The sequence below is a fragment of the Rissa tridactyla genome, chromosome 13 (genome assembly GCF_028500815.1).
Source record: "Rissa tridactyla isolate bRisTri1 chromosome 13, bRisTri1.patW.cur.20221130, whole genome shotgun sequence".
In the NCBI taxonomy this organism is placed as follows: Eukaryota; Metazoa; Chordata; class Aves; order Charadriiformes; family Laridae; genus Rissa; species Rissa tridactyla.
Window position 1 is genome coordinate 8,875,822 of NC_071478.1, and position 60,948 is coordinate 8,936,769.

Consider the following 60,948-nt stretch of genomic DNA (forward strand, 5'->3'; position numbering starts at 1 on the left):
TTATATTCAAACCACCAAACTAACACAAATTACTTTTTAAAGTCTTATCCCCTCCTGTTCTTAATAATTCAGTGGAAACATTTTCAGCACCTGGTGCTTTAGTGTTCCTGGGTGTTCTGGTCCCCTCTCGGTTCTTCTACAAATGGCTCAGCTGGCTGGAAAATTGCTGTTTGTTCACCTTTATCCATTTCACCATTAAAGAAATCATTAAAATACTCCCTCCATCTTTCTGTAATTGCATTCTTTGTAACTAAGATTTCCATTTTTGTCCTTTATCTGACTCATGCACAGGTCACATCCTTGTCTCAAATGCTGATATTCCAGAAAAATGGTCTGAAGTTATCTTATTACACTGCCACTTAACTGCACAGAGCCCTTTTTGTGCCATGCTATCCTTTTACTGAATCATTTGCATAACCAGAAGACTTATGGAAGTCACAAAATCCTCAGCACATATCCATGTTCAATTGCTTTCTTATACTCCCTGGCAAAAACTGTTTATTTTTCTCTTGGAGTTCTTGCCGTTGTTTTGTCTTGCTTTTTTCTTTACTCCAAACACTTCCCAGCTGGTATAAAATTGTCACACAATATTCAAGCATGTTGCCACCTGTCTCCTTGGTGTTCAGGTCTGTATTTTGTTTCTCAAAGGCGAGTGTTACACTTAGAACTCCTCTCTTCATTAAAACAACTCAGTCATTATTTTTATAAAATGGTAAGATACATCTGAAGCATCTACCTTTAGCAGATTTGTTCACTAATAACTTTGAAGCATCAGATAATTACTGGTAACTTCCACATACTCATTGCGAAGGATACAGATGTTAACTTTTGTAGATTTTTAACCATCATTTCTAGGGTGTGGAATGGCAGGTGGAATCTGCATCACAATTACCTGACAGCAGCATTATAAAGTTTACTCAGATTCCGTAGTTCACTGTGAAAAATACCGTGGAAACCCCACGTATTGTTTTCAATTTAATGACTCTAGATTAATAAAGAGGCGTCCAAAGAAGTTTCTAGATTCCTCCTCCAGTAAGTTTACATGGTAGCAGGTATTTCTAAATGCTGACACAAGCTATCCATCTCTTTTCCAGTGCTCGTCCATTGCTTTTTGCACACTCTTTTACATATTTCATCCCTTTGTGTACAATGATGCCAATAAGTTGTTCACACTGGAAAACCCCAGCAGCTCTGCCTGTATCAGTGGGCACCCAGAATCTGTCATAACGAAGGCTGTGGATTAACTCCCGCTGTGAAATGAAAAGCATGATGTGCTTCATTGCAAAATTTTATTGTAACAAACATATGCAAAACCAACATGTTTCTTCATACTTCTTGAAGAGTGATGAAAATAATAATCCCGAGGCAAACAATATCGAAAATTTCAGCCCAGATTATACAATTTGAGCAAAAATAGGCTAACGTCTCGATTTTTTGGAAAAGTCCTCCTCAGCGCCACAGCCTTTCCCCTTCCCGCCTTGGCTGCCAGGCCCGCTTTCCCCCTCAACTTCTCATCCGCAGCCTGAGGTGAATCCTGCCGTCTGCTACCCCTTCCCACATCTCTGCCCTTCAGAGCCGCCCACTCTGCCAATCACCCTGCCCCATCGTCCTGCCGAGCCCCGCAGCCCTCAGTCCTCCATTTCCCTCGGCCGATGGCTCCCGCCGTCAGTCCCCTGGGGGTCTCCTCAGCGGGGCGACGCCGGGAGACGCGGCTCCCTGCCTCGTGCAGAACCTCCGCTGCCCCTCTCCCTCTCTTTTAAAACTCTGTATACGCATTTCAGCCGAGATGGACCACAAAAGCGTCCAAACTGCGCCCCCCGCCCCGCACGTCGAGCCCCAGGGTATCGGCAGGACCCGGGCACCCCGCGCCGCCAGGCCGGCCGTCTCAGCGGGGCCGCCCCGCCCCCTTTGTTCCGCACTTTCGCCACGGCCGCTGTGTCGCAGCCGTCGCCTGGCACCCGGCCGCTGTCGCCAGTCGCCACACTGTCCTGCCAGTAGCACGGACTCTCGCCGCACTATATTTTCCTTCGATTTTTACTGCCCAAACCAATCGCGAATCTGCCTGCTGCCGGAAGTCAGCCTGGCCTCTGCGCTACCAGAGGAAGCGGAAGCATCGCCATTTTGTTTCGGGTGATGGCGACTGTGGTGCTGTGGAGCTGGGGAGTTTAGTGCGGGCCTGGCCTTCTGGGGGACTCGCTTCTCGGACAGTCGTTGTTGCTGCGAGTTTCCTCCTCCTCGCTGCATCCCCTGGTGATGTACGGAGGGGTCGGAGGTTCTCGACGGACTGCAGAAGAAGCAGGCCCGCCGCCCCTAATGTTGTTGTCAGGCGGGGGAGCGGTCCCCGGGCCCCCCGGAGGAGGTGGAGGAGGAGGTGGAGGTGGGAATAGCCGTGTGGAGCTGCTGGTGTTCGGCTATGCCTGCAAGCTGTTTCGAGATGATGAGAAGGCTCAGTACCAGGAGCAGGGGCGACACCTTATTCCTTGGATGGGAGACCCCAAGATCATGATCGATAGGTCGGTGTAACACAACCCCCAGACTCTGCTGCGAGATCTCCTGTTATAGCCTCTTTCTGTTCCCCCCCTTATGCTGTGGGCAGGTGAGGGCGGGGGGTGAGCAAAGGGCTCACTCTGGCAGACGTGTGGGGATCTTCTTCACTGGCAGAGTTGGAGGGCAGCTCCTCCTGGTAGAGTGCGTTGAGTGCTGCTTTTGTAACGCCGCAGGGCCACCCCCCCCGGCAGCAGGAACTTGGGGTTCCCTGCTCTGGCAGTGTTGGGAGGTTCCCCTCCTTCTGACAGCCCATGTGCGTTGGGCCTTTCTGCTCCACTTGGTAGGTAGGGTTTGCAGGGTGGAGTGGAGAATGGGAATGATCTGTTCCTTTTCAATGCAAACCACAAACATCATCTTTTCTCACGTGGAAACCAAGGGAGCCTTACTGCATGGGAATATTTACTAGGCGCTTTGTTTGTTCTCTAAGCGAGAAGGGTGCAGTGTGGCAGTGGAAAGGTATTTATCTGCCTTAGGGGAAATACGGTTTTCTTATTTCTCATATGTAATCTGGCTGTGGGGTGTTGCTGGGATACCCCAGAAGCAATTCTTGGCCTAGTTACCTTTTCCTTGTGCCATGATTCGCTGTGTTAGGCAGAATCTGTTTGATTTTGGGTGCTTGCTTTTCAAATTTTGTGTCAGAGGTGGCTTTTTTTGGTTGTTTTGCAGTAGGTACAGGTTCATGGCCAGAGAGAGTAATAGAATCTACTTTGATTTTTTTCTGGTCTCTTTAAGTTGTTTCAGCAGTGCAGGATGGGATTTAGAAATAAATTTATTCAAAATTATTTTTCTGAATATTTTCCTGGAGAGAGGGAAAATGGGAGGTCAGGTTGGGTATATTTGAGTGGAGCACTGAAAGTACAATTTAAGAGTTGTGGCTGACCCTGAAAACCTCAGTGGGAAAGATGGAAGGATTTTGGTTTGAAAAGGATCACATGACATACTATAGATATTTGTTCCCTCAATTTCATCATTGTTTTGGTGCTATACATGATTTTTCTTGTTTTGATTTAACAACTGTATTTGGCTTGGAAAGAAGTCCGTAAGGGAAGGTCTATTCATTTCCTTCCGTAAGACTGCAGAAAAAAGAAATGCTTTTGCACTGTTTTGGGGTTTACGCCATTAATGATTTCTATGATTGAAATACTTTGTTAAATTGGAATAAGCACGAAGACATGAAAAAACAACCATAAATGTTCATAGCTATGTTTAATTTCTGACTTATATGAGAATAGAAGTGTTACGATGCACACTTCTAACCCAGATCACTGTTGTGACAGATTCATTAGTAGGCAGAGGCCATTTTTGTGGTCCTGTGCAACAGTAACCCAATTTACAGTCATTACAGAAATTGTTGGGAGCAAAAACTAAGTATGTGCATGTATGTACATAAAATGCTGAGAAGTCCAAATAACATACATTTGTAAGTTAAGGTAGCTTGCAATTACTAATCTTATAAACTCCTTTGGAAGCTTAGAGTCTTTTTATCTCCAGCAGCAGGAAGTCTTCATTTTCACCATTTTGAGAAAAGCACATTGCTATGAGAAGACATGGGTTGAAGTTTGCCTGTGGACAGAGCTTGATTAACCAGACCTACGTGTTTCATTAACTTTTTGCTATAAGAACATTTACTTTCTTTGTTTTTGGTCTAGCAAGTTGGCACAAGTCAAGAGTTGTGTGTGGGAAGACACCTCAGCGGAGTCGAGTTTACTGTCACTTTTCAATCAGTTTCTCTTACTGATTCATAAACATTATCCCAATTCAGTGCTTTTCCTGCAAATAAAATTGTTTTTGCTTAGTAGAAAGGAACTGTACGTCATTGATCTTCGCCGTTTTTACGGTGAACCTCCTTAAATTGCATGTATATGTTACTGTTCCTATGTATGTGTGTCTCTCTATCACATAACCCAGAACTTATTTCCTCAGCCAAATGGCTAGGGGCCGAGCCTAGCCATGATTTTACCTCCAATGGACGCAAGTTTCTATGGTGAAGATATCTCCTGAGAGTTCGGGACTAGCAGAAAGAAGCGAGGAAATTTCGACCGTTTGGTTCTTACGGATAGGTATTTATGTATTCGGGTTTGTGTGAATGTAAGCTATTTGACTTTCCAGAAAAACGTATTTTGCAAGTGACATTGATTGGTTGGTTGAAGCACGTACGGTAAGAGCTGTTAAGGAAATGGATCCCAATTAAACTATTAAAGGATACCTTTGCCTTTAATTGTAATAATTTATTAGTTTCTCTGAGAGGAATTTAGACTATTAAACAAATTTTCGATAGTTGGTGACAAATGATTAGCAAGATTAAATGTAACTTCTAAAAGGAAATATGCTTTAACATATAAGTATTTTTTTTTCATTTTTAATGGGTAAGTATTTAAGTAGTCGCATAAACCCAAGCCCTAAGTTTTTTGCATTGACCAGCTGTTTCATCTTGCAGGTACGATGGGCGTGGTCACCTACATGACCTTTCTGAATATGATGCTGAGTATTCCACGTGGAACAGAGATTATCAATTGTCTGAAGAGGAAGCTAGAATAGAAGCCCTCTGTGATGAAGAGAGGTATTTAGCCTTGCATACGGACTTGCTTGAGGAGGAGGCGAGGCAAGGTATTGCTCAAGGAAACTTCCTGAGTTTAGCACATGTTTAAATAAATAATTATGAAATTAAATTTACTCCTAATTTTATACTCTCTTTTTCTGATGTTATCTTGACAGTACCCAGTGGATTCGAAAAACGGGAGTCTTTGCGTATGTGAGAGGACCTCGGGATAGTTTAAATATAGATCCACACAGAAATTGCCCAGATTTTGAGGGCAGGCTGGGATTTCAGACCCAAAAATCCCCAAAATAAACACATTCTGCGTCTTTTTTAGTGTTGTATAAATGAAATTCTGTACTCTTGTATGCATAATTGCATTAGAATGTTTTAACCTGCAGCCTTTATCTCTTCAGGAAGAAATAAATGGTCAGCATATGTATATGCTGCATTTTTCTATTAAATTTTTAATGCAAGTTAAAATGATTAGGTGAAAACTTCTCATTTAAAAACCAAAGTAAGAAATATTACTCTTTTTTTAATTTTATTTTTAAGAAATTAGCTTTTAAATATGTTCTAATGATGGGTAATTGCATTTTTGTTCAAGAGGAGGAATATAAAAGACTGAGTGAAGCTTTGGCAGAGGATGGTACCTATAATGCAGTGGGATTCCGTTATGGCAGTGATTATTATGACCCTTCAGAACCCACTGAGGAGGAGGAGCATCAGCCTGCAAAACAAAGAGGTAAGGGGTAAAATAGCAAGGGTTAGTTGAGAGGAAGAATATATCACCTCCGTGTCTCTCACTTGCTGCTGAAGGTTGAAAATGTGTGTTTCATTAACATGCACATAAAAAAAAATCTCAAAGCATTTCAGCAAAATCTTTATGGAAATGTGCTACTGAGTTTTTGCAAACTTCACTCTTGATGCGCTTAAACGCTTTCCTGCTGTGGCACGGTCAGTACTACAGTAGTCAAGATATGAAATTTAATTCTGCTCTCTTGTAGATTCTTATTTAGGAAAAAAAAATAGTAATTCATCTATGGCTGTCTGTTACGACTATGTTTCTTGGTCAAAAAGGAAAAGTTCATTACAAACAAAGAGAATAGTAATTAACCAGAATATATGTATTTTTTTAAGTTTAGATTTTGTCATTTTAATAATTATAAACCAGTTTCTCTTCAACATAGCATGTCCCTCTCTAGGATCTTAAAAATGCAGAGTTCAGGTTCTCATGTTCCCATCTTTAATTACAATAACTTTGCATTTTTAACATGAAGTCTTGAGGAAGCTTTCAAGTGTTACTGGGCTATGCCTTAGTAAAGTTGGGATTGTTTAATTAATGATCGGGTTGTCTAACTACACGTTGGTGTGTTACTGTGGTATGAGATGTGCTTTTTTTACCAAAGCATGTGCTATAATGCAGGATCATTTTAGACACTAAAGGGTTTTTGGTGTGTTTTGCTGCTGTGTGTGGCAGGTTGTTTCAGGGCGGTGTCCATGCTGCTTGAATTCTAGCAAGGGTTTCTCCTGTAGTCTTCAGTACTGATGCTGAATTGCGTTGTCTTTTCTGGATTTTGTTTCATTTGTTTTATTCCCATTTGTCTGGTAGATTACATAACCAAATAGTTTCTAAGTTCTCTTTACGTACAGTTTTTGAGTGTTTCTTGTCACAGGGGTGTTTTTCATGTTGCGTGGATCAGTGTATATATGGGAATAAGCCTAATGAAAAATTGGGGGTAATAGAGAAGAACATGTTTGTATTTTGGCTCCTCCAACTTTCTCTAGTTCATAAAGATTTAAAAGGTGAATGCCTCCTCTCTATTGGTCACTAAAAAGATAATCTATTGAACCTTATAGTCTGTCCGTATTGTAGGAGGCCTTTGCAAAACTGTGTGAAAACCTGCCATAATGTACTACCTTTGGTCAAGTGCGTAAGGAATAAATAAAAAATCCAGTTTCATTTGGTAAGAGAGTAGTTGTGAGTTCAAGTTGTGTCTGGATTGCTTTATGTTATTTTTCTTTCCTAGAATGGTGAGATACCTAGAAAAATGTATTTTCAGTCTTAATGGAGTCATATTTTTAGGAATAATGTTACAATGTGATATCTTAGTCATTGGCAAAGAGATATAACTACCAGTCTTTCAACAAGTTCATATGTAGTTAATTAATATCTGATGCAACATGGAAGTGTCATGCTAGGCTATTACAAAATCTTGTGGTGTAATGTGAGAATTCTCTACTTCTCATCAGCAGCACTGAGATCCTTATAGCAGGTAATTGGAACGTTATCTCAGTTGTGAGCTTTCTTACCAAACTCCTTATCCTCTAGAAAACTTTTAGTAATGATGGATGACAAAGGGGCATTTTCTAGTAATAATTCATTTGTTGTACTTGGAAGAAAAAGTACTTGGGGCAAAAGTGAGATAGAAACATCAGTATTATGTTTTGCTGTAGCTGGACTGTACAGACTTTTATTAGATGGCTGTATGGTAACAATTTCCAATAATACAGGACTGTAACTTAAAATTAACTTTTTATAAATCATAACAGAGTAAAATCGAATATTGGAAGATGCAGATATGAATTACAGGCTGTAGTTCTGTGAACGCCTAAAGAGTTAGCTGAAGCTGCTGTCAAAAGAAACAGTGCTATTCTGCTTTGTCTGCTGCTTCTTCCTCCTTTCCTTGGTGCTAAGATTTCTGCGTGCCTTTGTGGAGTTAAACTGTTTCAGTTCCTTAAAAAAACCACCAAAACAAACAAACAAAAAAACCCAAACCAAACGCAAACAAAACCCCAAACAACCCACCGGACAGCAATGAAAATGTTAACTCTCTTTCTTGCATGGGTAAGAGAAATAGCAGAAACTGCTGTGACATCTCATGCATGATTAGGCTGTTCTGCTGTCTGTCCATAGTTCCCATAGTCATGTTTTCATGCAGCTTGTGCTATCTAATTTGTTAGGATAAAAACGTAATACATTTTCTCTTAAAGCTAGTAGAATAGATAATACTAAAAGTTACTTTAAAAAGTAAACTTTCCACTTCAAATTTTATAAAAATTTGTAAAGCAAAATATTTTTAGAGGAATGCTTCTGGTATACCAAATAACAGAATGTAACACAAATTGTCCTTTATAAAAGAATAACTGTTCTAGATGAGTAGTTCATGTGATACATCTGTTAAATATTTGGATATGTTAAACTTGGTATAAAAGGAACCATACCAACTTTAGACTGAACTCACAGATGAATGGCAACATTTATTTTAATGAATTATTTAAGGCAACTACTGTTTTATCTCTGTAGATTATGAAAGTGGATTTTAGCATCCCTATTGCATTCCCATACAACTTTCATTAGGGTTAGACAGCTGATGAAAGTACTTAGGTTTGTTTGCATAGGCTGAAATGGTTGATTAACAGGGAACTGAATTAGGATAGACCAGATGTATGGGTCTTAACAGCTTTAGAGATGTTGGATATCTGTAGTTGTCGTTAGGAAAGGATTCACCCAGTGCACTGGCAATGGTTCCCCTTAATTTTGCATGGGTTTTATTGTAAAAACAAAAAGTAATATTCATGAGAATGAATGTTTTCTGTTTGACTTGAGACTTTTTTGTCTTCAGCACTGTAGTCAGGGCTAAAGTTTATAGGGTTTTATTCTTCCTAATTAAGACATATTCCTCTATTAAGGCATAATTTATGCAATCATAAATATACTACATAACACCAGGGAGAGGAACTGTATTTAAATGTCTTCAGTGCAAATGCTGGTTATACTTTAATTTGAGAAATTCCTTGATTGCACATCCTTTTAGATATACTTAATTTTAATAATTTTTTTTTTTACATTTGTGTACTTTGACATGTTTTGTCCCATATTATTTTATTCTGTCGTTTCTTGTAGAAACAGCTCAGACAGAAAATGTAGAAGAAAATGAAGAACCTTTTATTGCCCCTCCGGGACTGAACGTACCTTCTGATGTGGAACTGGTATGTGTGTACATTTAATGCAACCTACATTTCTGTCAATTTTCAAGGAGCTTATGGCGCTTTACTGATTCTTTTTTCCATTAACTTTAGTGTGGTACATTTTAAATTATTCTAAAATAGTAGCTTGATTTCAAATGTTCTTTCTTGAATTCTTGAGTTCGATCAACTCTCTTGGATCTTCTTTTTCACACAAATTATTGCAGTGCTTACGTTAAGTGCAGTTAGTATCACTTGTGATATTATTTCAGATAATGCAGAAGAAAGGCAGTTGTTCTTGGAATGGAAACTGACTGAGATATTGAGGTTGACATTCCAAATGTAAAAGACCATTAAACAAAAAGGTTGCTTCTATTGAGGATTTCTTTCTGGATTCTTTTTATTTGAGCCCCAATCTGAAGAGTGTAGGAAGTGATCAAATATAAAGGCTGTGTTTAAGACTATCCTATTCAAGGAGAAAAGGAAGAGTTCATTTCTAGCAAATTCTGAAATAACTTGAAGGTATTAGCATGTAGAAGCTCTTTACTTCAGTGGTGTTACCAGAATTTGCTATGTAGTAAACTGTAAACTTAATTGCAGCTTGTGTATCTTTCCTGAAGGGAGCTGAACAATCGCCTGCTTGAGTACAGTTGTAACCATGAAGATTTTCAATTTATTTTGATTTTCCAAAAGATACTAGGAAATCAGATAATATTCTTCCTCCGGTAGCATGGTCATGAAAGTGTTAATTTATATTTGGGCTGCCTTCTCAACTTGATAACATTGGCCAGTAAAGATTCAAAGCCCTCTGTTAGAATATAATAGTGAACACAGGGTATTTGTGTAAGAGTGTTTTTCTACTTCATTAGCTTTTAATTGAAAATTTTTATCCTGTTCTGTTTTTTATATGAAATAAGAGCTATTTAACAAATCTAATGTGCAACTTTACTTGTTCTAATTTTACTTCCTCTTCTTTACGATCTTATAATACGTTTCATTAGTGAAGTGCTTACAAACCTACATCTGAGTTCAGGGAAGATTTTTATACATTATTGCCTTTAAATTATGAGTTATACTGTAGTCTTAGAATAAGAATGTTGAGTTCTCAGTGAGAAGCTGCTTATTTAGCATTTGGGTGCTGTTACCAGAAAGTAACTGCTGGTGAGAGAATGTGTGCTGGTTTGGGTAGCTGCTTTGCTTGAATTTTGTTCTGAAACTTAAGGTATGTTTTATGTGTTAGTTGCAGAATGTAGTGTGGGGGTTACTGAAGTAGTTTCTCAGGCAGCTATTGAAATCTAGTGTAGTCAAATGAACAGAAAGCAAATGTGGGCATATTTGTTCTTGATTTTTAAAAAAACAAACCAAAATGTCTAGAGAGCAGCTCTGAAAACAATGTATATTTGACCTTGGATTGGGAATTTTTTAATTCAGTTGCTATGAAGGATAGAAGCTGGGTGAATTATTGATGGGGTTTTATAGGCATATTTAAAAAATATTTCTCTCTCTACCCTATCCCCATTTAAAAAACCAAAAGAGTGAGTGATAGAGAGAGAAATACATCATAAATTCCATTGCTATTATGTCGATCCACAAGTGATTGGAAAAGGTGTACAGATATGTACAATTTTTGGAAATGAGAAAGTGGTGTTCTAGGTCTCTCCTGAGTTTACTGCTAATTAACATTCAAGTTAAAAGACATGGCACTTGTTGATGGTCGTGGCTGGGAGGAGGCCACTTGTAAACTTTGAATTATTTGGGGTGAGGTGAGGTGTTGAATGTTGAGCATATGACAACCCCAGCTGCAGCAGTAACGTCATTCTGGAACTTAAACCAGAAGAGTTATGTTGAGGATGCAGGTCTTCCACTGCTTAAAACTGTTATGTCAGGTTTATGGGCAAAGATGACTGCTCTTCACCCGTACATTTTCAGAAGTGCAGAGATGCTATGGAAGTGAGCCGTAAGAGGATGTTCTCATTTAAACTTACGAGGAGAGATTGAAAATTACTTTTTTTTCTCTAGAAGAGAATATTGAGAGGCAACATAAGATTTGAGATTATTTTCTGAGCTTACTGAAGATTGGTTAATAGTTGCTTAACTTGCGGTAAGGGAGACTCACTCATGGAAAGCACTTAATTAAAATACTAATTAAAGATTGTAACAGAATATCTAACTAGAGGATAGCAGTTAGGTCATTGGAGTGTTTTTCAGAAGGGTTTTTTCTCTCCTCTGGCAAGTGCTCTTACTTTCAGAAGTTTTAACAGTTATCAGTTTAAGTGTTTACTGTTTATTAAATGTAATAGCAAACTAGAACATGTCTATGATACCTGCATCTCTGTTTGTCATGTAATGTTTTTCACTCTGTAAAGTTTAGGAAGTTTTTTAAGTCAGTGGTGTTAGTAATCTTAGAAGTCAATTAAAAGCATATTAATAGTTATAATGCCTGCTTTCCAGAGCTTATAGTGACATCAGTTTCAAATTCAAGACCAGATAGTAATTTCAGATACAATCTTTTTTGAGTTTCCTTGCTGATTTGCAGCTTTGTTTATGAATCTCTTGGCCTTAAGTGTATTTTGTATTTCTGCATAAGAACCACAGAAATAGAGAAACTCGATGTATGGTTAAATACTGAAATTGGCTATGCACAAAATGTTATCAGTTCATTGAGAACTTTGCGGCCTCTATTTAAAGTAATCTTTGGTAGTGTTTTAGAGGGACAAGTAAAACTTGAAACAACGAATTATTTTTCCATACTGAACATGTTGCTCTAGTAAAGGATCCAATCATCTCAAAACAATTTCTAAAAATGTTCTGTTTGATCACATTCAGACTTTTTTCCCTAAATAGGGCAGCACCATCTCGTGTGCTGAAAAAGATTTTCTGAGATTTGCAACATGCTTCTGTATCTGGAGCAAGAGAAGGGTAAAGCTAAAGCAAAGTATTAGTGTGACCGTTTGGTCATTATAGGCACAGAGACAGCTTATTGAGCTCAAGACAAAACAGAGCTATCTGAGTATGAAATTAAAGACAGTGAATGGTGAAGTTCATTCGTTCTTTAACTACATTCTTGTTCTTTTCACTTGTTGGGTTTGGTATGGCAGTGCTCCTTACATGGAATTTCAGGACTGGAAATGCATAGATGCTGCTTAACTTTAGCATTAAAAGAAAAAAGGAAATTAATATAGCGTTCAATGACTCTTTACGGGAATGTGACAGAACGTAGGAGTTGCAATTCTTATGTTGGTCTTGTTCCTTCCAAGCAATTGCATACTAACAAGCTTTTCTAGTTAGGGAACAATATTTGCACATTCAGTGATAACAGAATAAAGAACAGCTGTTGGGAAGAAGACCATACATATTGAGCACCTTAAGGTACTGTAAGGTAGGGTCAGTTTTAAGTTGGCACTGCTGTGTCAAGAAACACATGTGTCTCCTGTCTTGTGCTAGCAGAAGTGTCTATATGGCTATGGAATGTCTTAAAAGAATTTTTCTGCTACATCAGACTCAATCAGGATTTGTTCCCCTCTTCAGTTTGATTCGCAATAGCAAAAATAGTTGTGCTGATAGAAGGAGAGAATCTTGCAAAAGGAAATGAATGAGCAGCTAGGGAAGACTTGGGTTTGGTTTTTTTGAGTGCTGATATGCTTTCACTAGTTGAAAGTGATTATGAAACTGAGTTGATAGCGAAAGCTGAGAATAGGGGCAGGGAACTACTGCTCTTTCTGATTCCCACTGGAGTTCTAACACACTTTACAAGCTGCTTATGAAAATACAAATATATGTTATTTTACTTCCACAGCCACCGACAGCAAAAATGCATGCCATTATAGAACGAACCGCAAACTTTGTCTGCAAGCAGGGAGCGCAGTTTGAGATTATGCTAAAAGCCAAGCAAGCACGCAACTCCCAGTTTGACTTCTTGCGATTTGATCACTACCTCAATCCCTACTACAAATTCATTCAGAAGGCTATGAAAGAGGGACGATACGCTGCTCCTTCTGAAAATAAAGCGGACGAGAAAAAACGTAAGTTGTTGCTTATCGCATGGATGACTTCAGGATGTGAGTCATTGAAACATCCACTGGTCTTTTTTGGCAAAATAGCCACATATTTTTGGTGTGTTGTAATGGCAATACGGTTATCCTGCAATGGAGATTGATGTGATGATTCAAAATTTTGCTTAAATTGGAGGAGATTCTTGAAAGAAAATATTGTTATGGTAAACTCTCAGATAGAAGAGCTGCTATGATATTGAAATTTTCAGAAACATTTGTATAGCTCTAGTCCAACAGAAAGTTGGTCCATGCACTTAGGTTTTAGTTTTATTGATGGTTAGCAATATCTTCGTGTATCTATGGTTTTTATGAATATGCAGGTTTATGAAAACTGATTTCTTAAGAATGCATGCTTGTCCTCTACCCTCTTTCTCTCCCAATACAAATCCATAGCAAACCTAAATAAAATTCAGACATTGCTTTTGTTTAGATTCGAGAGTCAAATCTGAGGAAGATGATGATGACGACGACGACGATGATGGAAATTATCTGCATCCAAGTCTTTTTGCATCTAAAAAATGCAGTAGACTTGAAGAGCTCATGAAGGTACTTGACCCTATTAAAATTACAGATTACTTTTTACCTTGCAAAACATCTGATTCATGGGCAGAAAAATTCTAATGTGCAGGTGTTACGATATTTTGTTAACAAAGACTTTTATTTGCTTTTTCCCCAGACTGTGTCTCAGTAATTTAAGTCTGCATTGGTAAACTTTCAAGTTACCTTTTCTCTAGTACACAAATTGTTATTTTTCCATTTCTAAGGAATTAAATTTCTATTTTTGATGTCCTCTGGTATTGAGGGCATCACTCAAGGATTTATCCCACAGAACCTATACCAAAGCTGAAAAAGATTAAGATACTTAATGCCTTCTGTATATAAGCTGGGAGGGAGTGTTCCTTTTTAGATTTTAGTAGATAAAGTGTTGACAGGAAGTAATGGTTTCAGCAAATAATATTTCAGCAGAATTAGTACTACTCGTTAAATGTAAATTTTGCTGGATGTGTTAGTTATTTTTTTTCTGAGTTTGATCAGTGATGGAATAATGGAAATGACATGATTGTACATGTTTGAGGCTTTCAGATGAATGACAGTGGTGCTGGTTGATATTTAGACAATTCAGGTTCTGCGTCTTATGGCAGTAGATGAGTAATATCCTCCCCCCGACCCCCCCTGCCAGTTTGGGTTTGTTTTTTTTTCATGTCATGGATTTCTCTTCAAGTTAAATTAAGTACTTTTGTTTTCCACACATTTTCAAAGAAGAACTTGATTCTGATGCGAGAGCTACAAAACAGTAACTTCAGTGTTTGGACAATATTATTGATGTCTCTTAACTTAGATAAATTTGCTTTCCAAATTAGGTTGATGATGCTATCATGCTTTAAATATGTACTTCAAATTGTAATCTTTTTTTCTATTCTTAAAATTTTTTCAGCCTTTGAAGGTAGTAGACCCTGATCATCCACTTGCAGCACTGGTGCGCAAAGCGCAGTCAGATAATAACTCATCTACACCACAGTCAACAGATGGGGCAGCTGTACAGACATCGCAAGCAGAATATTCTTCTGATTGTAAGTGCATTGTGATTAGGCAGCTGGTGGTGTGTCTTGATGAATTGTATGTGGATGCTGGTGGGAAGAAAATAAGTTAGCTTCATATTTGATCATTCATAACTGATATTTATTCTTTTTCAATCTCCTGAATCTTTGAAGGTGCATTCTTCCACTGAATAGCTGTTGAATTGTTAGCTGCTTAGGAAAAACAGAAATGGGGTGGGGGGGTGGACAGGCCTGAGGCCAAGTCTCCACTCTCTGAGTATGGTTAGCACAGCACCCTTAATGTTTTGGTTTTTTATAACTTCCATTGGTTTCTACTAATGAATGCCTTCACTGTTGAACATAAAACTGTCCTATAAAGCAATTCATGAGATTCCCATTTAAAAAAGCTTACTATATTAGCAAAATGCAGATGATAAATCCGCTTTGAACAGTTTTACTAGAGTGTCTAGCACTAAGAAAAAGCTGCAAAGGTAAAATTGTGTAAGATCACACTGAAGTGATAAAAACAGGTTTTAGTAGAGTATTGTGTTCTAAAGTTGGAAGTAGTTTTACAGTAAATAAGTAAGTCTTTTATTATACAGTCAATTCCTATAATTTTTCATTATTTTACCTTTTATTCTCTGCAATGGTGCAGTAGAATGTAGAAAATAAATTCCAGGAATATGCAAGATTGAAAATTAAAAATTGATCTTTTAAATTATATTTCTCATTGCAATATCTGAGAGGGAGTAGTAACTTTTAAGTTCCATAGCTACAAGAGGCCATTCTTAATTCTGTTTCGGGTTTTTTTTTTTTCTAAAAAGAACAACAAAAGCAATGATATATTTAAATTATAAGTGAGCATTGTGAAGGTTGTGTGTTCAAATGCTTTTTTCCCATGCCTGATGCTGAAATACCAAGACTTTCTCCTATTTCCATATTATTACTAAATCTTTGATCTTAGATTTTTCTTGAACCATTTCCAATAAATATAAATATAACCTCTTTCAAGAATTAACTTTGCTATGAAATTTTTAGCAACATTATCTTAACTCCTCTGAATGTGTCTGGTTTCCATTATCTTTGAAGCTCCTTAATTCAGGCCTTATATAAAACTCCTACAAGTTTTGTAAACTCTGATACTCAAAAAGGTGAAGTCAAACTTAATTGGATTTATGTGCCTTTAATTTTTTTCAGAATTCTGAAAGTCCTTGGTTCCTTAAATATAGAAATGTAACTTATCCTTTCGTTTATGGGACTTATCAGTTGATACTACTGAGATACAAGAAAATTTATATTGCAGCCTTTGTTACAGTAGGGTTTCATGATGATATAAATTTATAGGTAATGAGTAGTGTTACTTCAAAGTGGTGGTGCTGATGGATTTCTTGGGTTTTTGGTAATGTTGTTGCAAATAAGTATCACCATAATGATCTAAGCTAATTTTGATGCATTATAAGTTCAGAATACCCCAGATGATTACAGGCGTTGACAGAGTGTATTATATGGAGAGGAATATACATGGAAGTAATTTTTATTTAAAACTCTACCTTAAGAGAACCTTAATAAAACTGAAATAAGATTTCTGTGAACAAATCGAAAATTACTGGTTCTTTCAAGAAAGACTAAAATCGGAATAAGTATCTCTGTAGAATAATGCTCGTCAGTTTCTGGTGGCTTTCATGTCAGGCTTGAATCTGAAAGTACAGGATGCAAACTGGGAGGTTATAATTTAGTAGCAATGCAAGTGAGGTTTGCAACTTCTCTCCCTACCTGTAAAACTTAACAGATCTTTATTCTGCTCTCCTTATAGATTACTTATTCTTTGAAAAAAGTAAATACTGCCACACAGGAATGTTTATGAAACTTTTAATAGGATAATTCATTGTAATTGATTAAACTTTGCCTCCAGAAATGTAAACTCTTACTGTAAATCTTTTGAAATATTTTACCTGAATGCTTTCTGTTTATATGTCTTTCTGCAGAGAATCTTTAGATTTACAACAAGTAGCTGCCATTTAAAAGTGTTAAGTTAATTAAAGCATTATAAAATGTTGTCCTTGAAGAAAGCAAGCAAGCCATAAGCCTTTGCACTCTCAAGAAATAAATATTTAGAGTCAGAGAGGCCTCTAATGTGGAAAACTTGCTCAAATTGGTTGTTCATTGTATTGGCATTAAATTGCAAAACCTGTCTACTTTTGGAGGTTTCAGTAAGTGAGCCTGTGTCTATATATAGCAATACATGGTTTAATATATATATATATAGAGAGAGAGAGAGCGCGATACTGGTGGTTTAATTTCTCGATGTTAGTTTTGAATATATACGCATTTCTTTCTTAATGCATACATAGTTTTAACTGAGTTAAACCACCAGAGGTGAATTAGGTTAGGAAGAATAATTTCATATTAGGTCATTTTTTAATAGGCTTCTCTGGTTCACTGGTTTATTCATACCTACTTGACTTCCAGCTGACCTTCAGTATGTTCTGATTCTGTATCTTAACCTACATATTTCTTATTCATCCTAAGTGCATTAATATGAGTGTTCTTTTTTTTCTTTGGGTTGTTTTTTTTTCCCCACTAAAAATTAGATAGCATTTCTTAGTGTGTTGTGTAAATCTGGATTTTCAGTGTGTTTGTACAATGCAATAATGTTGTGGAGTTTTGTTTTAATTGGGTGTTTTTCTTCTAATTAAAATATTGTTCTTAAATATGTTTTTTTTTTTTTTTATAGCAACTGTGGCAGCCATGTATTATAGTTACTATATGCTACCTGATGGAACCTATTGCCTTGCGCCTCCACCTCCAGGAATAGATGTTGCCACCTACTACAATGCGTTGCCTGCAGGGGTGACTGTATCAAGCACTACAGGGGTAGCAACGGTACCTCCACCCCCTGGTACTACACCTCCACCTCCCCCAGACACAACTGAGAGCAGCAGTGGGTTGACTTCTACCACAACGTCTACAAGGTACCACGTACACATTTGCTTGTTGGGTGGAGAGGTCTCTTTCCTGCACTTCAAGATGAAATGTCTAGTAAGGGTTCTATTGTAGATGATTCCTCCATAACATTTGCCAGTGTTTATACAGCTTTGATTACCTCCGCTTTGATCTTTGATATTGTACGTGGTTATTGTTACTCAGTTACTATGAAGTTTTTGCATGATGGAAAAATCAAGCTATTTTAACTGCATAATGAACCCAGAGAGCAAGCCTCTATGTAGTGTCTTTTGTTAAAAATGAGTCTGAAAGATATTTATGTTCTATTTATAAGAACTATGTACTTCTGATGTTTTCAGCACAATTGCTCCAGTGGTTGCCATTATACCTCCACCCCCAGATATTCAACCTGTTATTGATAAGCTAGCTGAGTATGTTGCTAGGAATGGGATAAAATTTGAAACCAGTGTTCGTGCCAAGAATGATCTCAGGTAAGAGAAAATGTTATTTTAACTTCTATTGTAAAAGTTGAGGTTTTCATTTTAAAATATATTACCAGGACATGCCGGTCTCAAGAAGAGATGTACTGTCATTTTAATTGAAATTCAGGGACCTACTTAAAGGTAATGCAAAAGCATTATTGCCCAAATCAACCAACATTGATAATGATGCAAATAATGCCAAAGCATTATTGCCCCAAAACAACCAACCTAACAAAAACGTCTCTAGAAAGTATGCTCAGAATGTATATCCTCTGGAAGTTAAAGCATAATTTACAGTTTTTTTCCAAACATCAAATAGCATTCCATCTGCTAGAGAAAATTAGATGGCAAAGGGTTGTTGGTATTTACTATGTTCATGTGCATTTTCACATACTTAGTTTTCTTTTAACAGGTTTGAGTTCCTGCAACCATGGCACCAGTATAATGCTTATTATGAATTTAAAAAACAGTTCTTTCTTCAGAAAGAGAGCAATGACAACTGTCAGGTATGTGTGTGTTTGTACATACGTATATTAAAAATGTATTGTAATGAGAAAAAGACTTGCTTATCTGTTGTGCTACCGTGAGACGTTTTAAAAACGGATCTCTCTGAATTATGGAGAAATTCTTGAGCAAAGGATGTGAATGCTTTATTTTTTTTTTTCTTGCTTTTTAGTTTTGCATCGTATTTAAATAAGGATATGTGAGGTAGTGTGGTGTTTAGTTCTTGTTTTTTGGCATAAGCAGCCACTCAGTGTGGTTGCAATATAAAATGGCAACCTGAAAATCTTTCGACTTCTATAAAAGGGAATATATGCTTTGTGGATGTTTCGAGCTTTGTAGGATTGGGATTAGTGTTCTGTTATCAGAAAGGTTAGGTATAGCATTTTAACAACCGTACCTTCTCGTATGCCTCAGGTTCTTTGTAGAACAGTAGCACAGTAGCTAAACTACTTTTCTCATGTGCTTTTTTCTGAGAGAGGTTTTGTTAAAGAAGAGTCCTGTCATGACTGACTGAAACAATATTGGAGCTTCAAAATCTCACATAGGTTTCCTACTTGCTTTGCTTCTTCTAGTCCATGTTATTACAAGATGATACCCAGACTTGGCATCCTTGTTTTTAACTATTCTCATGTTAGCTAATTTCATTAGATTGTTCTCTTACTGAAAAGAAAATTGCAAATAGTATCAGAAATACATTATCTGATGTTAACTTTTCATCGGAAAGAGCTATTTTTTTTTTAGGCCCTATGTCATTTGTCATCTCAAGGCTTAGATTGGGGAGCCTTAAACTGAAGAAGGTAGGCCTGTGGGTAAACTCCTCAAAATCGCTTTGTGGAAAATGAAGAAATTCAATACTAGTTGCTGTTTGAAACACTTGTGTCTAATATTTTGCTTTAATAGTGAAAAATGTTTTGAAAACACTGTTTTTAAAGATAAGATGTGGTAAATATGATCTTATTCGGTTGATAAATTACATGCAAAATTACCCTGTACCACAATGCTGAATATTATTCTAGAATTTCTTATTTGCAAACCAGTGGATTGAATTCATAATACTTAAATAATTAATAAGGACTTGTTAACATTTATTTTGGGGGGAAATTGTACACTAACCAAAGTGTAATAATAAAGGATTCATTTTTAAGTGTTCAGATGAGTACAGCTAAGAAGCAAGCAGAAACTGGTTTAAGTCCCTTGAGGTCATGTGTAGCAACGCATATTTTCTTTCCTACTGCATGGTTTTGTAGATAATGCCATTCTCTTTAATTTTTTAGAATAATGATTTCAATATTATCTTTATGCTTTAGTAATGTACATATAGGCAACTAATGCAATTGATTGTTCTCCTTTTGGCCATTAAAGTTAATAAGAAATTGTACTACTGGTTTCAGTAAATAAGGATGAAGTCCTTGATTTCCTTGTGTTTTTCCCCTTCGAGGATTTTCAGAAATTAGTTCTGTTGGTCAGGGAATGGCTGCAGGGAGCAATGAAAGGATCTCTTCAATACCTGGTATTTCAACATCAAGTATACTTAACAGCAGCCAGTGGAAAGCAACCAACCTATTTACTGAGAGAGGCTCATTTAAATGTTACATTAGCTAATGTCATTGCCTGACTCCCCATGTAAATATTTTTAATGTTCTTCAATATCCATCTTAAAATTTTTATACTGTGAGTTTAGAGGCTGTCTTGAATGATTCAGTCATGTAATAGTAGAACCAGTAATTCTTTCTTTTTTTTTTTGAAATCTCAGCACATCTCTACTGTATCAGTCTAATGCCACAAAAACATCGATAGGCCCAATGTTCTTCAGTAAAATGTTGCAACAAATCAAACATGGTAACATGTGTTGATCCCTGTAAAACTTGATTTTGTAAAGAAGGTGTCATGCAATTGTACATTAGGAAAAAATGTCATAAGCTTTCATTCTGTCGCTGTGAATTAACTTTAATGGACTTTGTCCTGGACCCTGGAGATCAAGACCTAAAATAATGTACTTTGGAAAAAAGTATATGATTTTAGGGTCTAATTTTAAAAACATAATTTTTAAAAAAGTTGTTGGCAAAAGTGTACCAGCTGAAGAACATTTTCTTTGCTGTAAAACAGCAACACATTCTACTGTAGGTCTGTAGGTTTTGCAGACTGTGGGTTTAGGTGAAGCAGTGCATTATTTGCAGACTTTTGGTCATGAGTGCTTATTGATGTAAAATCAGCTGTTATGTGATTAGCTGATAATGTGATTTTTGAAATGGCTGGCAAAATTGCAGCACCACAGACACTGCATTAATTCTTTCATGAACTATCCACTTAGTAAGCTTGCACATTTCTTTTGAAAAGGGAGTATCTTCATCTGAAGATGTTCCAGCAGATACTGCCGGGGACACACCAAGTGAGACTCAGTTTGCAGATGAACATGCACCTGAAGATGCAACTGAGCCAAGTGCAAAGGGAGTTCCAGGAACTAAAAAAGATGTTCCTCCTACTAAAACTGTCAGTGATGGTAAATTGGTGAAAGGTATGTTAGCGTGATTTGTTGGACTTGAAAATATTTGTTGGCTTATAGTTAAGGGGAAAAAAAAAAAAAAGGCAGAGGGAGAGATGGGGGAAAGTAGAGAAAAGAATTTCATCATGCAGAAAATATTGTCACTGGAAGCATCAAAAAAGAACTGAAATAAGTAATTTGATTGCTTTCATATTTATTTCTTACCAGACTATCAGGTATTTATGGTCTGACAGAATAAATTGTTTTATTTCAGTTTTGTGCAAAGTTGAAGGCTTTCATCAGTGACCCCAGTAGAATCTTATTTTTGTCATTTTAAACTTGATAGTTACAAGCTCTGTGCAAGAAAGAAGTTATTCCTTCTGAATAAAAGCAGTAGTCTTACTTGGAACCATTCATACGGAGGAAGTACACTAGGCTTATTACTCAGTTGCTTAGTCTTCCCATGTTGGATGTTAGCTATGCTGGTAAAAAAGACCCTTTTCACGTGTAAGTGGAATGTTTTTCCTCTTGCAGTTGTAGCAGCAGAGGGACAAAATGGGAGGATCTCTTGGAAGCCAGTCAAACAAAGTCAGCTAACACACTATTAGTGTGCTGAGTTGGAGAAACGATTATTTATGCTGAGAACTGTTTTCCGGTCCTACCGGGAAGAGATATCTTAAATTTCTTCTTTTCAGTAAAAATGAAAAACTTAAATCTTTTAATCAGAACTGAAAGCCACCTGAAAAAAAAAAATCAGGAAAAACACTCTTGACTTGTGTTCCCATGGATGGATACTGCTTTCCTGCCACTCCAGTGGCTTTCTTAATTGCTGTTAAGTTTATCTTCTCCCTGTGGTCCCTTAGAATTCTTCTTTCTTCCTGCTCACTGCAATTTCTTTCCCTCCACATGCTGCAAGCTCCAGAGTCTTTGCCATGGTTGTCTGGCTGTCCATACTCTGCAGTTTCTTCTCTGGGCGGGTTGAGTAGCTTGCGCAGGGAAGGAGTGATCTTCCCCATCTTCAAAGATGCCCTATTAAGAGAATGTAATATACAACAGAAAATATTGTTTCTTGTTGTTGTGTCACTAATAAATGGCAAACCGGAGCCCATGTTTTATTAATAGTAATCTGCTCAAATTTAGATTATGGAATGTAACCAATGAGTCATTTCATGAGAATCTTATTCCTATAAACTTATTTTCATTTCCTCTAATATGGTACAAATCCCACTTTCCTGTAACCTAAATACAGTAGTTGGCTGTAAGACAGATGTAACATCCGCACTAGATTTTTCTTTTGCCTCTGAGGAAGTATTTTAGGATTTGTTTTGTCATATGAAAAAGTTGGAAAATCACTATTGTAATAGATCTTCTGTTGGAATTCTTGAGTTCTTTATTTCTGAACCTATTTCCTTACCACAGAATTACAAGGTGCAAAACTCATCTTTTATAAACCTTGGTTTGTAATTTAATTATTGTATTTCAGTTGACATCTTATAGGATATATGCAAAAGACATCCTGAGAAAGACAAATATTGCAGCAGACCATATGGTAGTAGGTTGCTTTGCTTGAGATGTGTGAGAAATTCCATTCTTTATTCTTAGAAGCTGCATTTTGTGTAAATGGTTTAGACATAAATTCTGTGTTCTTTTCAGAAAATGGTTCTCAAAAAACATTCTAAGGAAAGTTCTGTGAGGCAAAAGGATTAGTTCAGACTTAAGTATAGTTACATATTAACTATCCTTAGTATTTTTTGAAGATGCATTAATACAACCTAGCTTGAAGTGATTCACAATTTCCATTCTATTGTTGTATTCCCTGTTTTTTACAGGCATTCTTCTTCCTTTCAGTGTGCTGGTATGAGTGTGTAGTGCTGTCCTTTTGTGTTGGAGTAGTAGGGGCTGCTTGAAAGGAATAGTTGACCACCAATCTTCCTACAGCAAGACTAGCTAAGACATTTTGGGAGAAGTACTTAGCTTTTGCCTTTATGTCTCCTGTAATGAAGTGTTGTTAACTCCCCAAAGTAATTAATTTTCATATAGATGGAAATAAGTCCTTAAATACTGTTCTGTGAGCCTGCCAAATGCTTTTGTTGTGCAAACCATCGATTTAGTGTGAAGGAAACATAAAGGGACCATATCATACTGTAGTGTGTCAGATAGGAGCCTGAGCACAGTGTCTTTTCATCTTAAGCCTGAAAGAGTAGATTGTTCATTTGGGAAAAGAAGTAGTACTGAAACTAAAATTTATTTGGGACAAAATATGAAATTATTTATCTCGTCTCAGGAAATGTAATTCCTGAGTTGGTTTTGAGTACCTTTCTTTTTCCCCTGCTACTACTGAAGTATTAGAAAGACTTCGACATGAAGTTTCCAACATTTACTTAAAAAAACAGCAAAAAAACATAGAATCATAGACTACCAGGTTGGAAGGGACCTCAAGGATCATCTGGTCCAACCTTTCTGCGCAAAATTACAGTTTAGACAAGATGCCCCAGCACCCTGTCCAGCTGGATCTTAAAAGTGTCCAATGTTGGGGAAACCACCATTTCCCTGGAAGAGATTATTCCAATGGCTGATAGTTCTCGTTGTAGAAAACTTTCCTCCTTGTGTCCAATTGGAATCTCCCCAGGAGTAAGTTCTACCCATTACCCCTTGTCTTTTCCTTCTAAAAGTCCTTGTAAAACAGGAGTTTCCATCTTCTTTGTAGGCACTCTTTCAATACTCGAATACTGGAAAGTAGATGCCGGCTTGTGCTACACTCTTGGATTATGTTTTCCCAGGTGCAAGACTTTACGCTTGTCCTTGTTGAACTTCGTAAGGTTCTTGTAAGCCTGGTGTTCCTGCAGGGTGGCCCTCTCTTCCAAAGTGTCTACTTCCACACTCAGTTTGGTGTCATCAGCAAACTTTGTCAGGGTACACTGATCCCATCATTCAGATATTAAGCAGTGTTCGGCCCAGTATTGATCACTGGGGGCCCCCACTTGTGACAGGTTGCTGGTTTGAAAAGGAGCTATTGACCATGACCCTCCAGGTGCAGCCTGTCAGCCAGTTCCCCACCCCCCACACAGACCACTTGGCTAGACCGTAACGCACCAGTTTCTCCAGGAGGAGGCTGTGGGAAACTGTGTCAAAAGCCTTGCAGGAATCCAGGTAGGTAATGTCCTCCACTCGCCCCTCATTAACCGAGCAGGTTACTTTGTCATAGAAGGCGATCAGGTTTGTCAAGCACGATTTGTCTTTAGTGAATTCATGCTGGCTTTTCCCAGTCATGTGCTTCATTTGATTTGTGATAGCCCCCAGGGGGATTCATTCTGTAACTTTCCCAGGGACTGAAGTAAGACTGATGGGCCTATAATTTCCTGGATCTTCCTTTAAGCCCTTCTTGTAGGTGGGGGTGACATTAGCTTTTCTCCAAGTCTTCTGGGACACCCCTTGATCTCCATGACTTCTCAAAGATTATGGAGGGTGGCCTCATAATGACATGAACCAACTCTCTTAACACCCTTGAGTGGATATTGTCGGGGCCTATCAATTTGTAGGGGTCAGACTCCTGTAATAGTTCGCACACCAACTCCTCCTTCGCTAATGGTGGGGTCTGTGTTTGTGTCTACCTGGATTGCTGTTCCCAGCGCCTGGAGCCCAACAGTGCTGGTAAAGATAGAGGTGATGAAAGTTTTGAGAACCTCTGCCTTTTCAGCATTGTTGGTGACTAATTCACCTCTCCTGTTTTACAGCAGGCTAATATTTTCTTTCTGCTTGTTGTTTATGTACCTGAAGAACCCTTTCTTGTAGTTTTTGACATCTTTGGCCAATTTGAATTGGAGCTGAGCTTTTGCTTTTCTAACTGCATCTCTGCGTGCCCTGGCAATACCCTTACAGTTCTCAATGGGTATTCGTCCACTTTTCCATCTCTGGTACCCTTCTCTTTTGGTTTTGAGCAGACTCGGAAGCTTGCAGTTAGGCCAAGGGGTCTCTTGCTCTCCTTACCTCTCATATCTTTAAAGAGGATGAACTGTTTTTGTGCTTCCAGGAGAGCATTCTTGAAAAACTCCTGCACTCGCTAGCTCCTTTATCCTCCGTGGAAGCTTCCCATGGAATCCCTCCCAGCTGAGCTCTGAGGAAGCTGAAGTTTGCTCTTCTAAAATGTAAAAACCTTTGTCTTTTGTACTCAAAAAGGGTGCTCAGCAGGATCCCAAACTCCACAGTATTGTCAGCCAAGGCTATGGCTAACTGAGCTACTACGCAGCAGGTTTTCTTGGTTTGTGAGTAACAAGTCCAGCAGTGTCTTGTTCCTGGTTGGCACATCTAACACTTGTATGAGCAAGCTGTCCTCTGTGCTTTCCAGGAACTTGATGGGTAGCATGTGAGCTGCTGTATTGTTCTTCCAGTAAATGTCTGGGTAGTTGAAGTGACCCATAAGAACCAGGTTCTGTTGACCCAAAGCTTGCTTAAGTGACCCAAATATTGCTTCATTGGCTTTTTTGTCTTGGTTTGGAGGCCAGTAGCAGATGCCTGCTGTAAGATCTCACAAAAGATTGTGTTGTCCTTTCCCCCAAAATAATTAGCATAATGTAAGGATGAAACAAGTTTCTTCTTTTCATGTTGTAGTCTGCATGAGAGATGGGTAAAGTCAAGAAATTCAACCTGCTTTCTACCGTACTCTAATGATGTGTAAAATCTAACCCATTCATTCACAGCATCATTTGCTCCAATAAGCTTTGCGATCAAGGCCAAAGAAAATGACCTTCTTCCTTTGGAGAAAAACCGTGTTAAATTAGATGATGACAGTGATGAGGAGGAAGAAGAGGGTAAGGAAGGCCAAGAGAATGCTAACAGTTCTTCAAACCATACTCCAGCTGTTACCACTCCTTGTACTGCCGCTGAAGAGAAGAAACCCCAACTTACACAGGAGGAATTGGAAGCTAAACAAGGTATCCCATGTTACACTGAAAAAAAAAAAATGAAAGTCCTTTAGGCAAACTACAAAATTGTCATGTGAATAAGTTTGGCATTTTAGGTATTTTGAATCTTTACTATGTCATGTTAACAGGAATCAGAATTCTTTTCCCACAGCTTCCTACTTATTGTTAAGAATGAAATCTTCATTGGTTGCTCACCTAAAATCAAACTTGTAACACACTGGAGTTGAGTACTTTGACTTAATGCATGATCTTTCTGAATTATTTTTTTTTCCGTTATAACCTCCGAGTAAAACACTAAAATTCTAGTTTACAGATTAGCAGAGCCCAGAAAAAGGCATGTGTGTTTCTCATTTTCTTCAGAGGACAAGGAAATATTTCAAGCTATTTTTCAGTTATATGACACTCCCATATAGACTAATATCACCTTGTTGATGTTTTGTTACTCTTATAATGCAATGCCATTAAGTCTGTCTTTGGGTTTTTCCTGTTACTGTGTGTAAGGGCATGTGTATGTAAGGGCAGAAGGGTACGCTCTGTGAATTTGAATTAAATGATCTTTTAAAGGGATCATATTTCCCCCATTCCTCCCCAAGGCTGTTTCACAGCAGGGATTGTTTAATAAAGTGGAGATGCTGTCAGTGTTTACCAGCTTAAAAACTGAATATTACTCTTACAACTGTGAGCATGCCACAGGAATTTAATTTTTCATTTTCAAAATGTTTTTTTGCTTCTAAGTAGCAGTTCCTTTCAAAACTTGAGTAGCACAGGATATGCAATGGTGAGATATATATATATATCTCAAATATGAAATATTTTGTATGACAATAAAAATTAAGTGTAAAACATGTTTGGAAAAAGTTGTGTGTTGGAAAAACTGTGCAACTGAACAAAAAAACCCAGTCATCTTGTACATGCACAGAACATGAAAGTGGAAATGTAATATGAAAAAGGTTAGACAAAATATCCATTAAGTACACAGTTAAATAAATTGGCTTGTTCTCTTTCTGTAATCACATAACAACAACTGGTGGTTCTAACAATGGCAAAAAAGTTTCTGAAAATTTCTGGAGCAGGGCTTTGTGTAAACATTTTAACATGTAAGTAGGGCTGGAAAATACAAGGTAAAGATCAGATCTGTGGAAAGAGCAAAATGGAGAGTTTGAATCACTTTAACAAGTACAAGAAAAAGCTTCTGAATTTACCAAGCTACTTTTTTAGATAGCTTTTGTGAATAGAAAATGTCAAGTGTCCTGAATTTTCAAGGTTGTATTTTCATGTCATTTTCTTTAAGCTTAAAAATTTTTACTTCACCTGTACCGCTTTTTATCAAACAAATGATATATCTGTGAATTAAGATGCTTGGAATTTCATAATTTCAAGCTGATATGTCTTTATTATGTCTTTGAATGGATGCGTTAGAAAGGTTTGGGAATGGTTGCAAGGGCTGCTTGGTTGCTTCTGTTGGGGAGTGTGTGTTTGTTTCAAGGAAACCTAAGTTCCCCAAGGTGACTCACGCTAAACTTTACGCTTAATTGTCTTTCTCAGCAAAGCAGAAACTAGAGGATAGATTAGCAGCTGCAGCAAGAGAGAAGCTTGCACAGGCCTCCAAAGAATCAAAAGAAAAGCAGCTACAAGCAGAACGCAAAAGGAAAGCAGCACTGTTCTTGCAGACCCTGAAAAACCCTCTGGCAGAGGCAGAAACTGAGAAAATTGAAGAGAGTTCCTTCAATAACGAGGTAAGCAGGAAATAAATTTCTCTTCACCATAAAGCTAGCAGAAAACTTATCTATAGAGTATGAATCTGACAGTATGTTATGAAGTTGACTGAAGAGATGGAAGCTTTTATAAATGGAGAGAGATTTGAATTTTAAACACTTAATCTTTTTCGGTTATCTTACATGTGTCTGTCATTAAAGAACTAATAGGGAAACATGATGCATAATTCAGAGGTCAGTTAGCCAGTTACAGAAAGGAAAATGAGCTTGCAAGTTAAACTCTGTACTAGCAGTCCCTGAATTAGAGTGCTTACCTTTCAAGAGTATTTGGATATCTGTTGTGATGTTTACTTATTTAACGTGTATTTTGATATGAGTAGACATCTTCAGGTTCAGAAATGATTCACAGGCAACTGAGCTTACTTTAAGACTTGTTTTTCACCTGTTCTGCTGGGTTTTGTTGTTTGATTTTTATTAATTTAACTGACATGGAACTGAGATGAATAGGTAGTGAACTGATCTATGTGATTCAAGGTTTCTAGTTGGGACATCCTTAATCAAGAAAACGAATACATAGGTGGGAGAAAACTGGGCTAAATAATGGTTGCTCTTGATCATCTTTGTGTTAGTTGAGTATTTCCTGTAAACTTCTTAAAAGCTTAGAATGCTAGGATGTTTTTCTCTCTTTCAGGCCCAAACTTAGTATGTGAGTTATAAAATGCTTTTTTTATTATAAGGATATGATTTTTAAAATAAAGCTAAATTTACAGATAGTGGCACAAACTTCAAACAAATATATGTATGCACGTTATTCACTGGACGTAGTCAATGAGGAGTCTAAACAAAAAACTGACAGTGAAATAATTGGCAGGGCTAATTATTCTCCTAGCTGTCTTCCAGGGAACCGAATGTAGGCACACTGCCTGTGCCTACTTGATCATGAAATGATGTAATCCACAGGGTTTGTTCATCAAAACTTCTTGTTTTGAAGAGTAGAAGCAAGTATCTTTCTGTAGCAAATCAATTTGGAGTGTTAGTATTCCTGCACTTCTTTCAAAGAACAATTTTTGATGGTTGTGTTACAAATTCAAACCCTCTGCTTATTTCTAGAAAGCTACTAGGAAATAGTCATGTGGCTGAGGCAGACTGCTTTCCATCTTTCCTCTGCCTTGTAATTCTCTTGTCCGTTTGCGCCCGTTGTCATTGTTTGGATAGTCAATCGCAGTAGATGATACTAGGATAATATCAGTTTGAGGGCTTTCAGAAGCTCTGTTTTGAGTAGGTCATCGTGATATTGCACTCTTAGGCCAAAACTAAGAGTAACCTGGATATTGATGATGACTTAATATCATCATCACATCATCCTCCTTATCACAAAGAGGAAAAAGAGGATTTATCATGCAGAAGTAACTGCTGATCGGTTAGTTGGCATTATCTTCTGCAGCAAGCAGAACTACTACTAGTCAGTCCATTGATGAGTAGTTGTAATAAAATCTCTTTTTGTGTAAAACCTTGAGAAATCAGTTTTATAAGACTTAGAATTTTTGAGTAGGCAAGGTTAAAGAGGAATCTTGGGCCAAAAGAAAACCTGTATTGATCAAAGCCACACACTCACATTTTTTCCTGATAAACAGAAAATGATGTTTGAAATACCTAAGAAATAATGTGTTTCACATAAAACCTTTCTGATTTCAATAAATATAGTTTTAAAAGCCTAAGTGAGGGATTTGAATTTATTATATAGGAAAATCCTTCAAGTATTGATTTGTTCATGCATCGTAGCACTGTCCTGAAGCTTTTCTCTCCATCTGCGCGTTTTGGCAGCAGAGCTGTGTTCTCTACTGAAGAGTCACTTTTCCCATTTACATCGTATATTTTCCATTTCAGTTCCTAATTGCTTAACTTCAACCACAGAGGAAACTGGCTGTTTTCCTACTTGGTTTCTGTTCTTTCTTTTTTCTTTTCCCCTTGTTCCAGCTATTTCATTGAGCCACTCTCTCTTTCTGCCAGCATAGTGCTTGTCCTAGCTTAAGAAGGGATAATTTTACTTCCAGGAGCGTCACTCATTTTCATTCAGCCTAAGCATCATTTTATCATAAGCACATCCCAGTCCAGTGTGATCTGATGCATGCTTGCTAAAAGACTGGGGAGTCTGCGTTGCCAGCACCTGTACAGACACCTCCAACAAGTCCAGACAATCTCTTTTCTTAATGGAAGAAAAACTGTCAAAATCCATTTTCAACAAAGTCACCTTGGACTTATGTCTTCACTGCAACTGCGAGGAAAAAGTAGGAATGGCATTTTGTGTAGACTATGTAGTTTCCTGAAACTTAATCTAAATAGTGCCAGAAATCTATGCGGCTTGGGACGTTGTTGCAGGATCCTTCACAAGCCAGACTGAATTCATGTGTTTGTCTATGCATGCAGCAGACGGACCTTCTGTGCACACCGCAAATACAAATGTTGTTGGGAAATAGGACCTCAGTTTCCTGGGTTTGGAATTTTATTGCTTCCAGAAAAGCCAGTAAATCACTCTTGGTTGGACTAATCCAGCAAAACTTCATCTGTGGATACTGACAGAATATTTCAGATATTCATTGTGACAGACTGGTTACGAGAATGAACAACATGGCTTTCCATGTTTCCTTTCACACAGAAAGAATTCCAGTACCTAACAAGTAATTAATTGCCCGGTTCTTGATATTTTCCAAATAAATCATGGATTACACCTCAAAATACTTTCAAGAGAATAGACAATTGAAAGAGACATACTTGCAGTTTAGGTGATCCAAATCAGCATAGAGTAGCACATATGTGAATTGAGTGTGGCTGCATCCCAAAAGACATTCTGCTTGGGATTCTCATTGCTACTGCTAATGAGTACTACAAATTGTCCCTGACTGGTGCAAGTGTTCAGTACTTTTTTCCAGTTACATACCGAAGAGTGAATGCAAAGAGACAATGACAATGCAAAACTCCCCAGACTTGCCGTTCTGCCCTGCTTCTCAAGGGGATTTCTCAAGGACATAGATATTTCTAAGCTAAGGTTCTTTTGATATTTTTCTTTAAGAGAATGCCTGAAATAACCAGTAACTCTTCAGTAGCAGCTGACTTGTGATCCCTAATCCCACTTCTTAGTAAACTTATTTGCTAAAACCTTCTTTTTCCTTCTCCCACATACGTACAGTTTCAGAGAAGGCATCTCTCTCTCACACACAAAAAAAAACATTTAAGAATTTTAAAGCAACCAGTTTTACTGCTTCTTACCTATAGAAATGGTTTGGAGATGCTTTCTTTATAAAGGTTTTTATTTAGAATTTCAAATATATATTTAAATGTTGCTGATGTGACCTTGCTTTTTGAAATAAGATTGACTTCTGTATTGAGAATGGTAGTGCTGTGTTTATGGCATTTTTAAACTGTTCATTATTTCATTGGAAATAGTATTCCTCCTAAGTGTAGTTTCCGTATTGACACACTTGTGTATGTTTATATAGATATATGCCTACAGATTTTTGCATATAGAAGTTTATTTTGAAACATTAATTTTTTTTCAAGCTGTTGTCTTTCGATTTGCCATATTTGAAAAAGCTTCCATCTACATTTGTTCCAACGCGTAATGTGTCTTTTGCTCTACTTGCCTAGCTTGCCTATTTGTAACAGCCCATTTGATTCAAGAAATTTTATTGGGAAAAGATAAGTGAAATCATGTTGTGGATTTGTTAACTTCTGTTGTATATACACTGAGAATCCAGCAAGCTGCATCATGATGTCTAAATCAGTTTATAAAGAAATACGTAGTGCGGGGCAGGGGGTTTAAGCTTTTCACATGCATTTAGAAAGACTGATTCAAAAAGTAACTACAGCAGCTGTAACTTTTAAAAGTATATTAAAAAGTCATGAGAGAGAGAGACGTAAAATTAGTTTTGTGGTTTGGTCAATGGAACTAGTTGGGGAAATTTCAGAAAACAAAGAAAAAATAAAATAAAAGATTTAAGTCCACCAAAAATGTCGCTTAACGTATTTCATCTCCCTTTTTGGGGGAAGGAGCATCCAATGAGGAGGCCAGGAAACAAAGACTGATATGCAGTGGTCATAGAGTTAATGTAGTGGAATGACTTTTGTAGCTTAAAACGTGTCTCAAAAAATGGAGTAATGACTGAGATGTATAATAAAGAGGAGTTGAGAATGTCTGTGAGAGGTGTAATGAGACTGCCCCTGCCTACTAACTGCATAAAAACTGGTAATGCTGTTTATGTGTATACACAGTGTACATTTGTGCTGAAAACCTGTTTATCACAGTGTGTAGAAACACATTAAACGAGCAAAGCTTTTTTGATCTCTGTCAGATTTTTCGGATTCCTAGCGTTTCTTGAAAGAAATGCTGGTGCTAAGTACACATTATACCTTTGAACAAAATTGATTCCACTAACTGCATGTAAAGGACAGTCGATACTACAGAACATAATGCTTGTAAAGTTGGGTTTTTTTGGCTTCAGTTGAATCATAAAAATAGTCGGATGTATTTTTTCCAAAGCTGAATTATTTCTTTTATATGGTTTCTTGTTTTTCCTTAAAGTGAAATCAAGCAAGAGGAACAAAACGCTGAAAAATGAGCTTGAGCATTAAAGCAGCACAGTTTTTCACAAATGGCTCCTCACGATCCTTGCATGTGTTACAACAGTACAGTTGCGCATAGTATTTCCTCGAACCAGTACTTGCGAAACACGTAGCTTAGCTCAGTTTCCAAAACTGATCAGTTCCAGTAACCTTGTAGCTAGCGAAGTCTGTGCCCTTTCTCAGGACATGGGTAAACAGCAGCTGGGTAGCATCTCGCTTCTTGTGTCTACGTATATAATTCACATAGGCACTTCTGTAACAAGAAGATCATGCCAACCAACACACCTGTCGGTCGTGTCTCAGTACAGAGAAGTTGCGATTATTCTACAATGAACGTGGGCTCCCCGGCCTACAGTAAGTTTTAACTGCTGCGGTTCTTCGAGATGTGCAGAGCTGGAGTACGCCGGGTTATCTGGAGCGCTGCATTGAAGTGCTTTTTTATTTTTAAACAAATAAAGTAAGGTGTTTCATAATCTGAAATGCAAATCTTATTCCAAAATTGTTAAAATTATTTAAATTTTAAAAATTAAGTTGACATTTATATTTAAAGTAGAAGAAAAGCTAATTGTGCGCATTCCTATATATATTTACCCAAACCTAAATTAAGTAGATCAGACATTGAGAGAGCTCACTTAAGATGGTATGTTTGTTTTGTTTTACTTTTTTTGTTTGTTTTTTTTTTGTAGTAAAGCAAATATGAAGATGGTATGTTTGTTTTGTTTTACTTTTTTTGTTTGTTTTTTTTTTTTGTAGTAAAGCAAATATGCTGTCTGTTGGCAAGAGTTGAATTCTTAATACAAGTGTCAGTCACCCTTGGTAGTAGGCCTCGGAACAGTACGCTTGGTGCACTTTTTGCCACCTTTTTCAAGGGCTAAAATGATGTTTGTCTGCACATGTGCCAGTTCAAAACTTTTGATTATCCCTAACCCTGTCCATCTGAGCAATGTTGTTAGGTGCATCTGGGAGCAAAAGGTTGAAAAAGAGAAGGGAATGGTATCTGGTAGGAGCCGTGGTTTCCATCTGTGTGCAGCCGAGCCTCACAGAAGAAAATTGGCACGGTTCAGTGTCTTGCTGGTGAAGACTTGCTTCATGTTTTTGTTAACAGCAGTTCTTAATGGTAGCAGGTTATAGGAGTCTTGCAGAGGGAAAATCTAAGCTGTCAAATCATTGCTTCCTGCAAAAAGTTTTGGTAAATAAAATTTCTGTCAGTAAAGTCCCCTCCCTGCTGTCCCTGACAAAGGCAGGCCTGCAGACCTGCGTTCTTTGTCAAAGAAATCCGTCAAAGTAACCACTAAAGTAATTTAATTGATAAAGCGTCTCCCAGAATCTACTGGTACTTGTAATACCTGACAAAAATAGGAGAAGGCTGGCTGGCTAGACAAGGCACAGTGTGTTTCAAAGAAGTTACTTGATGTAGTGACAGGTGTTCTGCAGGTGTAGTACAGCCTGATTTTGTCTACAGGGCATGATTTAACTAATAGTGTGTCTGATGGGTTCCTAATACAGATTATTCTGCTAATCTCTTGTATTTTATCCTATGTCAGAAATGCTTTAGGGGTGATAGTACTTTGGTATGAATGTCAAAGACAGTTATACCCAAACTGTTACCTGTATAGACCTTAGTATTCCATTTAAACAAGGAGAGAAATCCACAATCATAATGCTGCAAAAACAGACAAGCACATGATTTGAAAGTAACTCTATTTTAATGGCTTGTCCCAAATGTCATCTGCTGTTGTGCCTCTGAATATAAAGATTCTATAGCACAAAGCAAAACTTAACTACTTTTGGCTCTTTCATCTTCCCTGTTTTGAAGCCCTGTTTTATCGTTTGTTTTTTTAGATGGCTTGTCCTTACTTTTGTCCTGTATGTAACAATTTTAATTTTTTTCCCCTGTGGAAAGTAGTCTGTTTACAAGTGAAATAGAAGTTGGGCATGTTTAAAAATAAGATCCTATTCAAGTTTTGCCAATCATAACAGGGTTATCAACAACTGTAGACAGTGTACATCCATCACACTTGCTGCTGTAGTTGATCCTTCTTTTTTTAGCAATGGACTGTAGATATTACTGCATGCCTCTTTGGAATAATAATGTATAACATAATTTTATACTTGCATATTTTTTTAATGTTAACTTGTGAGCAAAACGTAATTGTCTAATGAAGAGCATCCAATAAGTATTTAAAGAAAAAATGCTTTAGAACATTTCAGGGCCATTCATTTCTTGCTTTCCTTTTTTTTCCCCCGGAATATAGGTATTTATATCTTCTGTTTAGCATGGAAGGGGGAATGTTTGTTTGTTTGTTTGTAAATTTCCCTTACCTTGCTTTTTCAAAAGGACAGGTAAAAACATTAAACAAAATGTCACATACTAATGTGGCATTTGGGAGGTGGATAGCTTGCTGGCATTTGGAACTTTTTTATTACAAGAACCCTACTGCCAAAATGTTGTAATGAGAGTTGTAATTCCTCATACTGTAAATACTTAAATACTATAATTAATATTTAATAGGGGAAAAGAGGTAAATATCAGGAACTACCATCTTAATTAAGATAGAACATTCTTCCATCCCTCACCTATGCCTTGATTTTTATTCTTCAAAGTATTCAAGATACAAAGGCATATTGATGCATGCAACAAACAGATTCACAGCCACTAATTTCTTTACAGTTGGCCCTGGCAAAATTGAGAATGCAAAATTCTGTCTGTTTTTGAAGAACTTATCATGGTCTGTGTACTGTTAATGTCTATATTTCAGTGCAGTAGCTAAACCCTGATGAAACTGTTGAGTGAGTATTGAGTATTTATTTTGTTCTGTAGGAATTTAAGCTATAGGAAATGTTTTTATCGCTTCTGCTTAATCATTTTGGAACAAATTTTTGAGGCTAGGACTGACAAACTCTTCTAAAAGCAGTAACTGCTCACTTTGATGCACAGAGCAATCATACGCTCCCATTGCTGGTAGATAGTTGCTTATTAACTCTCAGTCAGGGAATGCTTCACCATAAGCTTTGGAGAACCTGCAGTACAAAGGTACAGTGGTAGAAGAGAACCTGGAATGTTTTCAGATTTTAATGAAGTAAAAGAATTGTTGATTAAATCTTCACAGTTCTGACTTTCTTCACTCCTCCTAATTTTGATCTAAAATAGCGTTCAAATTACTGCCAAATTCAGCTGTTCGGAATAGAAGTAGTATAAGCCAGTTGTAGAAGTGTTAGTGACATTATTGATAATGTTCTTTACCAGTTGATAATGTTTGTACCAGGAACAATGCCAGCTTTTTGTTCTCTTGTAGTAAGCACCTTTTGGTTCACTTCTAATGTTGGCTTTGTGTATTGATTAAGTAATGTAACCCCAGAATAACTAATGTGTGTTCTGGTCTTACGAAAACTGCAAATATGCATATATCTTGTAATGAGCTGAAGTGTTCGTTTCTGTTCTCATATAGCTATAAATTCTTCCTCATTACAGAGCTCTTTCCTAACCCATTCCTGCTAAACAAGAGTTGTTGAATCATCTTTGTTTTCCAAAAAGCTCTCTGAAGTGTTTTTTATACCAAGTGTTTCCGTAGGAAGCATTATTTTAGTAGGTTTTACTTCAGTCATGCAAATATGCTGAAGAACGAGTCTGCCAGTGAAATTGTCTGACACTGTAGCATTTAATAAGGGCCAAAAAAATGTGCTGTTACCCAAAATGGACAGATAAGTGAGATTCAGTGAATGCTCTCTGAATGTTTGCAGTGTGACTTCCTAGAAGAGCTCTCAAAAAATTTAAATCTCTCATCCCTTGAGATACATAATAAAAATCATCAGGTAACCAGCTTGTTGCCATGCTTTCCAAAACTGTTCTGCTGACCTGCAGGTTTGCAGAGCCTGGTCAGTAAAACAGAGTGTTTCTGCCTTTTGGAAATGCTTAATAATCTCCCAGTATATGTGCTTACTTTGATTTATTTTTTGTAATTATTTTTTTTCTTACATTTGTGCCTCCAATTTTAGTTCCTATTTCCTTAGCTTGCCTGGATCAGCTTTCACTAGTAAAAACACAAACTGTTGACAGCTTCTTTTTGACAGTCACTAAGATAGTTTATTTTTTCTAAATATTTTTATTCGTCAGCATCATTTATACACCTAGAAATTTTCTGTATGGCCTGGCAACTTGCTGACATTAAGTTCTTTCACTGAGCTCTTATGTTCTGCTCTGCTGGTGTTTCAGGCTGTTTTGCTGGTGATTTTTTTCTTGAAGGCAGCCAGAGTTGCCACTGGGGGAATCAACACGTTTGTTCACAGTTAATTTTGTGATTGTGACCTGTCCACTATCACCTGAGCTCCTGGTCGCAGTGGTGTGTCGTGTAGGTTTGGACAGGCAGGTGGCTTCTCCCTGTGTGTTAGCTCTTGTGTTATTCTCTGGGACCTACATGTTCATCTGGGGGTAGCTCAAGTTACTTCTGTATGGCTTCCCAAACGTAATTCATTAGTAGCTTGAAGCAGTAGCATCTGAATGTACAGCCAGCCTGCTGCTCTCAGAGATGTCTGGACGGCGCCGTCACTCTTTAGTAACATCCTGAAGGTCAAGGAGAGCTCACCGTTTCAGCATCTGATGCTTTTGGTGGATGCCTAGGGGTGCTTAGCATTGTGGGTTTCTTCATTCTGATTGCTGAGAGAATCTCTATGTGTGACCTAAAAGTAAATGTGTCATTCAGTTATTAACTTCCTTTTTGGCAGTGGTTTGATATCTTACGTTTCATACAGCCAAATGAACTTGGGCACTGAAAACCATTGTTTTTTTCTTCCCTCTCTTGTTTTCCTCTTAACTGTGCTTTGCCTACAGCTATTTTGTTTCAAGCTGTTAGAGGTGTCTACTTCAAGGCAAGCAGGTCTATTACATATTCAGTAGTGTTCAAAGTGAAGACTAAGATACTGTATAAAGAGATGAATAACACTGGCTAGAAACAAAAATGGGCTGCTGTAGTCTCTTAGGAAACTGAAGTTTGGAGATGAGGTGTCTGCAGTTACACATGGATTGTGAAGTTAGTGAAATTGGAAATGGGCCTCTGCTAAACCAGTCACTCAAATGATCATGCTATAAAATGTCTATAGTTCTTGAAGCAAACTACTTTAGTACTGCTTTGTTGCTATTTTTGTAAATATTGTGATAGCAGTTATCAGTTAAAGCTCGGAAAAGTGTCATGGCTCTCTAACTTGAAGCAAAGCTGTATTTCTGATTATTCAAATGTGGTCAATTATTGCTTTGACATACTCACAATGGGAGATGGGTAAAAAGAATGGAAAAAATCACTGGTTTCTAATTTGGTTATTTCAGGTTTTAATGTATTACTTTTTATTCTGATCACGGTAAGCATTCTTGTATCAAACGGTGAAAGTGTCAGACCGGGTGGAGCAGAAATTATGACAGAGGGAAACTGATTTCTCCAGTTGCCTTGAAATGGCAGCTGGGGGAATGACAGGCTTTGAAATGAGGAGCATATCTGTAGCGCCTGACTCGAATTGTTCTAAACAAGGTATTGAGCAGAATTCTCTCAGGTACAAGCTGATAATTTGAAAATTCTTGGAGTATGGTGTGTTTTGCTTAACTGACTGCAGTCAGAATTACTCACTGAGCATGAATTGTGCGTGGTCCTGTTCTGTCTTTGAGATTAATAACTTTTGTGATCTTCTCAACCCTTTACATGCAAAACATAAATTATTTCTGTACTTTGTGAAATAAATATCAGCACTAATTCATTTTGCTGTTTTCCTTGAGGTTGTAGTCTAAACAGCACAGTTCAAGGATGAAAGTGACTTTAAAACTTAACTTTGAATGTCAGTAGATCCTGATTGTATTTTCAGGTTTATTCTTTTTTAAATTAAAGGGATAAATAGATGAAAAGATATCTGATAGTACCCATTTTTTGAACAAGTTTCTTCTAAAAACTAAAGATGAGAACTTCAGAACTATGCCCTAGTTCAGGTGACAGAGTTAGCGTGCGTATCCCAACTTGTATATGTATCTTTGGGGAACTGTATAGGCCTCCATTAAATACTACTAGATGCAAGTTTTTGACGATGTCAGCCTTACTTATGCTCACTTTACATAATACTGATGCAGCACTGTGGGGCGTTAAAGCATTTGTGGGAGGTTAGATTGTTATTGATTTCACAACTACTTTCTTAAGATGGATGTATTTCTCACACACTTTCATGAGTCAAAAAATGTAAGGTGATTGTTAGTTATTATTTTCCTTGCTGTTGTTATCCAGCATTTCTGCAAACAACCCGTATTGTATATTGGCAAGACTACGGAATCACGGAATCTTCAGAGTTGGAAGGGACCTCTAGAGATCATCTAGTCCAACTCCCCTGCTAGAGCAGGGTTGCCTAAAGCACATCCCTCAGGGCTGCATCCAGGCGGGTCTTGAAAATCTCCAGAGAAGGGGACTCCACAACCTCCCTGGGCAGCCTGTTCCAGTGCTCTGTCACCCTCACTGTAAAGAAGTTTTTCCGTGTATTTGAACGGAACTTCCTATGTTCCAGCTTGTGCCCATTGCCCCTTGTCCTGTCACTGGGAACCATTGAAAAGAGCCTGGCTCCGTCCTCCTTAAACCCACCCTTTAGATACTTGTAAACATTAATCAGGTCCCCCCTCAACCTTCTCTTCTCCAGGCTAAAGAGTTCCAGCTCTTTCAGCCGTTCCTCATAAGGGAGGTGCTCCAGTCCCATAATCATCTTGGTTGCCCTTCGCTGGACTCGCTCCAGTAGTTCCCTGTCCCTCTTGAACTGGGGAGCCCAAAACTGGACACAGTACTCCAGTTGTGGCCTCACCAGTGCAGAGTAGAGGGGGAGAATGACCTCCCTCGACCTACTGGCCACACTCTTCCCTATGCAGCCCAGGATGCCATTGGCCTTCTTGGCGACAAGGGCACACTGCTGGCTCATGGATAATTTACTGTCTACCAGGACCCCCAGGTCCTTCTCCTCAGAGCTGCTACCAAGCAGGTTATCTTAAGTTTCTTTGCCAGAATGTGCAGGTATGTAGCACGCATAGGAGTAGATGTTGTCCTCTGTTTAGTATAAAGGACTAGAGATGCTTATGTGTTGTCCACACTCATAGGACTTTCTCAAATAAAAAATTTGCATGCAGCTTTGAAAACTGAACACTGTTCTTTGTTTGCCTTTGATTTCAGAGTGTCAATAGTATACCATGTCCTGTGGCTGCAGTCAGAACTTTACCCACGTTAGAAGTTAAACAAGCAGAAAGGCCTTCAAGCAAAAGCAAAGATCCTCCTAGGGATGAAGAAAAAGAAAAGAAAAGAAAAAAACATAAGAAAAGATCTCGGACAAGATCTCGATCACCATTCAAGTATCATTCATCATCTAAGTCCAGATCTAGATCACATTCAAAAGCAAAGCACTCACTTCCCACTGCCTATAGAACTGTCAGGCATTCAAGGTGGGTTTGGAAACCAAACGTATTCTTTAGAGTTCTGTGTGGGGTAACACTTAAAACATTTTTGTGCTTCTTATTCCATTATGTAAGTGTGTTTATACCCATTACAAAGCGTATAGTCACCTTGAAGACAGTGAATAAATATCATCAAATGTGGAAGATCTTTGAAAATATTTTTAATGAAATAACAAATCATTAATTTCTAATTACAGAGTGCAAAAACTGCACCAGTAAGTGCTGCTTCACTCTAGTATGTGAAATACCTGGCGATAATATGAAGAAACGTGATTATAGCAGGAAGAGGGCTTGCTAGTAAGTTTGTGGCTGTTGCTGGAGTAAAGTAACCAGGCAATGTTAAGATAAGAAATAGAGGTGGAGAGCCAGGTAGCTGAACAGCAAAGCTCAGAAAACAAGCAAGCAGTTGGGTAGCATGTGAAAAAATGTGATGGATGAATGGCAGGAGAGATATGACAGGAATCCAAGAAGGGTGAAAACAGAGTTGATGAGGAAGGGTGGCCAGAGAAGAGTGTACCCCAGTGCAACTAACTCTATGTTTAGTTGGTAATGAGATTAAATTCGGTATATTAATTACCCAGCTATAAGATGATACATAATGTGTTATATTAATACTGTTAATTACATCTAAGACGTTTGGGTGTTGGCACCTTTAGTGTTTGCTGTCTGTAAAATTTGTCATATTTGAATGCCCTGCCACATAGCAGTTGTTGTGGTCAGTCGGAAGGGCTTATTCTTGAGGTTGCATTCTCTGGATCATGCTACAGAACAGCGTTTAAGTAACTTGTCGTTCAAATGAATTGTGCATATAAATACTGCTACAGCTATATATGGATGTGACGCATGCAAAATCATACATTCCTTTATCTTTGTGGCCATGCCTGTGACATCTGCTTTTTCCTGAAAAACCGCTTCTAGCCCTTTATAGTGGTGTGACAAAACTTCTCATCTTTTATTTTCCTTGTGCATTTTTTGTTTGTTTAATGAAGTGTCTAACTATACTAATATGAGTAAGTGTTAACACATTACAAGTTGTTATTTTATGCTAGATTTTTAAGGTTACCTACAATACTTTGCCGAAGTCATCTCTGCTATTCAGAGATGCAAGGAACTAATTGAACATAGCTTGGGCTGAACCGATCAGTCTGACATGCTACTTATTTAACTGCCTTTAACAACAGTGGTCATGATGCTCTATGTTATAAGGCACATTCCAAAATACTGTGTGCCATTCCTTTTCTGTGCTTACCAGCGTGTAAAAGGAATGAAGCTGAATGAAGCTTTCCTTAAGAAGTGAATGCAAGTCCTCTCAGAGTTAAGGATATCTTGGGGAAAAGTCTCCTCAGGTGAATCACTCATATTTCAACTCCCTGTCATGCCATATCTTCACTTGAACCTCCCACTTCAACCAAGCTATGTTGCACATATTTATCCATGATTTTACTGATATATGGTAAAAACAAGGAGAAACAGTAATGCTAAAAAAAAAAATTGAATCATCTTCTGTGGTACATTGAAAAGGAGAAAGAATCATCTGAGAAGATCCTTACCTGTACTTGGGTATGCTACTTAATGGTATTAAGATAATCTTGCATGTTGCATGAGCTCACATCAGGCAGTAACCAGATTAATGGGAACTTGCAAGTTCGGTTTGATACATAGTGAGATATGCCTTAGTGACTTTAGGGAGATACCTGTTCCTTTATAGTGCCTTGAATGCTTCCACTGACTGGTTTACGTTTGGTTCTCCTGGTGAAAAGACAAACAGTCTATTGAAGTCTACCAGATACATAATGGATAGTCTCATTATGCTTTGGTTGTTTCTCTTTTTTTTGTTTTGTTTTGGTGGCCATAGTTCAGCTAGTGGAGAAATTACACAAAAATCACCGAGAATAGTTAATCTACTGGAGCTAATCTTTGTGTGCCATCCTGAGTGTGCCTCCTGGCACGAATCAAGTAACAGGCACATAAATGTCTTAACATCGTGAATCAACACAACACCTGATTAAATCTGGTGGGATCTTTCCTAGATCAGCTGCTGAATGCTACAACCTGAGAAGTCCAGTAAGCTTGATGCTGGCTGGTTGAATTTTAAAATTGTTTCAGAACAACTGCACCACATCTTGCACTGAAAACATTTTGCACATTATAAAACTTGACAGAAGTTAAAGCTGAACAGGGAAGGGCTTTTAATTCATCTGGTCTCTTCTTGTTTGTGCTGTGAGTACCAGTTTAAACAAAGGTCTCTGGAGGGTCTGTCTCCCGTTCCGAAACCCATTGTATCTGGGAACTGAAGGCAGTATCATCAGTGCCGAGTGGGTGCCTGTTCCCTTTGAGCTTTTTGCAGGCTGTATGAAATGCTTTTATCAGGCAGGAGACCTGTTAGAAATCTGAATGTACCTTCCTATCTACAACATTTCATAAGAACATGACTAAATCTAAGGCCCAAGGACCTCTTGGTAATTCAACTGTAATTAATACCTTTCTCCTGTGTCTGATACTTAATATAGTGACTGTATTGGTTTACTTTAATGTAGTCAGTAAAGACAAGCAAGTCTTATGCAGGATACATCAAGTATCTCCTCATTTGGAAGATGATGTTATTCTGTTTGGCCTCAGATGGAGTACTGTGCAGTTTGTGCATCCTTTAGAAGGAATTAGACCAGTTGGAGGAAGATCAGAGGGAATCATCAAAAAAACTAAAAAAAAAAAAAAAAAAAGAGTTAGAACGACTATTTGTGAAGACTGAAGAGAGATGAAATGAGTCTTCATGAACGCCAAATAAGAGGAAATAGAACATTCTTCTTCAGTCTTTGGGGTTTGGACAGTAAATAATGGATTTAAATTGATAACAGAGAGACTAGAAAGCTTTTCATAGTGTCTCAGTGGTAAAGGTGGTTAATACAGCTTGTGAACGCTCCATTTTGGGAAATTTCGTATCAAGAATTATAGTTTGGATAATATTGAATAGTCTTATTTCATGAAGTCTTTTCATTGTACAAGAAATGGTGATGATTGAAGGTTTGCTTTACTGAAGGTGTTTATTACACCTTAACATACTCACTGTATTTCCAAAATTAAAGCTCTTGCTCCTGAAACCAGAAAATTTGTAGAGTAATCAAGAGTGAGAGCTGATTCATAACCCAGTCGAATACTGATGTGTTTTGCCTCAAATGCTCAGGCAAAAATAATGCCATGTCTTAGTAATTGCCAAAAAAAGGCAAATGCTCTTGCCTAGCTAGAAGATATGACTTTCTTTTTTTAATTTATTCATATATTTAGTGTTGATTCAGAGAAAATCATTTCCATGCATTTTCTTGTCTCATTCAAAACACGGCACCTTTCACATCTCTTTGCTCTTCAGTTTTCCCAGTGCTTCACCTAGAACAATATTTTTTTCCTAGATTCCCAAAACGTGGGATGTTACATGGATGTTACAGCTTGCTGCTGAATGAATAGTTATGTAGAGAGTCATTCTCTCCTGGGGTAAAGTGTAAACTCTTTGTACATGTTAATGTGTTCATCTTGTATTAAGTGGATGGCCCTCAGAGATAGCCTTTATTGTGTGGACATTGATGCTGAATTATACTGGAACATCCTTATTTTGAGTAACAGCGCTTTATTTGAATGTCTCAGTCTGATGTTGTATCTTTGAGGTTTTTATGCCTTATTTTATTCTTTTCAAAATGTATATTCTAACCTACAAATCTCAATATAAAGTGATTATTGATGCTTTATTTTACCTCAAGAGTAAACTGAAAAAAGCTGGAATTTTGCCTTTCTGTAGTAATTACTGCTCCGGTTCCTGTTAATCAAATAATTTAGAATAACAGACTTTCCCAACTTTCTTAGAGAGTAGCTTATTAGGTTTGAAGTATCTGCACAGTGAAAATAAGTATTTTGGATTTGAAGTTATTTAAACTATTATATTTAAATTAACCATGACAGCCAAAAGATAAGCCAAAATATGTTTATTTCATAATTTTTCATTAGGCTGTATTGCATTCAGATTGTAAAGAATTGTGATCCTTAAATTGTAGTAATGAACACTCAGCACTTCCCCTGTGTTTGGGGAACAGTTTTAAAGCCTTAGATTTTTTTTGAGGTTTGCATATAGACATTAGTTGAGCTTCTGTTTAAAAACACTTTCAGTAGTTACTAGTTAAAGGTGTAAGTTATTCCAAAAATTAAGATTAAAAATCACCTTTACCATATAACTTCCTGTGACAAGTTTATAGGTAATGAGATGTGGGAAGTTAAACATAGAATTATTCCAATGTGATGTTCAGTATACTTTTCAAGCTCTTCCTTTTTAGTTTGTGTATCTTAATTATCTTTTTTTTTTTCCTTCCAAAATGCATATTGTGCTTAGAAATCCTACAGATGATCTTTGCAATATACTTCTCTGTATCCCATTTTATATCACTCGTTTATCACTTGGTTTTGCATTGTTAGAGGTCTAGAGGCTCTACTTCATTTAAAAATAGTCTTTGGTGGTAAGATACAATTTTTGTACTGTTATATTTTTTTATATTTTCTAATGCATCTTCAGAGAGCATTAAAAATGAAAAATTCTGTTCAAATAACATGAAGTTGATTCAAAGCATGTTTTGAATATTCATTTTTCTGGGTAGCACAACCAAACCTGTTTTACAGAAACAAGTTCCAAAAATTGTAGCTATGTAAGGAACCCAGATATATTGGCTTAGTTGTGGCATGTGGTGTGCTAACAGCAATTCTCTCTATAAATGCATGTTACTCTCTGGAACAAAATTTCTGTACCAAAATTAGTCCCATAAAGCTCCTGGTATCGTACAGTTTTAATTCTAGGCCAGCGTGACAGATTAAAGTTAAATAAAAGTTATGGAAACAGTAAACCATGTCCAAACGTGCTGTAAGGTATCGCAGCATGGATTGCTTTGCAGCTCTTAGTCCCAAAGAGAGAATTAGTTTTTACAAATAAGTACTTAATGTCAAAGGTGGGGCACATTTGTTGAATATATCTTGGAAAACAAACAGCCTTTGGTACCTTTTGGTCATCTGTAGTAAATGCTTCATCAGTGTCTTTTTTTCTAATCAATTTCAAAGCACCATTAAAAAGTCGGGTGTGAAATGTACCTGACAGTGGTGCTCTTTAAAGAAGTGTAGGTTGTCAGTCACTGGAGTTTCCAGTTTGCCATTCCAGCTGAGAAGTGAGGTTTCACAGCTGGTTGGCAGTAAGCGTACATGATGATGGTGTTCATCGGAGTCTTTTTTCTACCAATAGATCTTTGTAGTCCATACCTAAGCTAATGATGTGTTTGTGCGTGTGAGCGTATGTGAGAGGAGAGGAAGGGAGGCAGCGGCGCTCGTTACGTGTGGAGTGACTTAGTGATTTGGTCAGATGAAATTTGGATGTTCCTTTTGAACTAGAGTAGAGATGGAAAGGCTAAACTTCTCCTTGATAGTGATCGTTTTTCTTTATTCTGTCTAGTAATAGAGTAGTACTAAGCCACATAATTTATCCAGTTAATGAGTTATAAACAGTAATTAGTAGTGGCATTCTTTTATTAACAGGTTACTTTTCAGTAAGTTTGGATAGAGTACAACTGTATGTGTGTTTGTGCGAGACTTTTTCCCTCAGTGTTAGGAATTTAAGAGACTTGAAAGTAGCTGTTCTTTATTAAAAAAAAATAGAAGATTGTTTGGGATTTTTTTTTCTCCTTCAGAACTGATTTTCATGTTGCTGAGGCAGTGTCTGTTCACGTAGTTTTAATTCCTAATTTGTAATGAGACATGCCAAGCTTCGTAACCCTTTGAATTTTTGGGACCCTACTAAACACAAGTGATACTGACTTTAAAGGAATAGAGTGCCTTTTGAAATCGCAGTCTAATGAAAGTAATAATTGATGCATTGCAGTAATCTGTTAAGCTGTTTTTAATTGTTTGAAGCTAATGGCTGAAATTCTTAACGTTTGGTGATTGGAAGAATGTTGTAGAACCGCAAACATCAGTTCATAAACATGAAGCTAATGCCTTTTTCTTTCTGATTGTTTGGACTTTTTTTAGGCTGGTCCATATAGGCATGTTTCACTAAGGTTCAGCTTTTGGTTAAGGGACTGAGCCTTTTCAGGATTCTAGTTAATACCAAAACTAGCACATTTTATTCTGAATGTGAAGTGTGTGCCTCCGTATCACAGACTCACAGCATCCACAGGGACACTGAGCATGGAGCGGAGTCTGAGCAGCTCATCAATGGCAGCAGCAACAGAGCGGGAAAATTATCAGGCAACTTCGACAACGAAAAGATTTGACTGCTGGAGCTCTTTTGAGGGAAATCCTGGTAAAATGTCAAGGTGTCTGACTGACCCCAAACTTTATAATCTGTTGGTTTTTTTCCTTTTTTAATCCTTCTGAATGGCCTGGTAAAGATCAGATTTCTAAGTGACAAAGCAGTTAATTTGCAACGCTTTACTACCATTGTGATTACTTTTTTCATTTTCAGTTGATCTCTTTTGTTGTAGGTGTAAGAGAAATGGCTCAGGAGTGTGTGTATATATTGTATATATGGTGTGAGTCTGCAGAAGATCAGTGATTTCACAAATGGCTTGTCTTTTTGTCACTGCAAATTAGGTATTTTCAAGAAGATGAATGTTTGATATACATGGAATGACATACCTATAGTAAATAAATAAGAAAGGCTTCAAAATAAATAAGCAAATAGAATTAAAATTATTAGAACTATATATTTTAGTGAGAACAAAACTAGCTGTTACTATCAGGAATTTTGGGCAGATTTGGGGGTTGTTTTTTCTCTTTCGTTTTTTCTTTTTTTTTTTTTTTTTTTTTAATCTGCCCCAGGCTGGGTCCATGAATTGCCCCCTTCTCCATCTTCCCCCCTCCCCTCCATCTCTCAGGACTTATCTCATTTAATTTATTTTGTTATTAAGAAATACTCATGTGTTACTTGCACATCCATTTAATGCCAAATCACAGAGAAAAAGAGTTAAGCTCTTAAGTTGATCTCTGATCTTAACTGGGCACGCTTTCTTTTTTCCCTTCTTGATCTCTTTCTCACTTTTCTAGGAAAAATATCTCAAGTTGAAGTGCTAGTGCCAAACCATGCTGATCATGGGTTGTTGGTCACTCGCACAGGTGAAAATGTTGGCTGTGCTAGGATTATTCTGCAGCATCAGGGAGAAAATTTCCTGGACTTGTCAGTGTTGGAGATGTGCTGAAAACAAAACCTTGTCTTTATCTCTGTGATGCAGCAGTTCTTAAAACGTACCACTAATTTGAGAAGACGAGGTCAGGCCTGACAATCCCAGGCTTCGAGCCAAATTGGCCTTCTGCATACCAATTTTAGTAAACTCTGTTGCCACAAAAGGTGACTGGACTAAAGTAAGCCTTTCCCGCTTACTAATACAGAAGGTGACATTAGCACACAGTACCAAAAAATAATTGCTTTCCTCCCCACCCCCTGTTGGGAGTGAAACGCAATGCATAATTACATCCTAAATGTCTTGGATGGGTAAGAAATTTTTATGCAGCTGACAAGTCTTGGAGACTAAATACACCATGTTGGTATAAAATAGGCATTTGAAAGGTGTTATATTTGCATTTGGTGACAGCACAATTCCACTGAAATAGAAGTAATGAGATAAGTAACAAAAAGCAAACTTTTGGATGTTTTTTCCTGCTCAGGTCACGATCAAGGTCACCTAGGAGAAGGGCTCACACACCAGAAAGGCGGAGAGATGAAAGAAGTGTTCCAACAGCTTATCGCATTAGTAACAGTCCTGGAAATAGTAGGAAACGCCCGCGTTCCAAGTAAGTATACCCTGTCCTGGGGAAAGTTATGTCCTGGCATCGTAAGAGACTTTAAACGTTGCCGGCTGTGCTGTGTGCTCCCTAGGTATGTTCTGGAGCTTTATTTTAGTAGACAAATGTTCTGCAGTTCTACTTTAATAGGCAAATACTTCTGTGGAGAAAAATATAATAGAAGTACTTGTTGTTCTTCACCCATTCTTTCATATGTTTGAACACTAAATGTACAACCAAATCAGTGAAGGTTAATATGCTACACAGTAAAATATGGCAGTAAGCGCAAAAAATGTAGACTGAAGAAAGAATATTGTATCGAGGATATTTTGCAGCTCTGATTGCAGAAAGGCCATGGTTTCAGACCTATTAGGACTGACATGTTGAATTTTCAAGTGAAAATGTAGGTGGTGTGATAGACCAGTTTTAATCTTCAGTTATAGAGTAGATTCTTTGCAATGGTGTAATGGAAGCCAGGTTTGGGTTCTAGGTCTGTTAAGAGCTAATTAGTTTACTTAGGCTTTCTATCAGTGAGTAACGTATATTTTGCCTGATAGCTGAGAGCCATTTCAACCTTACATGGCATCAGTCAGCCAAGTGTTTTTTATTAACCATAGTTACACTAAGAAGTAGGCAAGCTTTAGAATCCAGTACTGTCAGAGGGCTGAAAATTATAATTGATAAATACTGCAGTGTTTTAAACTTGCTCAGGGCATTAATCTGTTATCAGTTGTGATGCTGAATAACTAGCATTGCTTGTAAATTTTTAGGTATATTTCCAGAAGAAAATATTCAAGAACGAGGAAGCTATACTTTATTTTATCTGTTTGGGAGTTGCTGGCTCACTGCCAGTAGAATGAGTGTACTTCAGAATAAATATAATAATTGGGTTTTTTTCTTTTGCTTATCCTGTACCTCAGTTGCCATCATAGTCACTTTAAAAAGCAGTCTAATGTAAACTAGTGTTTTAATCTGACTGCAGTGAATTACTTGCCACAGAGAATATGCATAGTTCTTTTATGCTAGCTTTTGTACCTAGAAAAAAATTAAAAAATAAGCCTAGTTTTGGCAAATGGACTGTTCTAAAAATAGAAAATTGGTAGACACATTGATTCAGCTGTTATGATGTTTGTTCATCATAATCTGAGATGAAAAACACCAGAAAACCTTACTGTAAAATATTCTTCTTGCATGATGAATGTTTGCTGAGATTTTCAAGAGTTAAGTATGAAATATGATAACAGCTTGATTACATTATGAAGTTTTAAGAAGCTGAGCAATTACGGTATATAATTAGCTAGTCAAGAAATAACTGACTTCGTAGCTGATGTCAAGAAATAACTGACTTCATAGCTGATGTTTTTTGTATACTCACGTAAGTGTTAGAGGCCAGTATAGCTGTGGGGGTTTTTCTTCTGCCACTTAATGATAATTTATGCAAGAAAAGTGTAAGAAGATTTTGCAATTTTAGGTCTTTAATGTTAAATTCTATGTAAAAATCAGATATTTGTATGATAAACTCTTAAGCATGAGGGATGTACAGTATTTATATGGGAACTTAATGTTACAGCACAGCTGCTTTTCAAGTACCAAATTTCTAAGAAAATCAAAGTAAAGGAACCAATAATGTGATACTTAAAAGATGGCTCTAAGTTTTACAGTGGTTTGAGATATTCTAGAAGCTTCAACAACACTCTTCTGAACAGATTTCTAGCTGTGCATGCTAGAGAGAGATACGTACAATGAGGTATTGCCTAACTCTAATTAAGGCATTACTCTAGTAATTCCAATTACAGTCATGTCAATACTGGTATGTAAATCATACAGACATAAATTCATAACCATGTATAAAGATTTTGATAGTTCCGTCTCTAGTATATTACTAATTGAATTCTCTTTGAGCTTAACATTGCATATGAGGAAGCTACCTCTGTTTTCCCCTCCTGTCGATAATGACCACATCAGGTACCTGTAAGTCCTTTGTTCCAGCTCTCGGAGTGACAGACATTTGTGTACCTAATTTCCAAGTCATAAACAGTTTGCACTTAAAACATGTTGCTAGGTCTAGGTTTCTTTGAGTGGCACACCAGAGCTTGTTTATAATTTTGAGCCTGCGGTTTGTTGCATTACAGATTGGATCAGAAGGAAAGGGATAATTTCTTTTAAAAAGCAAACAAACAAACCATGGATTTGCCTTGTAGATCTTTTGCGTAGCTATGATTCCGTGGTTTGTTTGTTTATTAGCTAGGAAAATTGGAAGGTATGTACATTTCTCATTGTATTCTAAGTGTCTGATGATGTTTGGGAAGGAACTTCCCTCTAGCAAAGTTATTCTGCAAATCTCCAATAAAAGACTTTTCATTGTCATCCTTCAAACTATCACATACTGGTCAGTAATTCCTGTGTACCTGTGAAGTAGCATTCCAAGTGAGAACCTCAGGTACTAGTAGTTGCCTAATGTAGTGTGTTAAAAAGAGCTTCTGAGAACGTATTTTGCACAGCTGTAAAAGTGCAGTATTGGGGTAAGACTCTAATGCTTGCTGAATGCATAGGAAGTATCCTGTGGAAGTGGGCTACATAAGCTTTTAGAAATGTGAAAAGTAACTTCAACTGAGCTAGTGTAATTTTGCTTTAAATACCCTTCAATAAAATATTTTCTTCTTGCAGAAGTCCCCATGAAAAGAAGAAGAAGAGGCGGTCTAGATCACGTACCAAGTCCAAAGCTAGGTCTCCTTCACCATCCATGTCACCAGGCAAACCATCCACACACAAAAACTCTGTACATTCAACTAGTGTCTCTCCTGTGGAGAGCAGGGAATCCAGCCAGGAACGCTCCAGGTAATGTGTTCTTTTTCTGTAATAGTTCAGTGCTGATGTCTTTTGACTGTGAGTATGTCTTTTGACCTAACTTTTATGGTGAGGAGCTCTGTGTGTAAATAACGTGTGCATATTAAAAGTAGAAAACACTGGGAAGACAGTACCACGTGCATCAGTCTAATGAAGACATCGGATCTCTGTTTCCTACTGGAGTAAACATCTTGACATACTCTTACAGTAAAACTGATGCAGAAAATTCTGCAACCTAATTCTAAGTTAGAAATTGGAAACTCTTACTAAATGGGATAACTCTTTGAAGTAGGATTTTAATAGGGTGGTTTGAATTGTAATGGGTGTGCAAGATTCATAATTAAATTATTTCCATAGAATATAGAACAGTCCTGTTAAAAATTCCTAGGCTGTTGTTCAGATTTCTTTGTATCAGTTGGATGAGTGACTCTTCTGACTGGGATTTTTCATGGCTTCTAGTTGAATGAGAGAACTGTTGACTACCGTATTATTGTACAATAAACCCCAAAATTGTGATGGTGAGTGAAATGCATTTCTAAAACATTGACTATAAATGTCTAATTCTAATTTTACTTTTTTAGGGGAGTTTCTCAGGAAAAAGATGGCCAAATCTCTTCAGCAATTGTGTCTTCAGTGCAGAGTAAAATCACTCAGGTACAAATAAACACATTCAGAGTATGTTGCCTAATTAAGTGTGTCCATCATATCACTTTCTTCTCTCACTACCTGGTACAATTCTGAGCTTCGCATATGACGTAGAGACGTGTTCATTGTCATTCTTAATCTGTTTGCTTGTGAGAAAACCTATTTTATTGCTTCTCTAGCTGCTGTCCTTTCAAGTTTAATCAAGCCTCTAAAGACCAAGCTAAATTCATTATGCAGCAGTATATGCGCTGTTAAGATATGAAAGTCCACATTATGCTACAATACCCCAGTTAGCAATAGCAGGTATTACTGAGAGCCCATCTCACCATGTAGTGCTCTTAACAAGTTTCATGGAAGAAAGAAGGAGAAATACCATGGCAAAGGCTAAGTTTATAGTGTTGGCAGTACAGGAAAAATATGTCCTCTTGCAGACTGAAGTAAGTGTATGCTTTGCATTCAGCAGTATCTTCAACTCACTTACCTTACCCTTGTTGCTCTTTATGTCTCTGAACTATTATTGTTATGATTTTGCTGATATATTCAAGTTCGCAGTAAATCAGGGCATATCAGGTATGTGCCTCCATACACTTTGCAATAATTGAAATGCATTCAGCTTCTCTAATGCAGTTTTAAGATACCCAACATCCATCAAAATAATTCCATTCCTTTTTTAAAACCTACTGCGTGGTATCACTCCTTAAAATTTTTAATTTCACTCATCCTCTTAGAGTCTTCATGCATATTTAACTTTCTTTCAATTGAATATGCCAAGTTTAAAGAGTTTAAAGCTCTTAATTATGCTTTGGAAAATTTACAGTATAAAATCAGAATTACTTTTTATATTCTCATTTTTTTTTCAGTGGATAGATTATTCTTTCAATAGATTAATATTGTTCAAAGATTTAGTTCCGCTAGGGAAATAGTGGTAGTTGGGAATTAGTACTAGTACCTTACATACCATATCTGATCCGTTCTCAATGAGAAACCCAAAACAAAAATATTCAGGAAAATAGAAAATAGCAAGTATAGGCAGCAGAGAAAGAAAACAGAGTACAAACACCATAGCACGTCATAGGCTACCGAACAAAAGTATGGAAATTGCTGGTAAGAGAAATGAGATATGAACTGCATCATGGTCTTCAAAGTAGAGTAAACATCCCACCCTTTAGAAATATATACCCTTCAAACAAAGGTGATAGGTTCATGCATTTCTTGGGTTAAATATTGCTTATGGCATAGCATTTACTAGTTTCATACTAGTCTGCTAATATAAGTCTTGCTTGAAGTGCAGCTGTAAGAGGAGGAAAGATTACTACATTAAAATACAGTTCTTAGTTGCTATTTGCAGAAAGTTAAAAATAGGAATGAAGCTTTTGTGAATCTGCAAGATATTTCCCAAAATAGATTACTTCAGCATCTTTTTATCTTTAAGGGCCCAAAGAAATATAATTTACCTAATTATTAGTAAGATTATTTTACCGCTGCTGTGCTGGCTAACCCTGACCAATAAAGTATCTTTTCTCGTTCAGATTCTTCCATCTGTAAAGTGGAATAATGATGCTGAATTCCCCTATGAAGTGTTTTGGGAGCTTCAGATGAAAAATGCTTTAAAAGGACAAAGGATTTTAATTCATTTATATTGCATTTCTGAGGAAATGTTTTAAGTATTTATTTCATCACTGATACACACTTTTTATTTTGTGATCATTTTTCGCAACCCAATTACTCAATGCCGTTTACATGAAATTTCATTTCCTTTTGTAATGCTGTTCCCACTGGTTACTCAGACAAGACTGAGAGTTGCTACTGAGAGTTTCACAACAGTCTTAATGTTTCAGTCACTCTGTCATATGTGAAAATACCGCTGCTATGTAAATTTTCGGTTCAGGTTTACAAAGCAAAAAAAAAAAAAAAGCTTTCTGTCATAGAGTAATTGTTAGCACTCTCTTCTTACCAGCTCTCTCTTGTTTTTCTTTCTTCTTTTTTCAACCTTCAGCGGTTAGTAGTTGTGTGTTCATTACAGTTTTTGTGAAGATACGGTCGTAGTTTCTTTCCATTTCAGTTGATGCGATTTTTGTGTCTTGCTGTATAGAAATTGCTCTAAATATTTATGCGGAGCACCTTGTAGCATTGTAGTAAAAACAGACTTCAGTTGCTGTCATAGGAACTTTCTCCAAATTATGTCACTCATTTAGGCCAGGGACTTGTTAATAGCTGATGCTCATGAATCTAAGTGTTCTGTGTGACTGGAGCACAAGCTAACCCTTCCATGCGGGTTTTTGCAGTCACATGCTTCAGCTCTCTTCAAAGCCCAGACATGTCTGATCATTTTCCTTTTATTTTCTACAGGATCTTATGGCCAAAGTGAGAGCAATGCTTGCAGCTTCCAAAAACATACAAACCAGTGCCTCCTGAGACCTGTTGAACTGACCATCAAGAAATTGTGTGAAAAAGAACAATATTAAAAAAAAAACCTGCCTCATCTCAAATGTACAGCTGAGCTTAGCTCACTTGGTTCACAACTTGTCTAATATTACCAGAACTCGAGGAGCTAAAACCTATCTTTCTGTACAGACGCGTCTCCTTGAAATTTCATTAAACTTTTTCAGCCAGAATATCTTTGGAAAGTTTTTGGTTTTTGTAAATTGATTTTTTTGACTAATTCTTCAGTAACATTTTATGATCAGCGGTCTATATGTGTATATTTGTAAATACCATGTTTCTGTGAAAGAAGTATTACACAATAATAAAGAAGGAAACATCTTTCATTAGCTAAAGTTTTGTGGAGTCCTTAATTGTTTGCGGTTGGCTTTTGTTACAGATCAGTTTTCTTTTTCTTTAGTACTTTCTTCTTGTTAAAATAACAACTGTCTAGCCTGCTTGACCACCTTAAGCTGAGAAGTACTTTTTATCTTCTTTCACGCACAGAACGATCTAAGAAGAGTGCCTGTTTGCTTGGCTGTTAGTAGCGGACAGTTTGTGGGCACGGGACATGATTTTATGTCCATCATTCAGAAATCTCTGAGCCTCCATTTGAGTTGACCCTTTGAAGTCAATAACTAATGGTCAGTAGCCCCTTTGTCTTAATGTGCCTTGTTCTCTCTAGTTAGCCACAGAAAAGAGAGTGTTTATTTGTGTCATTCAACAGCCATACTTTACAGAAATCCAGCATTCTTCTGATTTAACATCTTTCATACAGTTGAGAAAGGTGCTTACTAACTTATGTTTTACTGACACATACCAGTTAACACTTTTCAGAAAGCTTGTGGCCTCAGTATAATTGCACATTTGCTTATTACGCATTCTTTGTTGTACACTGAGACTATTTAATTTTTTAATTGAAATATTCTTAAAATGATTACAAAAAGGCATGTGTGAATTTTTCCCCAAGCCTGCTTTAACTATGAGGTTTTGCAATAGTTGGTGTATTCAAAAGGTGCCCTTATTGGCAGTTTGATTCCATAAAGAGTGAAATCAGGGCATTTAATGACCCCAGAAAAACTGTGATCTATAATCAGAAAGATTGTGGTTATAGTGACTCATGTCCTAATTTTCTCAAATTTTATAGAGAGTAGGTGGAGGTTGGAGATGGATTAGAGAAATTAAGGGGGTAAACTTTACGCTTACTCCCAGACTAGTTGGTAAGTTACCTGCACAGAACTACACAGGTTAATAACTCCAATGCAAAATCTTTTTTGTTCAAAGCGAGGGGAGGAGAAACAACATGTTGACATAATTCAAGCTTTGAGTGACGTGATGGTCAAAATGGTAGTTGGTATGCCACTTGTTGGTCCTCACTTGGTATGAGAGAACAATATTTAAAGCATTGGAAACAATAACCGATGAGGTTTCTTTTCAGTTTTTGGCCAGTAATAATTAGCAGAGGTTACACTCCTACAAACAATATAAAATACTGTGTCTGATGCAGAGAAATTTCATTGTGGACATAAAATGTGATGAAACAGAGCCATTTAAATGGTAATGTAGAATCATGTTATCCACCATTTACCTAATTATTTCAAACTTATTTGTAATGTTTTCACTAGGACAAAAATAGCTTTCAACCCGTGCGAGAGAGAGAACATTTTCTCTGTGCATGTAGATGAAACGATACTAGTAGAGACAGATAAAAAAGGACATAAAGTAAATTTTGTAGGCAGCTGTTTTAGATTGTTGTGCAGCATTAAATTTACAGCAGCTTTATTTTTCCCTCCTAAATGGAGTTAAAAGTCTCACCATGGTTAAATAATTGGCAGCTTGGATGCCAGTTGTTTGTCATGTAATAGGAAAAAGCCCAAGTCTTTGATAAAATAGACTGGGCAGCTTGTTTTGCTGCTGCTTTGCAGATTTATTCTCTTTGGGAAGGTTGTTGCTTTAATGACTTCTTAAAATATTTTCCCTCCCTGTGAGCAAGTCGTTCCACCCCCCCCCCCCCCTTATTCCCTTTTGTGGTATGAAGTGAGATGGAGCGTTAAGCTCCAGGAAAATTTAGATTAAGCTGCATTTTTATACACTCTTTATTGTTTACTGAGGTTTGTTTGCATTTAGCACTCTCTCATGGGTAGTTGTATTTTCCAGAATTTAAATAGTAGTAGTGTTTTTATTGTGTTATTTTTTCTCTTTCTAATGAAAATGGACATTTTCACCGTATTAAAGGGCTTGAACTGCTTTACTGGAATAATTCCTTTCTAAGTATTCACATTTATAAATTGATGCTGCTTTTTTGGTCTGTCTTCACAGGCACTAGCTGCATTGCAACTGTGTGTTACATGGGGTGTGTGATACAGTCGGTGCAATTGATGGTGTCTGGTGTATCAGGAGGATGTGTAACTAATATTAGGAAAGTGTCTTAAGAACTTCAAACTGGAAAATTTTCAAATTTCTGTTTACAGGTATGGATTTTTAGTGCAGCCCCTGGAAGAGATCTGTGGACCCAGTTACAGGACCTTGGCTAAGCCTTCTGCATCTCACACCCACTTCCATCCACAAAAACTGTACGTACTCAATTCCTTGCCATGTGGCCACCCACCTAGGGCCCTGAAGAGGCCCTGTATCACCTGGCTGTATTGCCAGAATCTTGTTTCTGATGGGAAATGCATGAGGTTGCTACAACGGGGAGTTAAGAAATTGGGAGAGCTTCACTTGGAAGAAAGCATCACGAGGAAGGCACTGCGGTAGCTCTGAGTCGTCAGCAACTAGTTTTAATTTTTCAAATTTCTCAGTTTTGTGGAAATTATATAACATGAGATTACTTTACATTTGGTCAAATACAGTAATTTAAGCAACTCTTTAGCTGTAGGCACTTAGAATTGTTTCCTGTGTGTGCATGTAACAAACCAGAAGGACATGGAAAATTAACACTAGCTTTCTAAAGCGCTTTGGAAGGGTCGTCTTGTCTGTAATGTGCTGGCCAGTCTTTCCTCATTGTCTTAGGAGTTACAGATCATAATTTTGAAGATAAAGAAGAATTTTTAAAATTGTCAGTTTATACCGCAAAATCTTGTATTCATGCAGAGTAGTCGTTTAAAAAAAAAAAAAAAATTTCCACTGGCAGTAGGAGCTGCTCAAAAGGTATCGGGTTTTTCTCTGGGGAGATTCAGGTTCAACTGAGATACCAAAAAAGTATTTACAACTTTATGTTTTGAACCACTAAATCACTTGCGGACTTGGGTATTTGTAGGTGTTATAGACATACTTTCTCAGTGATGGATAGCTTTATGAAACAAAGCTAATAGGGCAAAGGCATTGCTACAGCGAAGGTGGTGTGTAGCCTTAAGTTTTCCAAATTTCTTTGCCAAATAGAAGTGAAATAGGTAAGTGTTAGGTGCTTGTATATATGTCTTCCAGTCCCTCTTACCAGTTTCCTTCAGAGCCTGTTTCTGAGTGCAGTCTGAAGAATGGCTTCTGCTTCACCAGCTTTGCTCAATCTGCCCATCTAGGTATAATCTTCATAGGTCACGAGGTGGGTTCCTAATAACTTGTATTAAAGGTGCTCTAATTTGAATTAATTAGAGGTGTTCAACAGCTTCCTACTTGGCTCTTCAGTCAGACGGTGGGTAACCTGTTAATAATAAAATAGTTAAAATCATTTGGCCATCTCAATATATACTTCTAGGTTTTCTACGGGTGGAGAGACCTTGCTTCCACTTGTAGGGCAGCTTCTGTCGAACTGAGTTAATGGTTTGGCATTGAACAATTTGGCTCTGTCAAGAAGCTGACAGCCATTGAGATGTATCTGCGGTCTCTTGGCATTGATCATGATTTCACATCTCTTGTCACTTGTAGCTCTTTATATCAGAGTATTTTGTTTGACACCAATTATTTTGGAACATTCACTTTCTCGCCTTATGCATTAGAGACGATCAAAACCATACTCTTTCAATGGGGCAACAAATTACAACATTTAAAATTCATGTTTTCTTGGATTTAAGGCAATGTCTATTATCTTTTCTGAAGAAATTTTATTGGGAAATCCTTTTTAATTAAATTTCTACTTAATTAAATTGCGTTTATCATCTATTCCTCTTCTCCCATCCCTACCCAGCAACTAATTATATGAAGCAAAGAAGTAAAAGACCTGTGGACTGAGGTTAGTAAAATGCTAAAGCATCTTCTTGCCTAATTTTTCTTTTGCCTCATGATCTGAGAGCGTGAAATAAAGCATTGCACTGATCTAACATCCTTATTTTCATCTTGTAAATTAGCTTGGCTATAACTTTATCAAAAAATTGATTGAAATTCTCCTAAATGTGGCTTTTAAATGTTGAAAGCTCAGTGTTTGATTTTTTTTTTTTTCTGTTGTGATTTAAATATGAACATGTTCTGAATATTTTGTTTTGCTTTTAGACAAATCCTTTCAGCATCAGAAGTGTAGCTCGGTTAAGTATTACATATAAAAAGAAAGGCTTTATTGGAGCAGTTGGTTGGAAACTAATACCTGCCTGCGCGCTAATTAGGGTTCAGTCTTTCTGGTGGCCAGCTGGTGTGGAATTGCTTTTGTTATTCCGCTTGAACCATCGAAGGATTCTTGATAATTCTTGATGCAGAGCATGTCTTTGATTTTTGCCTTAATTTTCCCTGCTCTGGATTACACATATTCATATAGGTACAGAAATACTCTGCTGGATTTTGGATAATATTAAAGCAAGTCCTGACTGTTTATAACAAATCCACTTTTACCTTCCAGTGAACTTGAAACTGCCATGGTATTCATTTAATATCTTCAATTGGAATGAAGATAATCTCTTGGCAACAATTAATCCTGAACATGTAGCATGACAAACATTATAAAAAGCTCTGCCACCCCATTTTAAAAGCACTGGTGATAATCTGCCATTTCTGGATGGCTGCCATACTCTCCTCGGGAGACGTGCTACCCCTTGTTTATTCTGATAAGGACAAAATGGCTGCACATCCAGATGCATGCTGCCAAACTCATTTTTCTCTTTATTCTGAGTATTAAACTGTTGATATCTAAGTAGAAAGTGTGATGGCTTGTTGATGATATTTGACAGTGTTATCAATACAGCTGCCTGGTAAGGTAAGAGAAATTCTAGTATGCAAGGCTGGAGAAAGGCAGATGCCGACTTTCCCAGACAACATAAGGTGGCAGATATGATACGTTATTTCAGTGAAACTGGTGTAATTTGGGGATCCAAGCTTGTACTTGTCCTATTTCTTAAAAAATAAATTCTAAGGATGTGTTCTTGCAGGGAGAAGTCCCATATGTGCTCGTATTTCCTCTATCAAAAAGTAGGAGGATTTGAGGTTTCTTGTTAAAAAGCAATCCAAAGATACTTATCTGCAAGTTTATTAAGATATGATAGCCTTGGTGATTGTAGGACTGTCTGTTAAATTATTGCTTTGGCTTGCTGTAACAGCTTTTTTTTCTTCAGAAATGCCAAAGCTTGAAAAAAACCTAAACTTAACTCTGATCAAGAAACAGGTCAGAGGGTTTGACATTGCAAGGCAGGAAGGAGAAGTAATCTCTCATCTCTGCTGCTCCTTTCTGAAGCTCCAATAATCTAATTTGTTTTCTAAGGAAAAATGGAAAGGAAAAATTTATTTTGTAAGGACTGATGAAAAGATGAGTATTTTTCCACTTTGAGTCGACTAAGTGTGAGAAGATATTTCATCCTTAAGCTATTGAGACAATCAAAAGTACACTGTCCACAGGTCTTTGAGTGCCCAAGTTTATGCACAGTGAAGATTATAAATCACCAACTACAACCATTAAGAGATTTTATCAAAGATGTTGCCTTAAAAAAAATGATGGGATGGGCAAAGCCTGTGTAACAATGGCATTATTACAGTCTAGTAAGCTGCCTATGCTGCAAGAGAAGTTAGAAAGCTGTGTGACCTTGACCTCACATAGAAACCTTCTCCCAGGGAATACTCAAGACAGGGTGACAAGGCAACTACTCCAGAGGTGTATTTCTAGCAGGAAACCTCTTATTCCCTTGGATTCCTGTGGTAAAATATGTGGGATTTAAGTGTGATGCTGTAATAATGACAGACAGAGGAATAAAGGTTCTTTAGATGCCCCAATCTATTGTTTTATATTCCCAGAACAAAACATTTAATGTATTTGCATAATAAGAAGCCACCAGTTTACTCAGTTGAATCATGAATTGTGAAAGCCTTTGAGTTTGTAAGTTAATAGTTTTCTCAGAATTGCCATTGCAAAGAGAGAATAGATGATCATTATTCTTTTGTGCGGGTCCCTTATCTGTTTGGGTTCACGCTGTCCCTGTGAGTTGTGCTGCAATTTATCAGTGGGAAGATATTTCCAGCTCATTTGTGCTCTCTCTGCCAGGGCCCTCAGTGCAGTAATAGACCTTAATGGCCCTGACCAGCCTCACATGGGACCTTCACCCACAGCTTCTGACTGGAGACTCCCTTTCTGCTCAGCACCTTCTCTCCCTGCTACGCTGGCCGTAGGTATGTCCATCTCCAGGTCCGTTGTGGCCATGCCTGACTGTGGACCGTGTTGACCCAGACCCTGGCCCGCAGGCTGACTTCCCAGCTTGACCTCAGAGCTTTGTCACCACACGCCTGTCTGACAGTCTGGACTCCGGGCTGATCCCAGCTGCCGTGCCTGTGCCTGCCCTGCTCGCTTGGGTACCCTGGGGCCATGGTTGGGCTGGTGAGGTCCCTGCCCTGCCACATGTGTTATCGCGCTGAACATCTGGCACCCATCCTTCAGGGAGCAGTTGGTCCTTGCTGCTCCTTGGCTCTCGTTACTCAAGTCTAAGTCACTGCCTGTTGTCATTGGAGAGGCTGTGGAGTCTCTGTCCCTGGAGATGGTCAAAACTTGATTGCACACAGAACTTGCACCCTGCTCTAGCTCATCTTGCTTTCAGCAGAAGGGTGGATGTGATGATTTCCAGGGGTCTCTGCCAACCTCAGCTATTTTGTGGTTTGTGTTTGCTAGCACTCCAAGACTGCCCATCTTAACCAGGGGTGGAAACAACTGGTTTTGCCTCCACTCTGCATATTCTAGGTGAAGCCATCCCCTGTGTCTCTGGAATAGCTTTACAGAGGCACATTAAGTCCAAAGGTGAATGCCCTCTCTCTTACCACAATATGCAATAAAAATTGTCTCGAAGACTGAAAAAAGCCAGTATACTAAAGTAGCTTTTATTGAACTCTTTTCCCTGCATGAAAAGTTACATTTAAAAATATTATAATATGCTGTGAATTCTGGGAAACCTCGTAGCTGAACATTGGCATCTTCATGATCCAATTAAAACATTCTCTAAACCTACATGTTCTGTTGCCAAAAACTTCCTATGATTTAAACCTTTGTACATCACGTAACAATTTGTCTTCAGTTGCATCTTCTGTTTGTGCTTCTTGAATGGGCGTAAGCTTGTCTGATGTTTTTT

At 37.5% G+C, this 60,948-nt stretch overlaps 1 protein-coding gene across 9 annotated transcripts; it reads left to right on the forward strand.

Moving 5' to 3' along the window:
* Positions 1 to 1,974: 1,974 nt before the first annotated feature.
* SFSWAP (splicing factor SWAP) lies at positions 1,975 to 53,838 on the forward strand. Of its 9 annotated transcripts, none has more exons than XM_054219238.1 (19): positions 1,976 to 2,513; positions 4,985 to 5,154; positions 5,691 to 5,828; positions 8,991 to 9,076; positions 12,849 to 13,074; positions 13,535 to 13,650; positions 14,540 to 14,675; positions 17,377 to 17,614; positions 17,945 to 18,076; positions 18,480 to 18,573; positions 20,909 to 21,086; positions 25,751 to 25,984; positions 27,521 to 27,711; positions 39,492 to 39,757; positions 45,949 to 46,091; positions 47,453 to 47,578; positions 50,237 to 50,407; positions 50,998 to 51,070; positions 53,411 to 53,838. In XM_054219238.1, the coding sequence occupies exons 1-19, from the start codon at positions 2,254 to 2,256 to the stop codon at positions 53,427 to 53,429; spliced, it is 2,997 nt and encodes a 998-aa protein (XP_054075213.1). In that variant the 5' UTR covers positions 1,976 to 2,253; the 3' UTR covers positions 53,430 to 53,838. The 9 variants fall into 9 exon arrangements, 8 of the variants coding, with proteins under 8 accessions (XP_054075219.1, XP_054075220.1, XP_054075213.1 ...); XM_054219237.1 differs by having other exon boundaries at positions 1,977 to 2,513; positions 45,949 to 46,104; XM_054219242.1 differs by having other exon boundaries at positions 2,372 to 4,607; positions 4,985 to 5,107; positions 45,949 to 46,104.
* The last annotated feature ends 7,110 nt before the right edge of the window (positions 53,839 to 60,948 follow it).

Bases quoted from the DNA above. Each gene is read 5' to 3' on its own strand.
- SFSWAP (XM_054219237.1), top strand. From the start codon at position 2,254: ATGTACGGAGGGGTCGGAGGTTCTCGACGGACTGCAGAAGAAGCAGGC. The intron at 13,075-13,534 runs GTAAGTTGTTGC...GCTTTTGTTTAG, and splicing joins TAAAGCGGACGAGAAAAAAC to ATTCGAGAGTCAAATCTGAG. The intron at 14,676-17,376 runs GTAAGTGCATTG...TTTTTTTTATAG, and splicing joins AGCAGAATATTCTTCTGATT to CAACTGTGGCAGCCATGTAT.